Genomic DNA, 70,983 nt, shown 5'->3' with positions numbered 1-70,983 from the left:
AGAGGCTTTCAAACATTTCAGGGCAGGGTTAAGTGATGAATTGACATGCTGTTGGGGGAAAAAAAAACACCAGTCCGTATTTCTTCAAGCTCAGCTTTTCAATCTGATGGGCAGCGGAAAGATGTTCAGCAGGAAGATTTGACCTGGAATCTTCATTCATGTAATGAGATGTTTGGTTCCTGCGTTACCTTTTGGCAAGGCAACGGAGCCATCGTTTCTGGCTTGAAAGAGCCTGAATGACAAAGCTTTGCTTTAGCGCTTTCAGATATTTGTGTAACAAGAAATTGGAGTACGACGAGATCATAGTATCCACCCTCTTTTATTCGTCTTTTTCCAGGACTCTCTCCAAGCAGACTTTCTTTGCTTAAGTCCCATGTAGTGGTGTGTGCGGGGGTTTTTCCAGGAACTCTTCACACGCTTATTTTTTAAAAAGATAGTCACCTAAAAATGGAAGATGGAACTGCTTCAAGCACATCGTTTGTTATAAGCACGTGTGTCTTACAAGACCAATTTTCAGTGAGCTGGGACCTAGTTAGATTTGGGCTAAGGAATAATGTCAACAACTGGTTGTGGTGGGTTTTCCGGGCTGTGTGGCCGTGGTCTGGTAGATCTTGTTCTTAACATTTCGCCTGCATCCGTGGCTGGCATCTTCAGAGGTGTATCACAGAGGGAAGTCTGTTTCACGACTGAAGATGCCAGCCACAGATGCAGGCGAAACGGTAGGAACAAGTTCTACCAGACCACGGCCACGCAGCCCGGAAAACCCACCACAACCAGTTGAGGCCGGATGTGAAAGCCTTTGACAATTTCAAGAACGCCTGCATTTGGTGGACTATTGATTTGATGTTGGAGAAGACTGTGGAAAGCAAACCATGGCATATAAGGGGGGAGGGTAGATGGGTATGTGTTGGGAGCTGGTTGTGGGAGGGGAGGCAGTGCTCGGGCATGGGTCCAAGGGTGGGGTCGTTGAGGGGATTTTTGAAAAAGTTAGTCCCATCGTGGTTGGATAGCAAGGGGTTAATTGCTGGCGATATTCCTAGTGCTCTCTCTTTTTCCTTGTGTGCGTCCTTTCTCTACTGTTAAAACAACCAGCGTGGTGTCATGGTTAAGAGCTGTGGACTGATCCGGAGAACTGGGTTTGATTCCCCAGTACTCTGTATGAGGCCTCTCTCAGCCTCACCTAACTCATAAGATGTCTGGTGTGGGGAAAGGAAGGGAAGGAATTTCTCAGCTGCTTTCAGACTCCTCGCGGTAGAGAAAAACTAAGTATAAGAACCAACTCTTGTTAAGGAGAACGCTCCCAGACTAGGGTTGCCAGCCCCCAGGTAGGAACTGGAGATCTCCCAGAATTACCGCTGATCTCCAGACTCCAGAGATCAATTCCTCTGGGGAAAAAATGGCTCCGTTGTGAGGGCAGTGGGGCTGAGAGAATTCTGAGAGAACCGTGACTGGCCCATGGTCACCCAGCAGGCTTCATGTGGGAAACAAATCCAGTTCACCAGATAAGCTTCTGCCACTCAGGTGGAGGAGTGGGCAGTCAATCTTGGTTCTCCAGATTAGAGTCTGTTACTCTTAACCGCTGCACCCCGCTAGCTCTCAAAAGTGTGCTACACCGTGTTGTGATTACAGGAATACAGGTTCTCCTTCCACCTCCTCCTCCTGTAGGCATTTCAGCATGAATTAGACTTATCGTTCTCCCAGAAGCTTCCTAAGAAACAGCTGTCCGAAGCTTCCAGATATCAAGAGACTGAGCTGAGCCATTGTATTATTTTCCAGTTTCATTTCCACCTGTCCCTCTGCCAAACTGCCCTGCTTTATCAGCTTGCTTCCAGCACTCCTGACATGTTCATTTTTTTGTTGCTGTTTTGCTGAGCTGTGTGATCCTTCAATGATGGCCTGATATGAAATAACTTTAAACAGAGTAATGCCACGTGCTTGTGTTATCAAATTGGCCCATGTGATCAAACGTAGAGACCCTTGCCTTCCATGAGGACGGCCACGCCACTTTGCAACGAATGTATATTTTTCAATTGACCAGCTTAATTGAACAGAAGCGTTTGAACGAAAATCGAACAGAGTGCAATTTTGGCATGGATCGAACAGCCAATTCTCAAGGATATCCCAATATCATAAAAACGGGAATGTGCGTGCTTCATCTTGAGTAAATTATGTGAAATAAGATGTCCTTATGTTGGATCAAATCAATAGTCCACCCAATCCAGCATCCTTCTTCTCAAAAGAGGCCAACCAGATGCCACTAGAAACCCTTCAAGCAGGGAATGGAGTCAGCCCCCCTGTTGCCCCCCCCCCCCCGGGCACTGGTATTCCGGGGGTTATTGCCTCCGAACTGAAAGTTTCATTTAATAATTATGGGTAACAGCTGCTGTCGGATTTGGCGGGCCCCACGAAAGGTGACAGCAGGTGTCATAGTGTCCTTGGACACCTTGGGGGGGACTCCTGGGCTAAACCCCACTCTATAAGGTCTACTATAAGATAAAAAGTACTTTTCCATGAAAAGTCTTTCTGAAGTTGGCCCTCAAGGGTGTGGAAGAAGCAGGTAGCTGAATAGAACACATTGCATACAGCGTTTTCACTCAATTTCAGATGTTGCTGTTGTGACATTTTGGGGCGAAGCAACGTGTGGAAGCGACTGCAGCAATGGGACAAGCAGTTCACAACGAAAGAAAAATGTTGTGCTGTATAAAAAAAGACAACTCTGGCGGTTAAAATGAAAGACTAATCCAGTCCGATCTGAGTTTTTTTCCTTTTTAAAATAAACTGCACGAGATGATAAAGTATTGTAATAATAATGCCTGGTCCAAGTATGTCTCCGCAGTGTCTGCTTAGTTCTAATGAAAAGGATGGATTTGATCACTAAAAAACCTTCTTTCCTGTTTGAGCTTTTATTATCTTTTTTACAGAAGGGGGAACACTGCCTTGGTGTTCAGATTCAATTCAGCAAATATACTGCCGATCTGCATGGCTAGCACAGGAGCCAACGACAAGGGGTAGAGGTTGGAACCTTCCCCTGATGTCGCCTTCTGGCACTGGGATTCAGAGGTTGATTGCCTCTGAAAGTGGAGGTTCCCTTTAATCACCATGGCCAGTAGCCATGTCTAATCCCCTTTTAAATCTGCGGCTATCACTACATTGTTTTGCCGAAGGCTTTCATGGCCGGAATCACTGGAGTGTTGTAGGGTTTCCGGGCTTTATGGCCATGTTCCAGTATCATTTTCTCCTGACGTTTCGGTTGCTCCAGAGACCAGGACCAGGAGTGATGGGTTCAAGGTGAAGGAAAAGAGATTTCACCTAAACATCGAGAAAAACTTCCTGACAGTAAGGGCTGTTCGACAGTGGAATGTGCTACCTTGGAGTATGGTGGTGTCTCCTGCTTTGGAGGTTTTTAAGCAGAGGCTGGATGGCCATCTGACAGGAGTGCTTTGATTGTGTGTTCCTGCATAGCACGGGGTTGGACTGGATGGCCCTTGGGGTCTCTTCTAGCTCTATGATCTAAAATGTTCCGATATATTCCTTGTATAATTCAGAAGGTAGCAGTATCGGCTACTTCCTAATTTTTACACATCATGTGGGTGGGAGAAAATTGGAACTTGCCTTACTTCTAGGCAGCTTGCCTACCCTAGAAACAGCCCATTGCTTGATGCTATTTTGCCCGCAACTCCCTGTGCCCTCTTCACTGTTTACTCTTTGAGGCTACCCTAACATTTTAGCAACCATATGCCCAGTCTCGGCTTGGCTCCTAACCCTTTACCCCCGACTGCGGTTGTGGAGATTACAACAGTCACGACTGTTTCTAAAGTGCTTCATGTTTAAAGCTGTTTTCTTAACAAGGTGGTAATTAATTTTTTGGCAGAGCGTGCCAGCATTTGGGTTACGCAAAGCTCTCCCACGAAGGAAAAATAAAAAGTTGTTTACAGGCGCCGCTGGAAATAGTAATATAATGGCTAAACGTGTAGAGGTGGGTGCCCTAACCTGGATGTCCCGGGCTAGCTCGATCTCGTCAAATCTTCAAAGCAAAGCAGTCAACCCTGGTTAGTATTTGGATTGAACACCAGGGTTGCTAGCTTGAGCCAGTCAACGGCAAACCGCTTCTGTTTGTTTCTTGCCTCGAAAAGCCAGTTTATGGCTCACAACAAGTCCCTTGTGATGTTACAGCATGTTCCACCATACTGATGAGCACCTCATTCTTCTCAATGGAGGGAGTGGCTTCCTACCCACTACGGGATGGATCCCCCTCCGCACCCCATCAAGTCCATTCCCTTGTTTTAAAGGTCGAAATAAGGGCAAGCCAGCAGTTTCTCAAACCATTTCCAGATGTGTTGTCTCCACTGTTAAATTAGCCTATAAACTGGGGGAAGGCCTAGCCTAATCCGGGTTATAGCACACTCTACCTCATCAGCTTCATTCATTCATTCATTCATTCATTCATTCATTCATTCATTCATTCATTCGACTTATACCCCACACTCCCCCGAAGGGCTCAGGGTGGTTAGCAACAAGCAAATAACAAATAATCAAATATCAAACCTACCAATATCAAACAAGAAAACCACAACATCTATAGGCATAATCCCAATTATCAAATATGAAAGCATCACCAAACATGGCTTAACAACTTTAATAATATTTCAAAACACAGTAGCAAAAACGTCATAACAAAACAGCAGCATCATAAACATAATATGACTATGAAATAGCATCTAACAGCAAAAAATTCCTGGGCAGTGATGATCTTCTGACACAGTCCCAAAGCTCCCCTCCATAGATATGGACTCCTGGAGTGCGGGAAAGCAATGTTACAGTCATCTTTTCATCGACTGGCCCACACCCACCTCCCAAGTAAGTGAGCTTGCTAATCTCCTATGGACTGAAGACACGACCATGAAAACGGTGTTGCACCTACCTGTCGCTGTTCTCCATCAAGTGTCTTCTGTGCAGGCTTTCATCCCTTTTCCCTGCTTTGGGCACATTTGGCCTTGGATGTACGCTCCATGGCAGAGGGAGAGGATTCTCTGCCTCCATCACATGACCACTAGGATGAAAAAACCTAGGTTTGAGACAGAGGCCCCTTCCGCACATAAAGAATAATTCATTTTCAATCCACTTTCAATGTACTTTGCAGCTGGATTTCACTGTGCAGAATAGCAAAATCCACTTGCAAACAATGGTGAAAGTGGATTGAAAGTGCATTATTCTGCATGTGCGGAAGGGACCAGAGGGTGGGGAAAAGCGTCTCAGGAGCTAAAAACCTTCTAGAAGCTTGGTACTCTCAACTCGGCGGCTGACCTGTATCTGTGCATTTTTATATATATGCACATTTTATATGTGTATTATTTATTTATTTATATATGTATGTATATATGTATGTATATGTGTGTGTGTATATATACACACACACATACACATACACCTATACATATATACACATACATATATACTTATACAGATACACAGGCACATACGTACGTACGTACACACATACGTACACACATATGTACATACATACACACATACACACATACATACATACATACATACGTACACACACATACACACACATACATATATGCATACGTACACACACATACACACATATACATATATGCATACATACACACATACGTACATACACACACATACATACATACATACATACGTACACACACATACACACATATACATATGTGCATACATATACACACACACGCACACATATATACACATATACATACAAACACGCACGCGCGCACACACACATGATAGATCTCCCACCCCTGAAGGGCTCTAGGCGGTGCACAATACATTCATTAAAACTATAAAATATAAAACAAATTACAGTAGCATAAAACTAGGAATACTGAACATCAGTTACAGGTAAGTACAACATTACTCTACACTATATGATTAATGCTGAACACTTTAAAATGTAATGCAGCGCCTTAGCACGATTATGGCTCAATTGATCTTACAGTATTCTACAAAATCTTCAGTAGCGCTGTTGAAGTGTGTGGCAGGTGTTGTAACTATTAATGTTATTAACACTATTTTTATAGCATCAGAGGGAGTTCCAGGCCATTTGCTTCCCCCTCGGGAAATGGCTCAGGAAGAGTATTTTGTTTTGACAACTGCTTTGTGACCCAGCACATTCTTTGTACGTAGAAGATCCCAGCATCAATTCCCAGAATCTCTAGTTAAAGGATTTTGGCTGGTAGAGTTGGGAAAATCCCTCCTGTGCTTGAGGCCCTGGTGATAAGAAGAACAGGAAGAGTGTGGATTTATACCCCACTTTTCTCTCCTGTAAGGAGCCTGAAAGTGCAGTCAGCGTGGTGTAGTGGTTAAGAGCAGGTGCACTGGAATCTGGAGAACCGGGTTTGATTCCCCATTCTGCCACTTGAGCTGTGAAGGCTCATCTGGGGAACCAGATTAGCTTGTGCACTCCAACACATGCCAGCTGGGTGACCTTGGGCTAGTCACAGTACTTCTGAGCTCTTTCAGCCCCACCCACCTCACAGGGTGTTTGTTGGGGGTGGGGGAGGAGATTGTAAATCCCTTGAGTCTCCTTACAGGAGAGAAAGGGGGGATATAAATACAAACAACTCCTCCTCCTCCTCTTCCCCCTTCTCCATTTCTCTCCCCATAACTTCTCTCCCCACAACAGACACTTTGTGAGGTAAATGGGGCTGGTAGAGGTCTGAGAAAACCGTGACTAGCCCAAAGTCAACCATCAGGAGTCAAACCTGGCTCTCCAGATGAGAGTTTGCCTTTCTTCACCATACTGGCTCTCAGACCAAACAAGGCTGATCTAGGTGGACCTGTGTGTGGTTCAGATTAAGGCAAGTTCAGGTATCTGTGTATTTGGAGAGAGGGCTCCTGTTTAGTGTAGTGTTGTCAAATTACCATTTTAGAGGATTGGGATGGTTGGGAGACATGCAATAATTTTACAAAGGAAGAAAAAATCAGGATGAAATTAAGACAAACTACTTCAACACAAGGTATGAGTCCAGTTAAAGACCAGCAAGATTTCCAGGGTACGTAAACTTTAACTCTTGAAAGCTTACACCCTGGGAATCTTTTTGATCTTTCAAATGCTGCTGGATTCAAGATTTGTTCTTCTGTTGCAGTCTATTGTTTTAAAGTAGTTTCAGGTGGGTAGCAGTTTTGGTCTACTGGGCTGGAATCTTGTTTTGAAGTAGTTTGAATATCTAGGTAAACTTTTCTGTTTGCCAACCCGTGCATAAATGGCATAATTAACAAGTCATTTATGTTAAATGTTATAATTAGTAAATCATTTATATGTACTCAAATAAGAAAAGTCCCATTGACTTTAAAAGCTCTGTCAGGTTCTTCAGTGAAAAGGTCACTAATGGAGAATAAATTTCCTTGCAGGAGAGTTTTGTTTCCTAGGCAAGTTTTCAATTCTTGCAGGCAGGTGGTGTTTCCTGAGAACCTGCCCAATTGCTTGAGTGAACCAAGCATGTACACTAGTATATACCCTAGATCTGTGGTGGCGAACCTTTGGCACTCCAGATGTTATGGACTACAATTCCCATCAGCCCCTGCCAGCATGGTCAATTGGCCATGATGGCAGGGGTTGATGGGAATTGTAGTCCATAACATCTGGAGTGCCAAAGGTTCGCCACCACTACTAGAGCCCTCTGCAAGGGACTAGGGTTCCGTGGCCCCTTCCGCACATGCAGAATAATTCACTCTCAATCCACTTCACAATTGTTTGGAAGTGGGTTTTGCTCTTCTGCACAGTAAAAATCAACTGCAAAGTGTGTTGAAAGTGGATTGAAAGTGCATTATTCTGAATGTGCGGAAGTGGCCTCAGGGTTTCTTCAGCAGACAAGGTAGTATGGCAAGGCAGAAAGTTTGATAAGCCTGCGTAAGACAGATGTGAGAAAGTTACCCTAAGTTGTTATGATCTTTTGGGCCAGTTTTCAATGGACTGTAACTCTTTACTGTTCGTCTTTCGCCTTTCCGGAGTTTATCGCGCTTGCATTTTTCTCTTAGCTCCGTTAGTTTTGCTTTTTAGGAATTGCTTTCCACTCTCTCAGCCTTCAGCAGTTGCGATGAATTCTTGGAAGTGGCACTTGAATGTGGTACTTGATAGATACTTCCGAGGGCGGCAGGTGTTTGTTTTCAGTTTTAAGTATGTTGGAGATCTCTGCTGATTCTGTGTTTCTTTCTAGGCTTAATCAATGTACGATTGAGACCCACAAATGGCAAAATGTTTGTATGACTTCATATTTGTGTGCTGGAATGAAATTACCGCTCTCCAAGAGTGAGAGGCACTTAAGTTTTGGTATCGATAGGTCTGAATTAATGCACTCAATGAGCATGATCCAGCCAAAGTGAAACAGTTTCCAATTCCCATTGATTTCAGTCACAAAGAGTCTTGTGGCACCTTAAAGATTAAAGAATTTAGCGTGACACAGGCTTTTGTGAGCCAGAACCCGTTATGTCAAATGCATTGTGGAACTTCCTGGATTGATTTCAATGGGGAAGATAGGCGTGTGCTGCACATTCCCAGTGGGACTTAAAAGTGCTTATTTGAAATGTGCCTTGTATGTCCTGATAATTTGTTGCTAAAAGGCAAAGCAGTTTTAATTTGGTCTGAAGGAGCCATAGTGTGAGTGCTGTGTGTATATGTGCTTATAAGGCGAAAAAAAGTCTTAAAATATGGCATTTGTTAAAAATTAAAGATAATGCTTGGATTCTCTGTTTTGAAAGATTTTGCCAGCCATGCACTAGAAAGCCGCCTCTGTAGTAACTTACTGGTTTTACAGAATGTTTGTCTTTTGGGGGGTGCTGCAGTGGTTCAAGAAAAAGCTCTTCGTTCCTAATTTATCACTGGAACAAGAGACATGGGGCAGAGGCTGAAAAGCACGAAATGCAACCCTTTCCCATGAAGAACGAGAACTTGTTAAAATTCTTTAAATCGAAGCTTCCTGTGAATAGGTGTCAAGCTGTCATGGTTGGGGGTGAGAACCTTATAAGATAAATTATTACTTATGTGGTCAGTGTGTATAGTGGAGGCAGAATTAAACAGGAGAAGGATCATGTATATGAATCTGAGCAGCTTCCAGAATTCATGAGCAAATTAACAACTTCTGGGTGGTTTGTCAGAAGAATAAGCCCGGTCATGTCCTCTGTCTGGCACCTCCTCTTCCTGTGTCACTTCCTTTCATGTGCAGTGATGAGATTAAATACTTCCTGGATTGAAAGAAACCACTTGTAGTTATGAGGCCCTTACTGGTCCACTGATGGCAAATCATGGCTTGCTTTTACCTACAAACTGAACTGCTGAACCATTGTTTGAATCAGGAAGTCTTCAATCTCAACTGTGTGCCCAAGGACAGTGCTAGAAAAAGGACCCCTGAACCTGACGATAAACCAAAGTTTGTTAAGTTTGAATACAACCTTTGTTCTGTAAGACATGGAGCTTAAGGGGTTGTACCAAAGGATTTACAGAGAATGTGAATGCTGAGGGGAGACTTGAAAGAAGTGATAGTTGTAGTCTGGAAAGCATTGTTTGTATATCTGCAGCATTGGTATGATTTAATTATAGTACACTTTTAAAAGGTTTGTACCTCTCTTTTCCTACCATTCAAACTGGTTTGCACGGCTTAGAACCAGAAAGGAGAAATAACATAAATCCTAAATCCATCGCTTTCCAGATCACATTCCATAGCTATTCTATGATTTTTCATGAAGTCTGAAAGCTGCCCAGATTCAGGTAAAATGGCTAACTGTAGCCATTTGTATATTGTGTATAAATAGTTACTTAACAAATGTGGCACCATTACATTTACGTCTTTGCATCATTACATTCATCCAGATGGTATGCATTATTATGTTAATTGCACATCATTGGGGAAAATATGCTGTCTGGGAACTTCCAGATTATGGTATATTTCTCATGTGACCTCTGTGCAGAATATGTTGCTAACTCTTGTGTTAATGATTTAAAAATTACTGTGTAGATAAATTTCATGTTAATCTAGACCAGTGGTTCTCAACCTTCCTAATGCCGCGACCCTTTAATACAGTTCCTCTGGTTGTGGTGACCCCCAACCATAAAATTATTTGTGTCTCGGTTCCTAAGATCATCGGAAATATGTGTTTTCCAATCGTCTTAGGCGACCCCTGTGAAAGGGCCGTTCGACTCCCAAAGGGGTCACGACCCACAGGTTGAGAACCGCTGATCTAGACCTTTCCAAGGAATACATGATTAATGTTTTTACAACCTTTTCAACTAGAGGTGAATTGTTGTGCACATTTACCTGGGAGTAGGCACCGATAGCTGGACTTACTCTTGAGTAGACAGATACAGGGTTGTGCTGTAACTGAGTTGATTGATTCTCCACTGTCCAGTGGATACAAATTGGTTCAATGGTAGATCTCAAACCTTGAAGCAACAAATGGACTCAGTAGTGTTTATTGATAGGCATTGAGCTGAACAAAGCCAGTTCTGGAGAACCTGGCTTTTGCTACCTGTTTTATCTCAATGTTAATTCCCCCTCCCTTTTTCCTAAGGAATGTGAGGAAGAGTTAGTGTTGGTATCGAGGCACATTTGGGCGATAGATAGCGATAAAGCCTCCTGGCATCCTACCTCCACAGGACAGCGGAAACAACCTTATTTCCAATGAGGCTAAAGTGTCAGGGGAAAGCCTAGTTATCTACACAGCATGTGAAGCCATAAAGCAAAGATCAAGGAAAGAGGACCCCAGAATAGCAGCAAGGTTGATACATATATCTTGAAGCAGTTCCATTGAGTTAGGAATGCCTTTCAGTCACCAGATACAATCTCCCTGACACTCATCACTTGACGATGCAAGACTGTAAACCTGGAGCTCTAGCTTCCGGGGTATTGACTCTGCTGGAATGATTAATATCACTTTCTTACTGATCAGTCAGTAAGTATCAATCTCTGATAAACAGTATCAATCTCTGATAAACTGATGAGCTCAGACACTCAGAGCTCGTGTTAACCGATTGTGTTGAAATGTCAGTGAATTTCCACAGAACAGGAAAGAAAGATACTGACTAAATAACTGTAAAAGCTTTAGGGGAGCAGTTTTAACCACATTCTTTTCACGCTGAAAATGGAGAAGTGGTGCCACTAAATGACGTGGGTACTGCGGGATCCTAAAAGCAGCTGAGTAACATCTACCCCGTATCAGAATTGAGTTGCTTGCAGGATAGAATCCAAATTATGATCCCTTCGGGGTGGTGGTGGAGTGGTTTATTAAATTGAATATATAAATAAATAAATAATAAAATTCTCCGTCAAAAAAATCTGGTCCGTGTAATGGTCATGAATTAATATATAGTTATGTGGGAGGAAAAGAATATTGTTTGTTTATCGCATTTTAATCTCATCTTTCCTCCAAGGATCCGAGCGTTTTTCTCACCACAACCACGTGCAAAAGGTCAGTTTCAGAGATAAGTGGCCCAAGGACACGTTTCGTGGAAGAAAGGCTGAAGAGTCTGGGGCGTCTCAGTTTAGAAAAGAGGTGGCTAAAGGGGGGCATGGTAAAGATTAATACAATTCTGCGGGGGTGAAGAGGGTTGATAAAGATAACTTTTTTTCCTTTTGCCAAAATACTAAAATATGAAGCTTTTGAGCAGCTTTTGAGCAGTAGATTTAGGGTAGACAAAATTATGGGCAAAAAGAGCCAGCGCGGCATAGCGGTTAAGAGCAGGTGGATTCTAATCTGGAGAACCGGGTTTGATTCCTCCTCCATCTGAGCGGCAGAGGCTTATCTGGTGAACCAGATGTGTTTCCACACTCCTATATTCCAGCTGGGTGGCCTTGGGCCAATCATGGTTCTCTCAGAACTTTCTCAGCCCCACCTACCTCACAAGGTGTCTGTTGTGGGGAGAGGAAGGATAAGGAGCTTGTAAGCCACCTTGAGAGAAAGGCGGGGTATAAATCCAAACTCTTCTTCTTCTTTCTTTTTTCTTCTTTCTTCTTCACACAGAGAGTGATTTAGAATTTACACAGAGTGATTAAAATATGGAGACTTACAACGATTCATGGAGGAGAGGTCTATCAGTGGTTACTAACCACGGTAACTAAGGAGAACCTCCATATTTAGAATCAGTCAACCTCTGAATCCCAGTGCCAGGAAGCAACATCAGGGGTTGGCCTCTATCTCTGATCCTCATTATTGGACCTCCAGTGGAACTGGTTGGCCCCTTTGTGAGACAGGATGCTGGACTAGATGAAGCACTGGTCTGATCCAGCAGGGCTCTACTCATGTCCCTATGTTCTGCCATTCCACAAGGTGAGAATGCACAAGTAGGGTAGTTGCCAGTTTTACTCTGTCAGGTGGCACCCTCAGAGGACTTTGCTCAGGTGGAACATAGAGGAAGAATAATAATTTGGATTTATACCCCCCTTTCTCTCCTGTAAGCCTCAAAGGGGCTTACAATTTCTCTTCCCCCCACCCTCCCCACAACAAACACCCTGTGAGGTGAGTGGGGCTAAGAGAGCTCCGAAGAACTGTGGCTAGCCCAAGGTTACCCAGCAGGCATGTACTGGAGTGTACAAGCTAATCTGGTCCACCAGATAAGCCTCCACAGCTCAAGTGGCAGAGTGGGGAATCAAACCCTGTTCTACAGATTAGATGGCACCTGCTGTTAATTACTACACCATGCTGGCTCTCCACGTAGCTAGAGAGTTGGTCTTGCAAATGTGTGGTACCAAGGCCATTAAGGTATTTGTAGATAGTAAATAATATCTTAAATCGAACCTGGTAACTTGTGTCAGTTGCCAAATATGGACGTGCATGTAGTCTTCCTGCATTACTTTCCTGACTTTAAAGCCCTCATTCAAGACAGCTAAATTTTAGCACTGTTCACTTTGCTTATTGCAGGTTCAAGAATAGCTCTCGTTAAAATTTATGTTTGATGGGCCCTGTTTTGCTGAGCATGTTGGCAAACAGATTCACAGCCTTTTCAGTTCTGTTACATGCACACGAAAAGGAAGTTGGGAAGGAGAAGGCCTCCATACATAAATCAATCCGGCGAATATCTTTTCATGTTACGAAAGCACTCAAAGAAATATACTTCTTCCTACTCTTCTTGGCGACATTTGTCTGCAGAACAAGATGCATGCCACCGTTTGAAAGGGAGCAGAGATTGCAGATAGCGAAACAGATACCCATCTGGAAGTGATAAATTGGCTGTCTTAACTCTTAGTGTCACACTATTACAGAAAAGCTTACTCCACATCCTTATGCATCCCAGTCTCATTGTTTATTCCCTCACTTCCCATTTTGGCTTTTCCTTACATATGCTTGAAATGCTGATTCCAAACATCGACATCCCTGAGCAATTCATGCTCTTACCCACAGAGGAATAAACAGGAAGGCAGATTTCAGTAAGTGCCTAGGTCAAAATGAAAGTGAAAAATTGCGTCCCGGCATCTTTTTGATCCTTATTTCCCCAGATGGTCACTTTCGTGTCCAGTTCTGAACCTGGGGTGCCGCCTTCTTCCCCTTTCCATTTCCTGGGCTCTATTGGAGGTATCATTCATAAACTGTCAGATTATCGAGGAGGAGGAGGAGTTTGGATTTATATCACCCCTTTCTCACCTGTAGGAGACTCAAAGGGGCTTACAATCTCCTTGCACTTCCCTCCTCACAACAAACACCCTGTGAGGTGGGTGGGGCTGAGAGAGCTCTGAGAAGCTGTGACTAGCCCAACTTATATGCAACTTATCCCTGAAATCAGGCTCCATCCCTGAAGACTGGAAGATGGCCAATGTCACACCAATCTTTAAGAAAGGGTCTAGGGGGGACCCAGGAAATTACAGGCCAGTCAGTTTGACATCTGTTCCTGGTAAATTAGTAGAATCTATCATTACAGATAAAATTATTAAACATGTAGAAAAGCAAGACCTGCTGAGGAAGAGTCAGCCTGGCTTTTGTAGAGGCAAGTCCTGTCTTACAAACTTACTAGAGTTCTTTGAGGGTGTAAACAGACATGTGGATAAGGGGGAACCAGTGGACATTGTCTACTTGGATTTCCAAAAGGCTTTTGACAAAGTTCCTCACCAGAGCCTGTTGAGAAAACTGAGCAATGAAGGAATAAGAGGGGAAGTCCTCCTATGGATTAAAAACTGGTTGAGGAACAGGAAACAAAGGGTGGAGTATAAATGGGAAGTTCTCACAATGGAGGAGAGATGTAAGGAGTGAATTGTCCCAAGGATCCGTTTTGGGACCAGTGCTCTTTAACTTATTCATAAATGACCTGGAAGTAGGGGTGGAGTAGTGTGGTGGCCTAAGTTTGCAGATGATACCAAAATTATGTAGGGAGGTAAGAACCACAAAGGATTGCGCGAAAGAGCTCCAAGTGGACCTTGATAGGAATTAGGTGAGTGCTGGGCTAAGAAATGGCTTAAAATGCGGTTCAATGTAGCTAAATGTAAGAGTGATGCACATAGGGGCAAAAAAATCCAAACTTCACATATACACGCTACCAGGGGTCAGTGCTATCAAGTCACAGGACCAGGAAAGGGATTTGGAAGTCTTAGTTGATAGTTCCCATGAGATGTCAACTCAATGCATGTGCAGCTGTGAAAAAAAGAGCAAACTCTATGCTGGGGATCATTAGGAAAGGAGTTGATAATAAAACTGCAAGGATTGTCATGCCCTTACCCCCCCCCCCCCCCCCCCCCCCCCCCCCCCACCCCACCCCCCCCCCACCCCCCCCCCCCCCCACCCCCCCCCCCCCCCCCCCCCCCCCCCCACCACCCCCCGCCCCCCCCGCCCTCCCCCACCACCCGCCCCCGCACCCCCCCCCCCCCCCCCCCCCCCCCCCCCCTCCCCTCCCCGCCCCCCCCCCCCCCCCCCCCCCCCCCCCCCACCCCCCCCCCCCCCCTCCCCCCCCCCCCCCCACCCCCCCCCCCCCCCACCCCCCCCCCCCCCCACCCCCCCCCCCCCCCACCCCCCCCCCCCCCCACCCCCCCCCCCCCCCACCCCCCCCCCCCCCCACCCCCCCCCCCCCCCACCCCCCCCCCCCCCCACCCCCCCCCCCCCCCACCCCCCCCCCCCCCCACCCCCCCCCCCCCCCACCCCCCCCCCCCCCCACCCCCCCCCCCCCCCACCCCCCCCCCCCCCCACCCCCCCCCCCCCCCACCCCCCCCCCCCCCCACCCCCCCCCCCCCCCACCCCCCCCCCCCCCCACCCCCCCCCCCCCCCACCCCCCCCCCCCCCCACCCCCCCCCCCCCCCACCCCCCCCCCCCCCCACCCCCCCCCCCCCCCACCCCCCCCCCCCCCCACCCCCCCCCCCCCCCACCCCCCCCCCCCCCCACCCCCCCCCCCCCCCACCCCCCCCCCCCCCCACCCCCCCCCCCCCCCACCCCCCCCCCCCCCCACCCCCCCCCCCCCCCACCCCCCCCCCCCCCCACCCCCCCCCCCCCCCACCCCCCCCCCCCCCCACCCCCCCCCCCCCCCACCCCCCCCCCCCCCCACCCCCCCCCCCCCCCACCCCCCCCCCCCCCCACCCCCCCCCCCCCCCACCCCCCCCCCCCCCCACCCCCCCCCCCCCCCACCCCCCCCCCCCCCCACCCCCCCCCCCCCCCACCCCCCCCCCCCCCCACCCCCCCCCCCCCCCACCCCCCCCCCCCCCCACCCCCCCCCCCCCCCACCCCCCCCCCCCCCCACCCCCCCCCCCCCCCACCCCCCCCCCCCCCCACCCCCCCCCCCCCCCACCCCCCCCCCCCCCCACCCCCCCCCCCCCCCACCCCCCCCCCCCCCCACCCCCCCCCCCCCCCACCCCCCCCCCCCCCCACCCCCCCCCCCCCCCACCCCCCCCCCCCCCCACCCCCCCCCCCCCCCACCCCCCCCCCCCCCCACCCCCCCCCCCCCCCACCCCCCCCCCCCCCCACCCCCCCCCCCCCCCACCCCCCCCCCCCCCCACCCCCCCCCCCCCCCACCCCCCCCCCCCCCCACCCCCCCCCCCCCCCACCCCCCCCCCCCCCCACCCCCCCCCCCCCCCACCCCCCCCCCCCCCCACCCCCCCCCCCCCCCACCCCCCCCCCCCCCCACCCCCCCCCCCCCCCACCCCCCCCCCCCCCCACCCCCCCCCCCCCCCACCCCCCCCCCCCCCCACCCCCCCCCCCCCCCACCCCCCCCCCCCCCCACCCCCCCCCCCCCCCACCCCCCCCCCCCCCCACCCCCCCCCCCCCCCACCCCCCCCCCCCCCCACCCCCCCCCCCCCCCACCCCCCCCCCCCCCCACCCCCCCCCCCCCCCACCCCCCCCCCCCCCCACCCCCCCCCCCCCCCACCCCCCCCCCCCCCCACCCCCCCCCCCCCCCACCCCCCCCCCCCCCCACCCCCCCCCCCCCCCACCCCCCCCCCCCCCCACCCCCCCCCCCCCCCACCCCCCCCCCCCCCCACCCCCCCCCCCCCCCACCCCCCCCCCCCCCCACCCCCCCCCCCCCCCACCCCCCCCCCCCCCCACCCCCCCCCCCCCCCACCCCCCCCCCCCCCCACCCCCCCCCCCCCCCACCCCCCCCCCCCCCCACCCCCCCCCCCCCCCACCCCCCCCCCCCCCCACCCCCCCCCCCCCCCACCCCCCCCCCCCCCCACCCCCCCCCCCCCCCACCCCCCCCCCCCCCCACCCCCCCCCCCCCCCACCCCCCCCCCCCCCCACCCCCCCCCCCCCCCACCCCCCCCCCCCCCCACCCCCCCCCCCCCCCACCCCCCCCCCCCCCCACCCCCCCCCCCCCCCACCCCCCCCCCCCCCCACCCCCCCCCCCCCCCACCCCCCCCCCCCCCCACCCCCCCCCCCCCCCACCCCCCCCCCCCCCCACCCCCCCCCCCCCCCACCCCCCCCCCCCCCCACCCCCCCCCCCCCCCACCCCCCCCCCCCCCCACCCCCCCCCCCCCCCACCCCCCCCCCCCCCCACCCCCCCCCCCCCCCACCCCCCCCCCCCCCCACCCCCCCCCCCCCCCACCCCCCCCCCCCCCCACCCCCCCCCCCCCCCACCCCCCCCCCCCCCCACCCCCCCCCCCCCCCACCCCCCCCCCCCCCCACCCCCCCCCCCCCCCACCCCCCCCCCCCCCCACCCCCCCCCCCCCCCACCCCCCCCCCCCCCCACCCCCCCCCCCCCCCACCCCCCCCCCCCCCCACCCCCCCCCCCCCCCACCCCCCCCCCCCCCCACCCCCCCCCCCCCCCACCCCCCCCCCCCCCCACCCCCCCCCCCCCCCACCCCCCCCCCCCCCCACCCCCCCCCCCCCCCACCCCCCCCCCCCCCCACCCCCCCCCCCCCCCACCCCCCCCCCCCCCCACCCCCCCCCCCCCCCACCCCCCCCCCCCCCCACCCCCCCCCCCCCCCACCCCCCCCCCCCCCCACCCCCCCCCCCCCCCACCCCCCCCCCCCCCCACCCCCCCCCCCCCCCACCCCCCCCCCCCCCCACCCCCCCCCCCCCCCACCCCCCCCCCCCCCCACCCCCCCCCCCCCCCACCCCCCCCCCCCCCCACCCCCCCCCCCCCCCACCCCCCCCCCCCCCCACCCCCCCCCCCCCCCACCCCCCCCCCCCCCCACCCCCCCCCCCCCCCACCCCCCCCCCCCCCCACCCCCCCCCCCCCCCACCCCCCCCCCCCCCCACCCCCCCCCCCCCCCACCCCCCCCCCCCCCCACCCCCCCCCCCCCCCACCCCCCCCCCCCCCCACCCCCCCCCCCCCCCACCCCCCCCCCCCCCCACCCCCCCCCCCCCCCACCCCCCCCCCCCCCCACCCCCCCCCCCCCCCACCCCCCCCCCCCCCCACCCCCCCCCCCCCCCACCCCCCCCCCCCCCCACCCCCCCCCCCCCCCACCCCCCCCCCCCCCCACCCCCCCCCCCCCCCACCCCCCCCCCCCCCCACCCCCCCCCCCCCCCACCCCCCCCCCCCCCCACCCCCCCCCCCCCCCACCCCCCCCCCCCCCCACCCCCCCCCCCCCCCACCCCCCCCCCCCCCCACCCCCCCCCCCCCCCACCCCCCCCCCCCCCCACCCCCCCCCCCCCCCACCCCCCCCCCCCCCCACCCCCCCCCCCCCCCACCCCCCCCCCCCCCCACCCCCCCCCCCCCCCACCCCCCCCCCCCCCCACCCCCCCCCCCCCCCACCCCCCCCCCCCCCCACCCCCCCCCCCCCCCACCCCCCCCCCCCCCCACCCCCCCCCCCCCCCACCCCCCCCCCCCCCCACCCCCCCCCCCCCCCACCCCCCCCCCCCCCCACCCCCCCCCCCCCCCACCCCCCCCCCCCCCCACCCCCCCCCCCCCCCACCCCCCCCCCCCCCCACCCCCCCCCCCCCCCACCCCCCCCCCCCCCCACCCCCCCCCCCCCCCACCCCCCCCCCCCCCCACCCCCCCCCCCCCCCACCCCCCCCCCCCCCCACCCCCCCCCCCCCCCACCCCCCCCCCCCCCCACCCCCCCCCCCCCCCACCCCCCCCCCCCCCCACCCCCCCCCCCCCCCACCCCCCCCCCCCCCCACCCCCCCCCCCCCCCACCCCCCCCCCCCCCCACCCCCCCCCCCCCCCACCCCCCCCCCCCCCCACCCCCCCCCCCCCCCACCCCCCCCCCCCCCCACCCCCCCCCCCCCCCACCCCCCCCCCCCCCCACCCCCCCCCCCCCCCACCCCCCCCCCCCCCCACCCCCCCCCCCCCCCACCCCCCCCCCCCCCCACCCCCCCCCCCCCCCACCCCCCCCCCCCCCCACCCCCCCCCCCCCCCACCCCCCCCCCCCCCCACCCCCCCCCCCCCCCACCCCCCCCCCCCCCCACCCCCCCCCCCCCCCACCCCCCCCCCCCCCCACCCCCCCCCCCCCCCACCCCCCCCCCCCCCCACCCCCCCCCCCCCCCACCCCCCCCCCCCCCCACCCCCCCCCCCCCCCACCCCCCCCCCCCCCCACCCCCCCCCCCCCCCACCCCCCCCCCCCCCCACCCCCCCCCCCCCCCACCCCCCCCCCCCCCCACCCCCCCCCCCCCCCACCCCCCCCCCCCCCCACCCCCCCCCCCCCCCACCCCCCCCCCCCCCCACCCCCCCCCCCCCCCACCCCCCCCCCCCCCCACCCCCCCCCCCCCCCACCCCCCCCCCCCCCCACCCCCCCCCCCCCCCACCCCCCCCCCCCCCCACCCCCCCCCCCCCCCACCCCCCCCCCCCCCCACCCCCCCCCCCCCCCACCCCCCCCCCCCCCCACCCCCCCCCCCCCCCACCCCCCCCCCCCCCCACCCCCCCCCCCCCCCACCCCCCCCCCCCCCCACCCCCCCCCCCCCCCACCCCCCCCCCCCCCCACCCCCCCCCCCCCCCACCCCCCCCCCCCCCCACCCCCCCCCCCCCCCACCCCCCCCCCCCCCCACCCCCCCCCCCCCCCACCCCCCCCCCCCCCCACCCCCCCCCCCCCCCACCCCCCCCCCCCCCCACCCCCCCCCCCCCCCACCCCCCCCCCCCCCCACCCCCCCCCCCCCCCACCCCCCCCCCCCCCCACCCCCCCCCCCCCCCACCCCCCCCCCCCCCCACCCCCCCCCCCCCCCACCCCCCCCCCCCCCCACCCCCCCCCCCCCCCACCCCCCCCCCCCCCCACCCCCCCCCCCCCCCACCCCCCCCCCCCCCCACCCCCCCCCCCCCCCACCCCCCCCCCCCCCCACCCCCCCCCCCCCCCACCCCCCCCCCCCCCCACCCCCCCCCCCCCCCACCCCCCCCCCCCCCCACCCCCCCCCCCCCCCACCCCCCCCCCCCCCCACCCCCCCCCCCCCCCACCCCCCCCCCCCCCCACCCCCCCCCCCCCCCACCCCCCCCCCCCCCCACCCCCCCCCCCCCCCACCCCCCCCCCCCCCCACCCCCCCCCCCCCCCACCCCCCCCCCCCCCCACCCCCCCCCCCCCCCACCCCCCCCCCCCCCCACCCCCCCCCCCCCCCACCCCCCCCCCCCCCCACCCCCCCCCCCCCCCACCCCCCCCCCCCCCCACCCCCCCCCCCCCCCACCCCCCCCCCCCCCCACCCCCCCCCCCCCCCACCCCCCCCCCCCCCCACCCCCCCCCCCCCCCACCCCCCCCCCCCCCCACCCCCCCCCCCCCCCACCCCCCCCCCCCCCCACCCCCCCCCCCCCCCACCCCCCCCCCCCCCCACCCCCCCCCCCCCCCACCCCCCCCCCCCCCCACCCCCCCCCCCCCCCACCCCCCCCCCCCCCCACCCCCCCCCCCCCCCACCCCCCCCCCCCCCCACCCCCCCCCCCCCCCACCCCCCCCCCCCCCCACCCCCCCCCCCCCCCACCCCCCCCCCCCCCCACCCCCCCCCCCCCCCACCCCCCCCCCCCCCCACCCCCCCCCCCCCCCACCCCCCCCCCCCCCCACCCCCCCCCCCCCCCACCCCCCCCCCCCCCCACCCCCCCCCCCCCCCACCCCCCCCCCCCCCCACCCCCCCCCCCCCCCACCCCCCCCCCCCCCCACCCCCCCCCCCCCCCACCCCCCCCCCCCCCCACCCCCCCCCCCCCCCACCCCCCCCCCCCCCCACCCCCCCCCCCCCCCACCCCCCCCCCCCCCCACCCCCCCCCCCCCCCACCCCCCCCCCCCCCCACCCCCCCCCCCCCCCACCCCCCCCCCCCCCCACCCCCCCCCCCCCCCACCCCCCCCCCCCCCCACCCCCCCCCCCCCCCACCCCCCCCCCCCCCCACCCCCCCCCCCCCCCACCCCCCCCCCCCCCCACCCCCCCCCCCCCCCACCCCCCCCCCCCCCCACCCCCCCCCCCCCCCACCCCCCCCCCCCCCCACCCCCCCCCCCCCCCACCCCCCCCCCCCCCCACCCCCCCCCCCCCCCACCCCCCCCCCCCCCCACCCCCCCCCCCCCCCACCCCCCCCCCCCCCCACCCCCCCCCCCCCCCACCCCCCCCCCCCCCCACCCCCCCCCCCCCCCACCCCCCCCCCCCCCCACCCCCCCCCCCCCCCACCCCCCCCCCCCCCCACCCCCCCCCCCCCCCACCCCCCCCCCCCCCCACCCCCCCCCCCCCCCACCCCCCCCCCCCCCCACCCCCCCCCCCCCCCACCCCCCCCCCCCCCCACCCCCCCCCCCCCCCACCCCCCCCCCCCCCCACCCCCCCCCCCCCCCACCCCCCCCCCCCCCCACCCCCCCCCCCCCCCACCCCCCCCCCCCCCCACCCCCCCCCCCCCCCACCCCCCCCCCCCCCCACCCCCCCCCCCCCCCACCCCCCCCCCCCCCCACCCCCCCCCCCCCCCACCCCCCCCCCCCCCCACCCCCCCCCCCCCCCACCCCCCCCCCCCCCCACCCCCCCCCCCCCCCACCCCCCCCCCCCCCCACCCCCCCCCCCCCCCACCCCCCCCCCCCCCCACCCCCCCCCCCCCCCACCCCCCCCCCCCCCCACCCCCCCCCCCCCCCACCCCCCCCCCCCCCCACCCCCCCCCCCCCCCACCCCCCCCCCCCCCCACCCCCCCCCCCCCCCACCCCCCCCCCCCCCCACCCCCCCCCCCCCCCACCCCCCCCCCCCCCCACCCCCCCCCCCCCCCACCCCCCCCCCCCCCCACCCCCCCCCCCCCCCACCCCCCCCCCCCCCCACCCCCCCCCCCCCCCACCCCCCCCCCCCCCCACCCCCCCCCCCCCCCACCCCCCCCCCCCCCCACCCCCCCCCCCCCCCACCCCCCCCCCCCCCCACCCCCCCCCCCCCCCACCCCCCCCCCCCCCCACCCCCCCCCCCCCCCACCCCCCCCCCCCCCCACCCCCCCCCCCCCCCACCCCCCCCCCCCCCCACCCCCCCCCCCCCCCACCCCCCCCCCCCCCCACCCCCCCCCCCCCCCACCCCCCCCCCCCCCCACCCCCCCCCCCCCCCACCCCCCCCCCCCCCCACCCCCCCCCCCCCCCACCCCCCCCCCCCCCCACCCCCCCCCCCCCCCACCCCCCCCCCCCCCCACCCCCCCCCCCCCCCACCCCCCCCCCCCCCCACCCCCCCCCCCCCCCACCCCCCCCCCCCCCCACCCCCCCCCCCCCCCACCCCCCCCCCCCCCCACCCCCCCCCCCCCCCACCCCCCCCCCCCCCCACCCCCCCCCCCCCCCACCCCCCCCCCCCCCCACCCCCCCCCCCCCCCACCCCCCCCCCCCCCCACCCCCCCCCCCCCCCACCCCCCCCCCCCCCCACCCCCCCCCCCCCCCACCCCCCCCCCCCCCCACCCCCCCCCCCCCCCACCCCCCCCCCCCCCCACCCCCCCCCCCCCCCACCCCCCCCCCCCCCCACCCCCCCCCCCCCCCACCCCCCCCCCCCCCCACCCCCCCCCCCCCCCACCCCCCCCCCCCCCCACCCCCCCCCCCCCCCACCCCCCCCCCCCCCCACCCCCCCCCCCCCCCACCCCCCCCCCCCCCCACCCCCCCCCCCCCCCACCCCCCCCCCCCCCCACCCCCCCCCCCCCCCACCCCCCCCCCCCCCCACCCCCCCCCCCCCCCACCCCCCCCCCCCCCCACCCCCCCCCCCCCCCACCCCCCCCCCCCCCCACCCCCCCCCCCCCCCACCCCCCCCCCCCCCCACCCCCCCCCCCCCCCACCCCCCCCCCCCCCCACCCCCCCCCCCCCCCACCCCCCCCCCCCCCCACCCCCCCCCCCCCCCACCCCCCCCCCCCCCCACCCCCCCCCCCCCCCACCCCCCCCCCCCCCCACCCCCCCCCCCCCCCACCCCCCCCCCCCCCCACCCCCCCCCCCCCCCACCCCCCCCCCCCCCCACCCCCCCCCCCCCCCACCCCCCCCCCCCCCCACCCCCCCCCCCCCCCACCCCCCCCCCCCCCCACCCCCCCCCCCCCCCACCCCCCCCCCCCCCCACCCCCCCCCCCCCCCACCCCCCCCCCCCCCCACCCCCCCCCCCCCCCACCCCCCCCCCCCCCCACCCCCCCCCCCCCCCACCCCCCCCCCCCCCCACCCCCCCCCCCCCCCACCCCCCCCCCCCCCCACCCCCCCCCCCCCCCACCCCCCCCCCCCCCCACCCCCCCCCCCCCCCACCCCCCCCCCCCCCCACCCCCCCCCCCCCCCACCCCCCCCCCCCCCCACCCCCCCCCCCCCCCACCCCCCCCCCCCCCCACCCCCCCCCCCCCCCACCCCCCCCCCCCCCCACCCCCCCCCCCCCCCACCCCCCCCCCCCCCCACCCCCCCCCCCCCCCACCCCCCCCCCCCCCCACCCCCCCCCCCCCCCACCCCCCCCCCCCCCCACCCCCCCCCCCCCCCACCCCCCCCCCCCCCCACCCCCCCCCCCCCCCACCCCCCCCCCCCCCCACCCCCCCCCCCCCCCACCCCCCCCCCCCCCCACCCCCCCCCCCCCCCACCCCCCCCCCCCCCCACCCCCCCCCCCCCCCACCCCCCCCCCCCCCCACCCCCCCCCCCCCCCACCCCCCCCCCCCCCCACCCCCCCCCCCCCCCACCCCCCCCCCCCCCCACCCCCCCCCCCCCCCACCCCCCCCCCCCCCCACCCCCCCCCCCCCCCACCCCCCCCCCCCCCCACCCCCCCCCCCCCCCACCCCCCCCCCCCCCCACCCCCCCCCCCCCCCACCCCCCCCCCCCCCCACCCCCCCCCCCCCCCACCCCCCCCCCCCCCCACCCCCCCCCCCCCCCACCCCCCCCCCCCCCCACCCCCCCCCCCCCCCACCCCCCCCCCCCCCCACCCCCCCCCCCCCCCACCCCCCCCCCCCCCCACCCCCCCCCCCCCCCACCCCCCCCCCCCCCCACCCCCCCCCCCCCCCACCCCCCCCCCCCCCCACCCCCCCCCCCCCCCACCCCCCCCCCCCCCCACCCCCCCCCCCCCCCACCCCCCCCCCCCCCCACCCCCCCCCCCCCCCACCCCCCCCCCCCCCCACCCCCCCCCCCCCCCACCCCCCCCCCCCCCCACCCCCCCCCCCCCCCACCCCCCCCCCCCCCCACCCCCCCCCCCCCCCACCCCCCCCCCCCCCCACCCCCCCCCCCCCCCACCCCCCCCCCCCCCCACCCCCCCCCCCCCCCACCCCCCCCCCCCCCCACCCCCCCCCCCCCCCACCCCCCCCCCCCCCCACCCCCCCCCCCCCCCACCCCCCCCCCCCCCCACCCCCCCCCCCCCCCACCCCCCCCCCCCCCCACCCCCCCCCCCCCCCACCCCCCCCCCCCCCCACCCCCCCCCCCCCCCACCCCCCCCCCCCCCCACCCCCCCCCCCCCCCACCCCCCCCCCCCCCCACCCCCCCCCCCCCCCACCCCCCCCCCCCCCCACCCCCCCCCCCCCCCACCCCCCCCCCCCCCCACCCCCCCCCCCCCCCACCCCCCCCCCCCCCCACCCCCCCCCCCCCCCACCCCCCCCCCCCCCCACCCCCCCCCCCCCCCACCCCCCCCCCCCCCCACCCCCCCCCCCCCCCACCCCCCCCCCCCCCCACCCCCCCCCCCCCCCACCCCCCCCCCCCCCCACCCCCCCCCCCCCCCACCCCCCCCCCCCCCCACCCCCCCCCCCCCCCACCCCCCCCCCCCCCCACCCCCCCCCCCCCCCACCCCCCCCCCCCCCCACCCCCCCCCCCCCCCACCCCCCCCCCCCCCCACCCCCCCCCCCCCCCACCCCCCCCCCCCCCCACCCCCCCCCCCCCCCACCCCCCCCCCCCCCCACCCCCCCCCCCCCCCACCCCCCCCCCCCCCCACCCCCCCCCCCCCCCACCCCCCCCCCCCCCCACCCCCCCCCCCCCCCACCCCCCCCCCCCCCCACCCCCCCCCCCCCCCACCCCCCCCCCCCCCCACCCCCCCCCCCCCCCACCCCCCCCCCCCCCCACCCCCCCCCCCCCCCACCCCCCCCCCCCCCCACCCCCCCCCCCCCCCACCCCCCCCCCCCCCCACCCCCCCCCCCCCCCACCCCCCCCCCCCCCCACCCCCCCCCCCCCCCACCCCCCCCCCCCCCCACCCCCCCCCCCCCCCACCCCCCCCCCCCCCCACCCCCCCCCCCCCCCACCCCCCCCCCCCCCCACCCCCCCCCCCCCCCACCCCCCCCCCCCCCCACCCCCCCCCCCCCCCACCCCCCCCCCCCCCCACCCCCCCCCCCCCCCACCCCCCCCCCCCCCCACCCCCCCCCCCCCCCACCCCCCCCCCCCCCCACCCCCCCCCCCCCCCACCCCCCCCCCCCCCCACCCCCCCCCCCCCCCACCCCCCCCCCCCCCCACCCCCCCCCCCCCCCACCCCCCCCCCCCCCCACCCCCCCCCCCCCCCACCCCCCCCCCCCCCCACCCCCCCCCCCCCCCACCCCCCCCCCCCCCCACCCCCCCCCCCCCCCACCCCCCCCCCCCCCCACCCCCCCCCCCCCCCACCCCCCCCCCCCCCCACCCCCCCCCCCCCCCACCCCCCCCCCCCCCCACCCCCCCCCCCCCCCACCCCCCCCCCCCCCCACCCCCCCCCCCCCCCACCCCCCCCCCCCCCCACCCCCCCCCCCCCCCACCCCCCCCCCCCCCCACCCCCCCCCCCCCCCACCCCCCCCCCCCCCCACCCCCCCCCCCCCCCACCCCCCCCCCCCCCCACCCCCCCCCCCCCCCACCCCCCCCCCCCCCCACCCCCCCCCCCCCCCACCCCCCCCCCCCCCCACCCCCCCCCCCCCCCACCCCCCCCCCCCCCCACCCCCCCCCCCCCCCACCCCCCCCCCCCCCCACCCCCCCCCCCCCCCACCCCCCCCCCCCCCCACCCCCCCCCCCCCCCACCCCCCCCCCCCCCCACCCCCCCCCCCCCCCACCCCCCCCCCCCCCCACCCCCCCCCCCCCCCACCCCCCCCCCCCCCCACCCCCCCCCCCCCCCACCCCCCCCCCCCCCCACCCCCCCCCCCCCCCACCCCCCCCCCCCCCCACCCCCCCCCCCCCCCACCCCCCCCCCCCCCCACCCCCCCCCCCCCCCACCCCCCCCCCCCCCCACCCCCCCCCCCCCCCACCCCCCCCCCCCCCCACCCCCCCCCCCCCCCACCCCCCCCCCCCCCCACCCCCCCCCCCCCCCACCCCCCCCCCCCCCCACCCCCCCCCCCCCCCACCCCCCCCCCCCCCCACCCCCCCCCCCCCCCACCCCCCCCCCCCCCCACCCCCCCCCCCCCCCACCCCCCCCCCCCCCCACCCCCCCCCCCCCCCACCCCCCCCCCCCCCCACCCCCCCCCCCCCCCACCCCCCCCCCCCCCCACCCCCCCCCCCCCCCACCCCCCCCCCCCCCCACCCCCCCCCCCCCCCACCCCCCCCCCCCCCCACCCCCCCCCCCCCCCACCCCCCCCCCCCCCCACCCCCCCCCCCCCCCACCCCCCCCCCCCCCCACCCCCCCCCCCCCCCACCCCCCCCCCCCCCCACCCCCCCCCCCCCCCACCCCCCCCCCCCCCCACCCCCCCCCCCCCCCACCCCCCCCCCCCCCCACCCCCCCCCCCCCCCACCCCCCCCCCCCCCCACCCCCCCCCCCCCCCACCCCCCCCCCCCCCCACCCCCCCCCCCCCCCACCCCCCCCCCCCCCCACCCCCCCCCCCCCCCACCCCCCCCCCCCCCCACCCCCCCCCCCCCCCACCCCCCCCCCCCCCCACCCCCCCCCCCCCCCACCCCCCCCCCCCCCCACCCCCCCCCCCCCCCACCCCCCCCCCCCCCCACCCCCCCCCCCCCCCACCCCCCCCCCCCCCCACCCCCCCCCCCCCCCACCCCCCCCCCCCCCCACCCCCCCCCCCCCCCACCCCCCCCCCCCCCCACCCCCCCCCCCCCCCACCCCCCCCCCCCCCCACCCCCCCCCCCCCCCACCCCCCCCCCCCCCCACCCCCCCCCCCCCCCACCCCCCCCCCCCCCCACCCCCCCCCCCCCCCACCCCCCCCCCCCCCCACCCCCCCCCCCCCCCACCCCCCCCCCCCCCCACCCCCCCCCCCCCCCACCCCCCCCCCCCCCCACCCCCCCCCCCCCCCACCCCCCCCCCCCCCCACCCCCCCCCCCCCCCACCCCCCCCCCCCCCCACCCCCCCCCCCCCCCACCCCCCCCCCCCCCCACCCCCCCCCCCCCCCACCCCCCCCCCCCCCCACCCCCCCCCCCCCCCACCCCCCCCCCCCCCCACCCCCCCCCCCCCCCACCCCCCCCCCCCCCCACCCCCCCCCCCCCCCACCCCCCCCCCCCCCCACCCCCCCCCCCCCCCACCCCCCCCCCCCCCCACCCCCCCCCCCCCCCACCCCCCCCCCCCCCCACCCCCCCCCCCCCCCACCCCCCCCCCCCCCCACCCCCCCCCCCCCCCACCCCCCCCCCCCCCCACCCCCCCCCCCCCCCACCCCCCCCCCCCCCCACCCCCCCCCCCCCCCACCCCCCCCCCCCCCCACCCCCCCCCCCCCCCACCCCCCCCCCCCCCCACCCCCCCCCCCCCCCACCCCCCCCCCCCCCCACCCCCCCCCCCCCCCACCCCCCCCCCCCCCCACCCCCCCCCCCCCCCACCCCCCCCCCCCCCCACCCCCCCCCCCCCCCACCCCCCCCCCCCCCCACCCCCCCCCCCCCCCACCCCCCCCCCCCCCCACCCCCCCCCCCCCCCACCCCCCCCCCCCCCCACCCCCCCCCCCCCCCACCCCCCCCCCCCCCCACCCCCCCCCCCCCCCACCCCCCCCCCCCCCCACCCCCCCCCCCCCCCACCCCCCCCCCCCCCCACCCCCCCCCCCCCCCACCCCCCCCCCCCCCCACCCCCCCCCCCCCCCACCCCCCCCCCCCCCCACCCCCCCCCCCCCCCACCCCCCCCCCCCCCCACCCCCCCCCCCCCCCACCCCCCCCCCCCCCCACCCCCCCCCCCCCCCACCCCCCCCCCCCCCCACCCCCCCCCCCCCCCACCCCCCCCCCCCCCCACCCCCCCCCCCCCCCACCCCCCCCCCCCCCCACCCCCCCCCCCCCCCACCCCCCCCCCCCCCCACCCCCCCCCCCCCCCACCCCCCCCCCCCCCCACCCCCCCCCCCCCCCACCCCCCCCCCCCCCCACCCCCCCCCCCCCCCACCCCCCCCCCCCCCCACCCCCCCCCCCCCCCACCCCCCCCCCCCCCCACCCCCCCCCCCCCCCACCCCCCCCCCCCCCCACCCCCCCCCCCCCCCACCCCCCCCCCCCCCCACCCCCCCCCCCCCCCACCCCCCCCCCCCCCCACCCCCCCCCCCCCCCACCCCCCCCCCCCCCCACCCCCCCCCCCCCCCACCCCCCCCCCCCCCCACCCCCCCCCCCCCCCACCCCCCCCCCCCCCCACCCCCCCCCCCCCCCACCCCCCCCCCCCCCCACCCCCCCCCCCCCCCACCCCCCCCCCCCCCCACCCCCCCCCCCCCCCACCCCCCCCCCCCCCCACCCCCCCCCCCCCCCACCCCCCCCCCCCCCCACCCCCCCCCCCCCCCACCCCCCCCCCCCCCCACCCCCCCCCCCCCCCACCCCCCCCCCCCCCCACCCCCCCCCCCCCCCACCCCCCCCCCCCCCCACCCCCCCCCCCCCCCACCCCCCCCCCCCCCCACCCCCCCCCCCCCCCACCCCCCCCCCCCCCCACCCCCCCCCCCCCCCACCCCCCCCCCCCCCCACCCCCCCCCCCCCCCACCCCCCCCCCCCCCCACCCCCCCCCCCCCCCACCCCCCCCCCCCCCCACCCCCCCCCCCCCCCACCCCCCCCCCCCCCCACCCCCCCCCCCCCCCACCCCCCCCCCCCCCCACCCCCCCCCCCCCCCACCCCCCCCCCCCCCCACCCCCCCCCCCCCCCACCCCCCCCCCCCCCCACCCCCCCCCCCCCCCACCCCCCCCCCCCCCCACCCCCCCCCCCCCCCACCCCCCCCCCCCCCCACCCCCCCCCCCCCCCACCCCCCCCCCCCCCCACCCCCCCCCCCCCCCACCCCCCCCCCCCCCCACCCCCCCCCCCCCCCACCCCCCCCCCCCCCCACCCCCCCCCCCCCCCACCCCCCCCCCCCCCCACCCCCCCCCCCCCCCACCCCCCCCCCCCCCCACCCCCCCCCCCCCCCACCCCCCCCCCCCCCCACCCCCCCCCCCCCCCACCCCCCCCCCCCCCCACCCCCCCCCCCCCCCACCCCCCCCCCCCCCCACCCCCCCCCCCCCCCACCCCCCCCCCCCCCCACCCCCCCCCCCCCCCACCCCCCCCCCCCCCCACCCCCCCCCCCCCCCACCCCCCCCCCCCCCCACCCCCCCCCCCCCCCACCCCCCCCCCCCCCCACCCCCCCCCCCCCCCACCCCCCCCCCCCCCCACCCCCCCCCCCCCCCACCCCCCCCCCCCCCCACCCCCCCCCCCCCCCACCCCCCCCCCCCCCCACCCCCCCCCCCCCCCACCCCCCCCCCCCCCCACCCCCCCCCCCCCCCACCCCCCCCCCCCCCCACCCCCCCCCCCCCCCACCCCCCCCCCCCCCCACCCCCCCCCCCCCCCACCCCCCCCCCCCCCCACCCCCCCCCCCCCCCACCCCCCCCCCCCCCCACCCCCCCCCCCCCCCACCCCCCCCCCCCCCCACCCCCCCCCCCCCCCACCCCCCCCCCCCCCCACCCCCCCCCCCCCCCACCCCCCCCCCCCCCCACCCCCCCCCCCCCCCACCCCCCCCCCCCCCCACCCCCCCCCCCCCCCACCCCCCCCCCCCCCCACCCCCCCCCCCCCCCACCCCCCCCCCCCCCCACCCCCCCCCCCCCCCACCCCCCCCCCCCCCCACCCCCCCCCCCCCCCACCCCCCCCCCCCCCCACCCCCCATGGAAGGGGCTGATGGGAATTGTAGTCCATAACATCTGGAGTGCCAAAGGTTCGCCACCACTGTTATAGGGAAATGGTGTGGTGCTTTTAGAAGAAGAAGAAGAGAAGAGTTTGAATTTATCCCCCCTTTCTCTCCTGCAGGAGACTCAAAGGGGCTTACAATCTCCTTGCCCTTCCCCCCTCACAACAAACACCCTGTGAGGTGGGTGGGGCCAAGAGAGCTCCGAGAAGCTGTGACTAGTCCAAGGTCACCCAGCTGGTGTGTGTGGGAGTGTACAGGCGAATCTGAATCCCCCAGATAAGCCTCCACAGCTCAGGCGGCAGAGCTGGGAATCAAACCCGGTTCCTCCAGATTAGATACACGAGCTCTTAACCTCCGATGCCACTGCTGCTTCCGCCATTTTAGGGAAATGGTGTGGGTTGGTGGAGGAGGAAAAGGTTCCCATCTTGGGGCCCCTATTTGGGTGGAAAGGAAACATGCAAAACTTTTAAATAAATAAAAGAAATGTTTTAAACTGGCCTTTCTTGGGGACAAGGAACCCCATGGGGCAAAGTGGTAAGCTGCAGTACAGCAGTCCAATCTCCTCTTGACCTGAGTTCAATCCCGATGGAAGTCGGTGGCTCAAAATTGACTCAGCCTTCCATCCTTTTGAGGCTTGTAAAATGAGGTCCTGGCTCGCTGGGGATAAAGTCTGGAAGACTGGGGAAGCCGATGGCCAACCATCCCTTTAACAAAGGCTGACTAAAAACTCACTCATGGGACTGCCCCTTACTTTTCTTCGTAACAAGCCATCAGAGAGGTGGTGGTGAAAACCACTCTGCCCTTCTGCCAACACATATGAGCACTTCACACTCACTGAGTGGGATTGATCACTCTTCTGATTGGGTGTGGTTTTAGATCCCCCCCCCTTTCTTAAACCTCCCCCCCTTTTCTGTTATTTTGCATCCTTTAAGAATGGCTGCCTCATGCATCTAATGAGGAGAGCTGTGAGTCATGAAGAGCTTGGCTGGAATCAATTTTGTTGGTCTCTGAGGTTCCATTGGGCCTTCTGCTCTAGTCTGTGTAGACTTATTTCACGCTAAGTTAGTTGATTCCATTGGATGTAACCTGGAGTGGGTGCTGCCTAGGTGTGCTCTGTGGGTTTATTAAAATAGTTTCTGTATAGAGATTGGAACAGCAGTTTTCCATCAGTGTTCTGAGTTCGTTTATGAGGCTCCCCTTGAGAAGATCAGGTGGATGAGTTTCCCAGAAAGGTGTCTGCCACAGTTGATCTTCCCCTGCAAAAAGCTGCCTCAAAGTGCGTTCTCAGGTTACACAGGTGTGGGGTTGGTTCCTGGCTGGCATCCCATGCAAAAGGAGAGTTCACCTTAAGCCACGTATCAGAAATCCTCTGGAACACACTGGAATTGATCAGTAGACAAATCCAGGACTCAGAAGTTAGGAAGCCTGAATATCACTAATGTAAGACTTCCTTCTCCATCCTCTTGTGTATTTAATACATCGATACTCCAGTAATCACACAAATGTGCTTTGTGGTGCTGCTTTTATGGAGTGTGTGAATCCTCTGTTGTAGCGTAATCCGTTTCTGCCTTCCATTTTTAGTCCGTTACATCACCTAATGAAATTGGCACGAGCATTGTAACTACAGGCCTAATAAACCAGTTTATTGGCAATCCACCCTTCCGACCACCCCTTCAGCAATTAGCTTTTTTCCCCCCTGGATTAGTTGCACAAAGAAAGAATGAGGAGCGACAGTTAATAGGTGTCCGTAGACTTGTCTTTAAATTACTTGTTTTGAACTTGACAGACTGCTCTTTAGGAGGAAACTCAGCTTCGTTCAAAGTGTTTGTTCAAATGCTCGATTAAAAGAACTTTCTACCGGGAGCTGCAGAACCGCAGAGCGGAGAAAGGCGCTTTACTTCTCTGAACTGCAGTCGCAGGCGATTCTGAATTATCCAGCTGCTTTAGATCTTTGATAGCCATTAGACGGCAGGAGCCAGAGAAAAGGGTCTCTTTGCGATGGCGATTTCTTTGGGCACTTTTGCACATGCTGAATAATGGCCTTTCAATCCTCTTTCACAATTGTTTGAAAGTGGATTTTGCTATTCCGCACTGTAAAATCCGGCTTCAAAGTGGATTGAAAGTGGATTGAAAGTGCACTATTCTGCATGTGCGGAAGGGCCTTTGAATAAGATGTTTGAATTGCTAATACCCCTAAATAAGGGTTTTTAACACCTCGGAAAACAATGCGAAACTCTTCCCATTTGTATGTCTGCCAGTTATTGTGTGAACTCCTTCCTTGGTCTGTGCTTACACGCTGAGCTACCGATGTAGCAGAGAAGCAGAAGAGTGTTTTTGTGGGGGGGGGGGGGGGTTGTTTGCAGGGTTAATATCTGGTGTCTGTTGCGTGAACAGTATCCCTGTAAAACACTTGTGGGCAGAAAGTGAACGGGATTTATATGGCCCTGTCCAAAGTGTCTAGGTGATGTAACATAAGAACATAAGAACTAGCCTGCTGGATCAGACCAGATCCCATCTAGTCCAGCACTCTGCTACTCGCAGTGGCCCACCAGGTGCCTTTGGGAGCTCACGTGTGGTATGCAGCAATGGCCTTCTGCCGTTTCTGCTCCCGAAAATTCGGGTTCATATGCTATATTTGCAATCTGAGATCAAGGAGGATCAAGATTGGTAGCCATAGTATAGCAGCTATACCCTGTTCAGGATTAAGATGACAGGAGATCTGTAAATTCATCTCCCATTTCCTGGACCATCTTTGTCCTAGAATGTTCCGCTTGGGTCCTGGTGCCTACCTAGTTCTGTCCCCAGGGCACTAAGCCCAAGCGGAGCATTGTTGAACAGAGACAGTCTAGGAAATGGCGGATGAATTCCCAAATCAACTGCCATCTTTATCCTGAACACAGCATTGATAGTTGGACTTCAGTAAGGCAAAGGTACGCCTCAGGTGCCCATGTGTAATCTTGGAGCCTAGCCACACTCTGTGAACTCGACTCACCTTTTATAAGATTGGTTGCTTTCAGGTAAAGGGGGAGGGGTGTATAAGCTTCCTGGAGCTCCTAGGGATTGATGGACAGGCTATAGTGCTAGTTTGGTCCATTGACACAGGAGTCCTTGCATGGTTTTCCCTCTACCCCGTCTACCTTTTAAGCGAAATACCTGCATCCTTCAACCAACTTGCAGAGTTTTCCCATGTTGAATGTATAGTCCTTCGTGCCCCCTGGTGGCCATACCTTTAAACTGCATTAGGCTAGGTGGTTGAGCTACAGCATCTCTTGAGAGGATGGATTTTAACATCATACCGGGGGACAATCCGACAACAGTGACTGGTCCCCTGCTTTCCCACTCTCTGACTGCCAAATGTCTGTGTTTCTTGCAGCCTCAGATCGTACTGGGCAGTACGGCGCAAACGTCGGCGTTGGGAGCAGCCGCTGCTGTGCAGACTGGAACTGCTCAGAGGACGGTGCAGGCAGCCACCGCGGCCTCAACTGCCGCCACAGTAAGGATCTCGTTGCATATGATGCGTAGGTCCCTGGGATCCAGATAATCAGTTGCCTGTATCTAAGTGATCAGCCAAGGGCAGGCTGATCTCTGCTCTGGCATAGTGTTCCTTTCCATGGTCTAGCTTAACAAGTCTGAAACATCCCGAGTGGATGCGTCCTCTGGGGAAATGATTTGTGCAGCTGATCAACCACTAGGCTACGTGTAATTGATGCTGAAAAGTAAATGAAATAATTCAAAGTTCTGAACCAAGAGGACCCAGACTCTGTGCTAACAAAAAGTCTACTTTTGTATGATTGTTTTCCATAGAAAAACCCATTGGGCCACCCATTTGACTCTTGGAATTCACACAGCGTGAACCCTACCTTTGAATTCACAAGGGCTAGAAACTTGCGTACCCTGAACTGTATAGCCCATGCTTGTTGATCAGGTCAGATCTCAGAAGCTAAGCAGGGTTGGCTATGGTGAGAAGACCACCTGAGTTGCTTTGTGGAGGTAAGGGTGCAAATGGTGCTTCATTTTGCCCCGCCCCTGCAAAACCTCTTTTTAAGTCTGTACTTTCTCACCACTTGATTAAGAGAAAAGAAAGCAAAACCTCTTAAAAATATGAGTTTCTCAAGTGGGTCTCAATTCACTACCATCTTTGTTCTTTTGTATTTGAAAGGAAGAAATGCATCACCTTGATCTGTATATTTGAACAGCAATGAAATAGTTGCTGGACATACAAGTTTGGTCTGAGCTCTAGAATACTGAGGCAAAATTTAATTTTGTTAAAATCTCCCTCTCTGTCCCCCCCTCTCTGTTTCCCTGTTTTCCCTTCCAACAGGAAACCATGGAAAATGTGAAAAAATGCAAGAATTTTCTCTCTACACTAATAAAACTGGCCTCTTCTGGAAAGCAGTCTACAGAAACTGCAGCTAACGTGAAAGAATTAGTCCAGAACTTGCTGGTAAGGCGCACAGGGGGAAACTGTTGTGCAGTGTGGTTTCGGGTACAATTTCGTGAATGTGGGGATTTGATAAGGACCGGGCCCAGCAGATATTTTTGTGCACTTTATTGGCTGAACGGAGGGAAGCAACATTTTGAAAAAAAAAGAAAAGAAAAGACTCAGCAGCTTTAGATAGCCATTCAGAAAGTCTGTTTTTAGGAGGACAGGTAAGCCAGCGAGGAAGACTGTAGAAGGGCTGAACCTTAATGGTTGGTTTGCTAAATAAAGCAAAGTTGGGGAAAATAAATGGCAGGTTTTAAGCATTCACTTTGAACAGCCAAACTGAGTAGTTTTGAAATTTTTAAAAAGAGTTTTAGAGACTAATCCTGAGCAGGATTGCTTGTAAGTGAGTCTCATTGTCTTCACAGGACTTACTCCCAGGAATGTGTTTTAGGATTGCAGCTTTAAAATACTAAAATGTTGTATACTTTAAAAACAAAAAAATTCTGATTATGCTGAAATTATGGCTGGAGGAGTAGTTTATGTTTTCATTCATTCATTCATTCATTCATTCATTCATTCATTCATTCATTCATTCATTCATTCATTCATTGTTTAGTTTTATATACTGCCCTATCCCCAAAGGGCTCTGGGCGGTGTACAACAAAATTAAATCACAATACAACTAAACACAATCAAAACTAAACAATTAAATTTCAATACAGATAAATTACTAAATCTCCTTTAAAAACAGCGGTTAGTACAACATTTAAAATCGAAGTCGAAGGTGCCCAGCAAAACCCATTTTTAAAGCCCTCCCTAAACGGGAAGACTGCTGGCTCCATCAATAAAAAGATGTAAACAGAGGCGAGAACAGAAGGGGGCACCATTCAATAGCTGGGCACCGGTAAAGCGTCTGCGGACCAACTCAGTCTTACAGGCCCTGGCGGACTCCAACAATTCAAGGTCCCACAGGGCCCGGGATAGCTGGAGTGAAGAGTGTTCCACTAGGCTGGGGGCTGGTCCGTAATGGCCCTGGTCTGCAGAAGGCCAGCCAGATCATTGAGGGGCCTGGGACCACCAGCAGATTGGCCTTCGCTGGGAGCGCAGAGGCCTAATAGGGACATATGGGAGCACACCTCCGGTTGCAAGGTTTGAAGGTCCCAGGCCGCGTAAGGCCTTAAAGGTCAAAACCCATACCTTGAAGATGATTCGGAACTCGACTGGGAGCCAATGCAAGCGGCGTAACACAGGCTGGATGTGATCTCGGAAGGCGCTGCTTGTGAGCAGTCGAGCCGCTGCATTTTGGACCAGTTGTAGCTTTGTATTTCACTGCTCTATATCATGTTAGGATATATATCACGTTGGGGATTTAGTCTTTATCAAATGTTCCTTCCAATTGGTTTAAACAAATGAGGCCTGAAGAGCTATTTGAAAATTTTGATTTTTTTTTTTCACAGGATGGCAAAATTGAAGCTGAAGATTTCACTAACAGGCTGTACCGGGAACTTAATTCTTTACCTCAACCCTACCTTGTGCCTTTCTTGAAGGTAATAATGTCTTTTCATTCTCTCTGCATCTCTTACAGTGGTATGTCATGCCCTTCTTATCAAGGGAGTTACAGATCACACATATTAAAAGCGATACCTGACTTGTGTATTAAAGAGGACAGATTGACGACAATAATATGAATCTGTCTATTCATATTTTTAAATATGATTTTATATGCATTCCAAAGGAGTCTAGTAATGTAGAATCTCTATCAGAGAGTTCAGCAGGAAATCTGATATAATTCATGTTCAATCACAAACGAAACCTGTTTGGTTAGACATAAACTGTGATGTAATGTATACATATGCTCACTTCCCCTAATCTTTCCCATTCAGAAAAAGAATATGTTTGCAGGGAAATAGTTTAAGAATCTTGTCAGATCTTGGAAGCTAAGCAGGGTCAGACCTGGTTAGTACTTGGATGGGAGACCACCAAGGGCGTCCATGTTTGGTGCATCAAGGCAGGCAATGGCAAACAGCCTCTGTTCTTCTCTTGCCTTGAAAACCCTTCAGGGCCACCATAGGTCAGCGGTGACTTGACAGCCCTTTCCACCACCAAAAGCAGAAATAAGAAAGCAAGAAACTAGTCTCATAGACTGCCAGTGAGCCTCCTGGGGAAAACATCCGTTCGCAACCAGTCACCAAGTTATCAGAAAGCCCTCTTAAAAACGATAGCTGTCAAAATAGTTGAGTCTCATGCCTCCGTTGTCAGGCTGTTCCACAGGGTTGAGAACCACCTCTGAAAAAGCTTGGGAGCCGGCACAGTTTATTCTGACAGTTCCGGAACTCCTCACAGCAAGTAGTGACCAATCAGGGTTGTGGCCAATTGTCCCCAAGGTCTGTGAATCCTACTTGTGAAGGGCTTTAAAGATCTCCACTACCTCTCACTGAGCCCAGAAACAAACAGCTGCCTGGCAATCTTGTGGAATGAGGTAAGCACACAGGGCCGGCCAATGCATAGCGCGGACCGCGAGGGTATGGATGGAGAGCCAGCATGGTGTAGTCGTTAAGAGCGGTGGACTCTAACCTGGAAAACCAAGTTTGATTCCCCTCTCCTCCACATGAAGCCTGCTGGATGACCTTGGGCCAGTGACAGTTCTCTCCCCTGTTGACTCAGGCAATGGCAAACTACCTCTTTACTTGGAAACCCGATAGAAGATTTTGGATCGAGTCGCCATAAATCAGCTGTGACTTGAGGGCACTTTCTACCCACCACCACGTTATAGATTATGTATGCATTCTGTGTGTTTCTACCTTGGTCAGTGCCTCTTTCTCACGAGCATCTGAAGCTGCGTTAGCACTCACAGTAACACATGTATTTTCTCCCCACCCCACCCCCTTCTCTTTCCACAGCGGAGCTTACCTGCCTTGAGACAGCTGACTCCGGACTCGGCGGCTTTCATTCAGCAAAGCCAGCAGCAGCAGCCCACGACACAGGCCACGACCACTCTGACAGCGGTGATGCTGAACAGCCCCATTCAGCGTACGGCAGGGAAGACCACGGCCACCGTCACGAGTACCTTGCAGCAGCCGGTCATCAGCCTGACGCAGCCCACGCAAGTGGGGGTTGGCAAACAAGGGCAGCCCACGCAGGTGGTGCGTACATCAGAATGGATTACTAAGCATACAGCTGGCTCTGCCTGCGGCCAGAGCTTTTCCTCCCGTGAGCCCAGCCAGTAAGGGGTACCTATGAGCGCAAGTTAGAACCAAAGTCTTCCTGAAAAACGCATGTTGAAGGCCCACATACATGTGACTTATTAGCAAGCGCTGCTTTATCCCAACAGCCATGTGAAGTAGAAAATTATTTAAATTTCATCTCAATCAGACCTCACCTGCTACTTATGCTGGGGCTTTGTTGTCATGGAAAAGGGAACTCCTTCAGGCTACAGGCCACGTAATTGAGAGGAGAAAGTTATTTCAGGACTGCGCGAGACAGGTCAGAAACCCAGCGTCTAAAATGGCCCCCCCACATTACACCGACCCAGGCTAGCCCGATCTCTTCAGATCTCAGAAGCCAAGAGAGTCTTAGCCACCACCCCTTACAGGTAGGCACAAAAGTACATGCGATTTGATGTATGGTGTCCTGACCTGAATGACCCCTGCTAGCCTGATCTTCTCAGATCTCAGAAGGCAAGCATGGTGGGAGACCACCAAGGAAGAGCGGGGTTACTATGTGGAGGCAGGCAATGGCAAACCGCCTGTCTTTCTCTTGCTTTGAGAGCCATGTAGGGTTGCGATAAGTTGGCTGCAACTTGATGTAAGGCTGAAGCCACTCGGACAAAGTCTTGAATTGGCTCGCCCTAGCTGCAGGGTGCTGGAACTGAGGATTCCTTCCTTGGTTCCAGCATTTATTGTAGGTTCGTAGTGGAGGTGGTCCAATCACCTCTCCCCCTTTCTCCCGCCCTTGGCTCCCGTTGGCTAACGTGTTTCCACTTTGGGGCCAGTACGGCAGGAACTGGTGCATGCTGGGAGTCGTAGTCCTGACACTTGATGGCATGCCTTCAGTAATGTTAATATCTCTAAAGTGCCCTTACCAAATGCATTGCTTACCATTTCACTTTTACCTTAAGCAACTCGAAAGTTTCTAGACCCCCTCTGTTACTTGCAGATGAATCAGATGTTGGAAGCCCTTCAGAAGCAAAATAAATTAGCGACCATTCTTAGCAAGTCAGTCGCTTGCAAACAATCTCTGAGCAGCACTCCTTATATTGGATGTCAAGCAGTCTTTATGTTCTCACCTGCTACCGTAGCATTAATTTCTCTCCCCTCTCTCCGCCACCATTTTTTTCAGGTAATCCAGCAGTCTCAAAAACCGGGCACATTAATTAGGCCTCCGCAGGTGACGTTGACACAGACCCCTATGGTAGCCTTGCGACCGCCTCACAATCGTATTATGCTTACTGCCCCTCAACAGATTCAGCTGAACCCGCTTCAGACAGGTAAGACAGATGCTTTTCTCTGTAGGGCGATGGGATCTGTTCTGTTAATAGCAGGGCCCCACCTAGTGTTCAGTCCTGAAACTGCTGCACTTGGGAAATAGCAGTCATCTCTGAAAGCTCTCTTGACAATCCCTGATTCATTCAAGGGCAAAACATTTGCAGCTACGCTCTTGAAAAATGCAGCTTCTGCCCAGAAAATGTGTTGCTAGTAGGAGAAAGCGCGTTTTCTTTTTGAATGGCAGGTGGACATGTTGTTGTCAGTCTCAAAGTAGCGGCTGGATGAACACTTGTTAGGAATGCTCTAGGCCAGTGGTGGCGAACCTATGGCACGGGTGCCAGAGGTGGTACTCAGAGCCCTCTCTATGGGCTCTGAGCAAACAGAGTGCCCCCCTCCCCCACATCTAGGATGGCCTGGGCTGCTGAGCTCGATTATTAGCATTAAACCTAAGACCTAGTTTTGGGGAAGCAGTGTAGGTAACCCTGTTGAGCGCTGTTAAACCCCACTGATTTTCATGCGAAGAACTAAAGGGCGATCCTTTACCTGGGAGTAAGCTCGGTTGCTGGCAATGGGACTTGCTTCTGAGTAAACTCTCCTAGGGTCGTGATTCACCCATTGGAAGAGTTTCATGGTTGCTTCAAAGCAAAGCCACCAACCGCTGTAATTCCACTCTCCTGCAAGCTTACTCCTCCGAGTAACGACATCTCCCTGGAGCCAACTCGTTTTTTTTTCTAAAACTTGAAAACCTTCAAAGTATTCGGTGGGCTTAAATTGCCTGTATTGTTGGCACTTTGCGATAAATAAGTGGGTTTTGAGTTGCAATTTGGGCACTCAGTCTCGAAAAGGTTCGCCATCACTGCTTTAGGCCATAGGTGTCAAACTTTCGGCCCTCCAGATGTTATGGACTGTGCGACACATGTGCTCTAGGCTGATCCTGCAGTGAGCAGGGGATTGGACCCAGTGGCCTGTGTGGCTCCTCCCAACTATGAATCTATGAAAAAGAGAGAGAATATAATCTGTGCTTGACTCTAATTGAAGACTTGAGTCTGATTGATCAGCCTAGTAGATTCTGCTTGCCTTTGTATCTTGGCATTTCTTTTGGAAAAACAATTATATCCAACTATTTATATTTACTTCCTGAACCCAAACTCCGACGTGCAGGCTCCTTGGCGTGATGTAACATCTTTCCATCTTCCCTGAGATACAATAGGGAGATGAAAATATCACGCCATGAAAGGTTTTGCATTTGTAACATGAATTGTGAAGAGTCAATTCATCATATCCTACACCGTTACCCTTTATATAACGCAGCTAGGAGGAAGTATCTGGCAACTTTGTTGATTGACAGCAGCATTCTCACGGGCCAACAGAAAACCCTCTTCCTTCTGGACAACGGCTCAAGAGAAGTCTTAGAGTTGACTGTCAGGTGCCTCTGTATTGTAATTGCAAGGCGCTCTTAATGTAACCATTGAAACGCTTTGTTCAGTTTTTAATTTATCATTTTAGAGGGTTTTTTTTAAAAAATATAGATCCTTATTTTGTTATATGCTCTTTTATAAATTTGTATTTTTTTTGTAGAATTTGTATTTTTTAAAAAGTGTGTATTATCCTTGTTATCCTTGTTATCTGAATGCCATTCAAGGTTTCAGTTCAGTTTATTTGAACTTGACCCAAACTTCATGTTTTCAGACCGGTTTTAATTTCCAGTGGAAAAAGAGCTGTTACAGTTGCCCGTGCTTGAAGCTTTCTTGTATGTTCATGTCTAGTATGAGGACCCTGGATGTATCAGCTCTGAAAATTATTTAGTGAGAGGTCAAACTGATGTAAAGACACCTGGAACATAAAAAAAAAGATAGTGTTTGCATAACATATTATCTGTTCTCTTTCTTATGAAATAACTTGTAGCGGTTTCTTTCTGACTGTCGTGAATATTGTATGCGCTCTAGCATTTTGTGTGCAAACGTTTCAAATAGCTTGGCTACTCAGGTAACTGGCGCATTTGAGTCGACCATGTGCGCTCACACACTCAGCACCAATCCTTCCTCTTTTAAAATTCCTCCCTCCAAAACAGAACTCTTCAATCGGCACAAATTTGCTGCACTTCTCTCATTTTACATGGTTAAGAGCATCAATCTTGTTTTTTTTTCTCTCTCTCCCCCTTGCAGTCCCTGTGGTAAAACAAACAGTATTGCCTGGAACCAAAGCTCTCTCTACTCTTTCAAGTCAAGCTGCAGCTGCTCAAAAAAACAAACTCAAAGAACCTGGGGGAGGCTCTTTTAGGTAAGGAATCTCCTATGTGTGTTTATGCTGAAAGATCTGACTGAGCCAGAGGAGACCACAAGAGATAATTTTGATGGGTGCTGGCACTTGGCACTTTGTTAGTGGTCCTGGCCTCCAGGACTGCGTGGCTGGCTTCGACATGGCCCAGGGCTTTTACATCCCTGGCCCCCGGCCTGGTGGAACGCTCTCCCTAGTGAAATCCGGACCTTCAGCGAGGCTCCCGCCCTCTTTAGTTCCGGCAGGAGCCACCTTGCAAAAGCATAGCTGTTAGTTCTCTGGGCCGCAGGCCTTCTCTGTTGAGCCAGCCGGACATTCCCTTTCTCTTTAAACCATCTCTGGTCCTCGCTGGAGATGGCGCGTGCGTCTGTTTCTTCTATTTATTTTGTGCTCCCACGTTGAGGTTTTTATTCTATCTGTTGTAGTTGTTTTTAAACTGATGTAATTTTGATGCTTTAAATGTTTTATATATTTATTATATTTGTTGTATCTGTTATGTATGTTTTTACTGTGAGCCGCCTTGAGTCTTTGGAGATATGGCGGGATACAAATGCAATAGGTCAGGGGTCTGCAACCGGTGACTCTCCAGATGTTCATGGACTACAATTCCCATCAGCCCCTGCCAGCATGGCTAATTGGCCATGCTGGTAGAGGCTGATGGGAATTGTAGTCCATGAACATCTGGAGAGCCACCGGTTGCAGACCCCTGCAATAGATGGATGGAGGGTGGGTGGGTAGGTAGGTAGGTAGGTAGGTTTCTTGGTGGGATCCCAGGTTAGTTTGCCAGGCTATCTGCTTACTGCTTATGTGCACACTCTTTTATACTGTTCATTTTCAATTTGACTTCTTGCTCTGACACTTTGGGGTCCCAAAGTGTCTTGCATCATTCTCCTTTGCTCCATGTTATCTTCACAACAACCCTGTGAAGTGGGTTAGGCCGAGAGAGTATGACTTGCCCCTTGTCACCCAGTGGACATCCATGACACAAAGGGGGGGGGGGGTTGAATTTGGGTCTCCCAGGTACTAGTCCAACACTCTGAACCACCACACCGCAAATAGTTTATCCCGTCTTTTAATCCATTCAGAAAGCACGAGTATTCCATAACGAAAACCTTTCTAGCTTGCTTTTTTGAATGGAGATCTTCATCATTAATACCAGCTTTCAATGGCTTTGTTGGACGCAGTCTTCTTTCCCACTTCTTCTGTAATCTCAGTTGCTGACAATGTTTGAAAATCCTTTTCTTTTAAGCAGGTTTTAAGGGTAGTACCGTGTTTCCCTGAAAATAAGACAGTGTCTTATGTTAATTTTTGCTCCCAAAGATGCGCATAAGGGTCTTATTTCTTCAGGGATAGTCTTTATTTTTCACGCTTCTCCCACAGTTGGCTCGATGCAGTTCTTGAGCCTTAGAAGCGGGCATGCTTCCAAACAAAAAAACTTTACAAGCGCCTTCACTTTCGGGGATGCTTTTGATGCATTTAAAGTTAACTTCAGCAAAAACTCTACTACGTCTTATTTTCAGGGAATGTCTTATTTTCAGGGAAACAGGGTAGCGTTTCGAGTTAAAAAAATAACCCCCTTTCTTTTCTTAAGTTTGCTCAATTTTTGTTTTCCTAAATCCATTCTGCCATCCAGTGAATGCAGTTTGTGCCTCAGCACATGTTGATTTTAAATCTGGATTGCCTTCTTATTGGGAGGGGGGATGGGTAGAATTCAAGAATTCTTGGGGTTCGGGGTTTTGTTTTTAGACAACAGAAAATATCAATTTTGATATCAATATTTTCCGTTTCTGAAGGGACGATGACGATATTAATGATGTCGCGTCGATGGCGGGAGTCAACCTATCTGAAGAGAGCGCACGTATATTGGCTACCAATTCCGAGTTGGTGGGCACGTTAACTAGGTCGTGTAAAGACGAGACCTTTCTCCTCCCGGCACCTTTGCAAAGAAGGATACTAGAAATAGGTAGGTACCTGATGAAGGGCACAGCTTGACGTGTGCAGATTTTTAATTTTGGTATCAGCTGCTTAAGCTCTGGACTGTTGGGACCTTACAGACCACAAAACCCAAGTTTTCCACGAAATACATGCGCCGTGGGGGAGCTGCAGCTGGTAGTTGCTTACTGGCAGGTGTACCCGTATGGTGCGCAGCTTTCTAAAAAGGGAGCTCATCTCATTCAGAAATTGAACTTTTAAGTGTAAAAACTACCCCAGGCAGGGGTCCCCAGCGTGGTGCCCGTGGGCACAGTGGCATCCGCTGACACCTTTTCTGGTGCCTGCCAAGTGTTTTTAGGAAAGTTTGTGGGGTCAGGTAGGACTTCTGCCCAGCAAGCCTTCTGATTGACACTTATTTAATTAACTTTCTTTTAAAGAAAGTTTTAAAATATAAACTTTATTTAATAGATACAAAAAAGAAAAAAACCCAGACATTACAAACTAAACAATTCCAGAACAACACACATTAAGTAAATCACAATTACAAGTAACTTACTCAAGTTAAGGAACTTATGGAAGAATAACACTTTCATAACAAAAAAAATCAGATTTTGATAAACTTAATTGTTACTTCTGGCTAACTTTACATCAGGTTTTATCTTTCCTCATCTAGATCCAACATATTTCTTAAATTCTTTAAATTTATCAACTTTAATAAGAGGAAAAAACCCAACTCTTACTATATTAACGATGTAGCGATTAAATTAAATATTGCTATAATTTTTAAGACCTTTACATTCCTTCCTCTCATCAACAAACTCTAAAAGAAATTACATTTCTATGCCACTCTTCCCTTTGTGGGCCCAGGGTGGTTCACAACAATTCACAAAAACAAGATAAAATACAATAGCTATAAACCTATAAGACAGTGAGTCAAGTTAAAACCTATACTTCTTAAGCAATTCAGGTGGAAAAAAAATCTCATTTACAGCGAGGGAGAAGGTGGAAGAAATTTCCACCTGATAGATGGAGTGGCAAGAAGGTTGTGGGATGGTGAAGGGGGAAGCCAGAAATGTTAACCATCGCAGCGTGCATGCATGTGTCAACTCGCCCCAGAGCACCTTCCTTATGAGGAGAGGCTGCAGCGTTTGGGACTCTTTAGTTTGGAGAGGAGACGTCTGAGGGGGGATATGATTGAAGTCTATAAAATTATGCATGGGGTAGAAAATGTGGACAGAGAGAAATTTTTCTCTCTTTCTCACAATACTAGAACCAGGGGGCATTCATTGAAAATGCTGGGGGGAAGAATTAGGACTAATAAAAGGAAACACTTCTTCATGCAATGTGTGATTGGTGTTTGGAATATGCTGCCACAGGAGGTGGTGATGGCCACTAACCTGGATAGCTTTAAAAGGGGCTTGGACAGATTTATGGAGGAGAAGTCGATTTATGGCTACCAATCGTGATCCTCTTTGATCTGAGATTGCAAATGCCTTAACAAACCAGGTGCTTGGGAGCAACAGCCGTTTCCAGTAAGAGCCATTGCTTTTCTCCACCTCCTGCATGTGAGTCTCCCTGCGACCTGGTGGAGCCACTCATGTAGTAGCAGAGTGCTGGACTAGATGGACTCTAGTCTGATCCAGCTGGCTTGTTCTTATGTTCTTATGTAGAGTTAGCAGTAGTGACTTGCGTTGGTTACCAACTGCCTTTCCTTTGTACTTTGAAACTCAGGTAAAAAGCACGGAATAACGGAAATCCATCCCGACGTTGTTAGCTACGTATCGCACGCCACGCAACAAAGGTTACAAAACCTGGTTGAGAAAGTGTCAGAGACTGCGCAGCAAAGGAATATTTCTTATAAGGTAACTGTTTGGTTGTAACCTCATTCCGAATGGCAGGTGAAGGATCTCGCTCTTTCTTTCTCTCACCCACTCCATCCCTTTCCCCATTACTAGTACTTGGGCAGAGGTGTATCTAGGGCAGTGATGGCGAACCTTTTCGAGACCGAGTGCCCAAACTGCAACCCAAAACCCACTTATTTATCACAAAGTGCCAACACGGCAATTTAACCTGAATACTGAGGTTTTAGTTTAGAAAAAACGGTTGGCTCGGAGGTGCACGTTACTTGGGAGTAAGCTTGGTGAAGCAACCGTGCAACCCTTTGAATGGGTGGATCACGACCCTAGGTTGCCAGCAACCGAGCTTACTCCCAGGTAAAGGATCGTGCCCAGGCTAGCCTAAATGTGCGTTTGTGTGTGTGTGTGTGTGGAGGGGGGTGATTTTCTGCCCCCCCCATGATGAACTCTGTGCACGTGTGCCCACAGAAAGGGCTCTGAGTGTCACCTCTGGCACTCGTGCCATAGGTTCGCCACCGCTGATCTAGGGAAAATGTAGCCCGGTGCAAAATCTGAGTTTTCAGCTTTCCCTCCTTCCCAAGATGGGCAGCCGCCCTCCCCCACCACAACCAAACAATGGTTTTTTGCACCAGATCTTGAAGTCGGTGTATGGACCTGGGGGGGGGGGAGGAGAGGTGTTGGGGGGCTATTTCTCCCCCCCCCCGGTGACTAAATGGCCGCAGCCTGGGGACATTTGACCCCATACACCCCTGTTGGGTAACCAAGTCTGAAAGGATTATATTTGCTGTGCAAAGATAGCTAGTTGAGGAAGATTGTGGCTAGACCCACACCTTGCAAGAAACGCAGAAAGGAATCTGTACAGTAGTTTGAAAAATGACCTTTTCTTTAACAGCTATTCCATGTGTTTTTTCTTGAATATAAAATGTGCCCATCAGTCAGGTGGACGGGAAAGGAGATGCCGGCTTGGGTTTATTAATACGTTCTATTGACTCAGATTCTTAATTTCTTTTGGGATTGAGTGCCGTTAAATCCAGCTCATGCAAATATAAAGGTTGAGTTTAGACTGCTGCTAGGTTTAACTTGGCATGCGGCCCGCTTTGCAGTTGTTCATTCTCCTTCGAAGCGCAGACTTGTCGGTACTGTTGGGTACGCTGGTATTTTTATCCAGTAAATCAAGAAGACGTAGTACAGTGTGGACAGAAACAGGGAAAGGTTTATTATGAACTCAGGGAAAATTTAATCTGGGCAGAAGATTTAAATGCACACCGTGCTTTTGATAGAAGACTCTCCCTGCATTTTTTCAGATGGGTAGCCATGTGGATCTGTAGCAGAAGAGTAAGATTCCAGCGCAGTTGCACTCTGGAAACCTACAAAATTTCTGGGTATGAGCTTTCAAGACTCAAAGCTCCAGTGCATTGTTAAAGGCTTCCACGACCAGAATCAGCTGGCTGTTGTGGGTTTTCTGAGCTGCGTGGTCATGGTCTGGTGGTTTCGCCTGCATCTGTGGCTGGCCTCTTGAGGGGCATGTTATGGTAAAATATGACAGTCACGCCGTACAGTGGAGAGAAACACAACTTCCTGTGACATACCTCTGAAGGTAGCCCCAGATACAGGAACTAAAACCACCAGACCACGGCCACACAGCCCATACAGCCTACAACAGCCGCCCAAAGCTCCCCTTTGACTCTCAAAATCTTATACCTTGGAAATTACGTTGGTCTCTAAGGTGCTACTGGACGTGTATTTCTTATTTTCATCTCCTCAAGAAGGATTTTGAAAAGATGGAACGGGTCCAGAGGAGGGCAACCAACATGGTAAAAGGTCCGGAGTCCATGCCCTACGAGGAGAGACTTAGGGAACTGGAGGTGTTTAGTTTGGAGAAAAGGTTTAGAGGTGTTATGATAGCCATATTTAGATATTTGAAGATATGTCATGTTGGTGAGGGAGCGAGCTTGTTTCCTGCTGCTCCAGAAACTCGGACTAGGAGTCATGGGTTCAAGGTGAAGGAAAAGAGATTCCACCTCAACACCAGGAAAAACCTCCTGACAATAAGGGCTGTTCGACAGTGGAATGCACTACCTCGGAGTGTGGTGGAGTCTCTTTCTTTGGAAGTTTTTAAATTGAGGCTGGATGAACGTATGTCGGGAGTGCTTTGATAGTGTGTTCCTGCATTGCAGAGGGTTGGACTTTATGGTCCTTGGGGTCTCTTCCAACTCTGTGATTCTTCCTCATCCTCAAGAGCCTTTCAGTGTATTGACAGCTGGCTTGTCTCTCAAGGCAGCGGGGTTGTGATGTCTGCCACCCTTTGTGCCACGCCAGTGTTCTTTCTCAGACCAGAGGAGTGAAGCATACTTGGATCACTGACTGTTGGTTGGAGCTGTGCAACCAGTACTCAGTGGAACTGGAGCAAGGGCCGCCTCAAAGAATGCCACGAGCATTGGCCGAGCGTGTCAGATAGAGTGTCGAGAAAGCGGAGTGTTGAATTTGGCTTAGGACAGTGGTGGCGAACCTTTGGCACTCCAGATGTTATGGACTACAATTCCCATCAGCCCCTGCCAGCATGGCCAATTGGCCATGCTAGCAGGGGCTGATGGGAATTGTAGTCCATAACATCTGGAGTGCCAAAGGTTCGTCACCATGGGCTTAGGAGATCAGAGTTCACGTCTCACCTCTGCCGCTTGCTGATCGTGTGGATTTTCCATTTCTCATTGCTGTGAACGGAATTGTCTCATAGCATCTGGTCAAAAAGTGTGTCTTGGTGTCAAGAGCTTCCATGGATGAACATTGGCCTGGATCCAGCAGAAAATCTCCACTTGCAGTAGACCTCTGTGCAAGCAGACACACAAGAAGAAGACTGTATTACTCCCTGGTGCTAAGTCAAACCTATTGTACCCCCCTCTTGCATGTCTGCTTGCAACCAGTCTCTTGGCAGTATCACACACAGGGAGGAAAGTTCTAGGAATTGCACAAGGCCTTGGAGTGGCAACCAGAACTTCATTAGGTCCTTTCATGTTTCTGTTGTGCATCACTGGATCCAAGCACTGATCTGTGCATTACATTTCTACCGAGGGGGAGGGGGGGAGGGGGAGGGGAAGGAGGGGGAGGAGTTTATATCCCCCTTTCTCTCCTGTAGGAGACTCAAAGGAGCTCACAATCTCCTTGCCCTTCCCCCCTCACAACAAACAAACACCCTGTGAGGTGGGTGGGGCTGAGAGAGCTCTGAAGAACTGTGACTAGCCCAAGGTCACCCAGCTGGCATGTGTGGGAGTGCACAGGCTAATCTGAATTCCCCAGATAAGCCTCCACAGCTCAGGCGGCAGAGCAGGGAATCAAACCCGGTTCCTCCAGATTAGATACACGAGCTCTTAACCTCCTACACCACTGCTGCTCCTTCGCCACCTACCTTCCTTCAGTCATGGACCTCAGGGTGGCTTACATAGGATCACTCAAGGTTTGGGCTACCTGATTACTAGGCTAAGCTGGAGTTGATGATCAGGTGACAGCCTGTTACCTTTCTGTGTTATTAACGCGGTTTCTCAAGAATTTAGGTATGACCATTGTTGGATGCAGAACACGGGATCTGATTAACTATTTGTCTGACCGGGGGCCTTGTTCTTTTGTTCTCCAGTACTGAGGTTGGGGAAGGAACAAAATTCTGTAGGATGGTTATCAGATACAATTTCAGTGCGCTAATGGGATCCCGTGCTGTGAAGAACTGTACTTTAAATTAATCTCTGAAAGAGAAGAGTTATCTGAAAATACAGCCTAAAATGTGACGCCCCAATGAGATCATAAGCTGGGACAAATGGCTGGAGAATTAAACACGGGAAAAACGTCTTCGACCAGCTGTTTGGAGGGTGGCTAAGTGAACATTTGAACTCTGATGTATCAGGGCTTCTCTTTTCGCCCGCGTGGTGCCAGCGAGCAGGTTTTTGTCCCCCCTTTCAGCTTTCTAATGAGACGCGTTTTGTCGCATTTTGCAGGACGATGAAAGATACGAGCAAGCGAGCGACGTGCGGGCGCAGCTCAAGTTCTTTGAACAACTTGATCAAATCGAGAAGCAGCGGAAGGACGAACAAGAAAGGGAAATTTTAATGCGGGCGGCAAAGGCAAGTGCTTTGCCACTGACAGATTGGCGAGGTGTCACACTTTATGTCAAAAGAAGAGAGGCGCTTTGATTCTTCGGGTGGTGGCGTTAAGCAGGAAGCTCTGTTCCTTATTTATTTATTTGATTCGTAGCCCGTCCTTCCCAATAGGGCTCAGGGCAGCAGATGTCAATACAAAATCAATTAGAACAGTACGATATAAAACCGGTGTAAACACAACCATACAGTTTAAACCTTTAAAAACAGCAAAACAATAAAAGATGCCGATAAAATCCCAAAATAGGCACCCATGGGAGGTCATGGTGAACCGATCAGGCCGGCCGGCAAGATACAGAAGCCTGGCGGAAGAGCTCGGTCTGACAGGCCTCGTGGAATTCACCAATGTCCCGCAGGGCCCTGATCTCAGTTGGAAGCTCATTCCGCCAGGTAGGGGCCAGGGTTTATAGTCCCAATTGGGGAGGTAGGTGGGACATGAATGAATCAAATAAATAAAACTCAGGATGAAACTGCATGGGACACTGGGAGTTGTGTGAATGGGGCTGCCAGCAGGGTTCCTCCCCCCCCCCACTCTATTTCAAAACGAGGCCTGCAAGTGGTCCAGTTTTGAATGGAACCACAGTGTGTGCAGGGGATGGGGTGGGATAAGCATTCTCTCCTAGGGTGGCGGCCTCAGTGGCTTCATGAACTTGTTATTTCTGCCTTTGGGAGCTGTAGGTCTTGAATCCTGTCTGCTTGCCCAAGCAGGACAAATTATAGCTTGAAAGAACCATTTCACGTCATCTCAAAAAGGATATAGAAGAGATAGAAAAAGTGCGGAGAAGGGCAACGAGGATGATTGAGGGATTGGAGCACCTTCCTTATGAGGAGAGGCTGCAGCGTTTAGGACTCTTTAGTTTGGAGAGGAGACGTCTGAGGGGGGAGATGATTGAAGCCTATAAAACTATGCATGGGGTAGAAAATGTTGACAGAGGGACATTTTTCTCCCTTTCTCACAATACTAGAACCAGGGGGCATCCATTGAAAATGCTGGGGGGAAGAATTAGGACTAATAAAAGGAAACACTTCTTCACGCAACGTGTGATTGGTGTTTGGAATATGCTGCCACAGGAGGTAGTGATGGCTACTAACCTGGATAGCTTTAAAAAGGGCTTGGACAGATTTATGGAGGAGAAGTCGATCTATGGCTCCAATCTTGATCCTCCTTGATCTCAGATTGCAAATGCCTTAGCAGACCAGGTGCTCAGGAGCAGCAGCAGCAGCAGCAGGCCATTGCTTTCACATCCTGCACGTGAGCTCCCAAAGGCACCTGGTGGGCCACTGCGAGTAGCAGAGTGCTGGACTAGATGGACTCTGGTCTGATCCAGCAGGCTAGTTCTTATGTTCTTAAACAGCCATGCAGGGAGAGGGGTGTGTGTACGTGTGTGCTTAAACCTCTACCCAAACACCAAAATGTCTGTCTGAGCCCTGAGCCCGGAACGTGCACATGCATTGATGTGAAATGAGGTCTGCGTGTTCCGTCCTTTTAGCAAACCCGTTTAAAACTGCGCAGATCTATGATGTAGAGAGGTTGGCCTAGATCTAAGCATGTTGGATTTCTGTATTTGAGAGGGAAGCTTTCCTTTTGTTGTGCCTAATGGTTCTAAAGCAGCTCGGGGGCCTGAGAAATGTCAGAGTCTTGATGAAGGAGGGGAAATTGAACTCATTTAGCCCATTTCATGTGTTATATAGAACTAGACCAGAACTTGTCTGAGCTGGGAGAAAATGAACCTTGGAGGGGAGGAGGGTTAGTTGTCTATTTCTCCTGTTCCCAGTCTCACCTTGCTATTGATGCCCTTAACCTAGCCTTGAAGTTCAGTAGCCTACAGATCATTTTGCTGCTGATCTGTCTGATTTGAAAATGTTTCAAGTGTGGCCCTAGTGTTTTTGGAATGGCGCCCACAGTTTGATTACCACTGGGATGACCTCAGCTAGGTTTGTGCCATAGCCGCTGAATCTCTATCTTCAAATCATGATATTTAGTGATTATTATCATCATCATCTATATATATAAAAATCTATCAGTTCGTTTTTCTGCTGACAGGTAATCTCCCAAACTACTGGACCAATTGCTTTGAAATTTTCACACAACGTCACATTCACGTGCGGCCAGGTTTTCATACTGTTTCCACACTTCCTGTTGTGTACGTGTCACCACCATGCCAGTTATTGTGTACATGCTACACCTGTGACAGTTGGAACTACAGTTCTGTTCTGCAACAGCGCCATCTGCTGACCATCAAAGCAACACCCTCTGATACAAGGGAACCAACCATGCCTTCCTTGAAAACCACTTCTTTATGGAGTGAAAGGGATGCGGCGGGCTATCTGCACATGGCCCACCCACCCTAGCGGAGGAAGGGGAAGGTGAGGGAGGGTCCAGGGGTTTGCTTGAACACAACGTAGCTCATGCCTCCCAGCGTGTTTTACGCTAGATAATTCGCCTGCAAGGGAAGGGAGTGAAAGGGACAAGACCAGCCCACCTGGACATGGCCCACCCACCCTAGCAGAGGAAGGGGAACGTTAGGGAGGGACCTGCAGGGTTGTCATGCAAGGGAACGGGAGAGAGGGAGGGGAGCGAGGAGGGGCCCCTTGCCTCTCCCCTCCCTTGAAATCATTGTGCAATGACACATGTTCGAACTGTTCGCTTCCCCTTTTCTTTCTTTTCCACTTCACCAGACTCAGCCACAGCAACGCGTGGCCGGGCCCGCTAGTCATTATTATAAGTCAGTGCAGAGAATAAGGCATTAACGGTTTTAATATTTTTTTTTAATGCAAGGATGAAAATATATGGGAGAATATAAAATACTGATTAAGTACAGAATGTGGTAGGTGGGAAATCAGAGGCATCTAGAGAGGGAATAATGTTATTGGTGTTATTTTTAGTATAGACGGTTTGGTTCATAGGGAATGATGGTAATTACTCTGGACGAGACTGTTCCTGATGTTCTTCCAGCGTTAATATGGTCGGGGTCAGCGGTTCTTTAGGTCCCTCATGGGCCTCAACAGACATATTGTTTTCAAAGATGCCATTCTCTTTGAGTTCCTGGGCCCACGATTTACCCCCAGTATCCATTCCTACAGCTGTATGAAGCACTCTGCATGATCTCAAGTTTATATCAAGTTCCATCTCTGTTTCCTCTAGTCACGCATAGGTGTCAAACTCAGGCCCTCCAGGTGTTCACAGACTACCATTCCCAGCAGCCCCTGCTAGCATGGCCAATTGGCCCTGCTGGCATGGGCTGATGGGAATCGTAGGCCATGAACACCCAGAGGGCCTGAGTTTGACACCTATGCGTGTGTGGTCATGAATGAAAGATGGTGAGCATCCTTCACGTTGCTGAGGGTTTAATGCTTGGGATTCAGGAGGAGGTCCGTGAAATGCAAATAAACAACAAATGCAGAATATAATGAAAGGGTAAATAAATACAGCTTAAAAAGTTTTAAAGACATTTCTGCCCTGTCTTACCCATGTTCTTTTTATTCTTTCCTCTCTTCCCTTTCTCCCGAACGCTTGACCAACACAGTCTCGATCTAGACAAGAAGATCCAGAACAGCTTAGGTTGAAACAGAAGGCCAAGGAGGTATGCTTTCGAAGTCTTTGCATTATATTTACCATCGTCGTCTATGTTTACGATACCATTTTTCCACTGTACAAAAACTGCTCTGCAAAAAGGTAAATTTAAAAAAAAACAAACCCAACCCTGCAGAAATGGAAATTGTGACTTTGCTGTGTTTGATGCACACACACAGATGCAGCAACAAGAACTAGCACAGATGAGACAGAGGGAAGCCAACCAAACTGCTTTGGCGGCAATTGGTCCCAGGAAGAAGAGGAAAGTGGACTCGCCGGGCGCTGGACCAGGGACAGAGGTAAAGCCCGTGACCCCTTTTCTTAAATTAATTAAAGTATCATTAGCACTTAAAAGTCTTTACGTTGCCAAAACACACAAAGAGAAGTTCACCAAAGAACAAGGCATATATTCCGTAAGGACTGCCAGTTTCTTCTGCACTGGAGATTAATACTAAAAGTAACTTTTTTTACCACTTGGTCAATGGATCTTTAGAGCTACTACGACTAAAAAGTTTCATCTTTCTATATTGGTTCTTATTTTAACAACCTTTAGCCTTCCAAGCCAATAATCATCAATGTATTTTTTTCTACTCCAGCCAGATACTCATTAAGGGTTTCCAATTGTCCAATTGTTCTATTCCAGCCAAATACTCATCAAGGGTTTCCAATTGTCCAAAAACTTAATTAAGTTTTTTTTTAAAAGCTTGTGATTTCTTCTGAATAGGACACACTGATGCGTCTTAGGCTTTTTCATAGCGCAGGGGCCATTTTTTTTCCTGAATTTAAAATGGAGAGGTTCACTATTGCCTTCTGAAAAGGTTTACTCTTAGAGTGGGCAAGAATAGGAAACCACCTACCTGTAGCAGAGTTTCCCCTCTATGATCCCGTGTACTATTTTCAGGTTCTGTCGACTCCCCCCTGCCATAACCAGACTCTGGGGTGCGAAAATCGGTTCATTGAACAGGACCAAGGGCATTCAGCAGCAAGCAATTTACTGCTGCAACTAAAGTTCAAAACAGCAGCTCAGGGTTAAAAACTCCTTCCCCCTAACCTTGTCCCAGGGAGATGTTTATAATGAATGCACTTGACAGTGAGTATCTAAAAATGGGGAATTATGCAAAAAACAGGGGTCAGTAAAGGAGAGAGAGAGGAACTGGGGATAGGAGTGTGTATGTGTGTGAGCAAGAGAGAGAAAGAAGCAGGCAGAGAAGGAGACCGAAATAGCAATTACTGGCCAAGGAGGAAAGAGAGGCAGGAAGGGTTGCCCCCTTCAGTGGGTACCACTGGCATAGTGCGGGCAGGGGGGGGGGGACGCCCCGATTACGTGCCTGCGCAGGGGCCTGGCAGGGCGTTCCAGGGCATGGCAAAGTTGTGGCAGGGGCACGGGGCGCACGTGTACCCTGAGGCACAGTTCTCCCTTGCTCCGCCTCTGGTGGGTGCCCTTAACCCACCAACAGTTGTCTACAGCCTATTTTATTTGTTTATAAAATGGGGTTTACTCCTGTTAAGTATAATATAATGGATCACAAAACAGATCAGTGATTAAATATAAGGACTAGATTGGAGTCCAACAAGATTAAACCAATGAGATTTCCAGGGTATAAGCTTTCAAGAGTCCACACTCTCTTCATCAAATATAAATAGTTGTACCTTCCTACTGGTAACTGTTGAAGGGAGTTTTGCTTGGCTGTTGTGGGTTTTCAGGGCTGTGTGACCGTGGCCTGGTCGTTTTAGCTCCTGATGTTTTGCCCGCTTCTACGACTGGTGTGTTCAGAGATATGTCACTTTAAGACAGGGGTCTGCAACCTGCGGCTCTCCAGATGCTCATGGACTACAATTCCCACCAGCCCCTGCCGGCATGGCCAATTGGCCATGCCAGCAGGGGTTGATGGGAATTGTAGTCCATGAACATCTGGAGAGCCGCAGGTTGCAGACCCCTGCTTTAAGACATATTTCTCTTTGATTCTTGAAAGCTTATACCCTGGGAATCTCATTGGTCTAATCTTGTTGGACTCCAATCTAGTCCTTATATTTAATCACTGATCTGTTTTGTGATCCATTATATTATACTTATACTTAACAGGAGTAAACCCCATTTTATAAACAAATAAAATAGGCTGTAGACAACTGTTGGTGGGAATCAAATTTAGCTCTTCTTCTGCAGACTAACTGAATTTTTAAAAAAGAAAGATAGAAAGACTAGCCTTGTGCCTGGTAAAGTCAAAAGACTACTTAGCTGCAAGTTTTTTCCCAAATCAAAGTAATGAACAGCTCTTACGCATGTCTGATGAACCCTCGAGGTATAAGTGCCCCATCTGCTTCCAGATCCCTTTAATATGGACTGGGAATGAAATTCTGTTCTTGGTTACTGGATCACTTTAGAAGAGAAGAAGAGTTTGGGTTTATATTCCCCCTTTCTCTTCTATAAGGAGATTCAAAGGGGCTTACAATCTCCTTTCCCTCCCCCCCACAACAAACATCCTGTGAGGTGGGTGGGGCTGAGAGAGCTCTGAAGAACTGCGACTAGCCCAAGGTCACCCAGCTGGCATGTGTTGGACCGCACAAGCTAATCTGGTTCACCAGATAAGCCTCCACAGCTCAAGTGACAGAGCGGGGAATCAAATCCGGTTCTCCAGATTAGAGTGCACTGGCTCTTAACCACTACCCATTCTCAGCAAGATGAGGGAATGAAAAGGAGACTGACCCCTTAAGGAAAAGATTGAGCCACAAAGAGCCGTCTTCTGTTTTTCTTTTCCCAACTTATTGCCCACTCCCTACTTAGCAGACTAGAGGTGTCCTTCTGTGGTGAATCTATTCCCAATGAGGGTTTCTACCTACCCGTAAATAAGGTCTTCCATGTGCTTCTGACTCATGATGGAATTCTGTGTCCACATTCCCTATGTTGTCCCTGGCTCGAGGGTTCAAGCCACAGTTTTTCCTCGTGGCATGTTACAAGGAGGTGGTGATGGCCACTAACCTGGATAGCTTTAAAAAGGGCTTGGGCAGATTTATGGAGGAGAAGTCGATCTCTGGCTACCAATCTTGATCCTCCTTGATCTGAGATTGCAAATGCCTTAGCAGACCAGGTGCTCGGGAGCAGCAGCACCGGCAGCAGAAGGCCATTGCTTTCACCTCCTGCATGTGAGCTCCCAAAGGCACCTGGTGGGCCACTGCGAGTAGCAGAGAGCTGGACTAGATGGACTCTGGTCTGATCCATCAGGTTTGTTCTTATGTTCTAATTATGTCACAAGGCCCAGTTATCATTGTGTCTCTCTGGGATGGTTCATTGGCTGTGAAGTTTAACTTGGTGGTTGCCAAATCACCGAAAGTTGCTATCTTTCTCAAGTATTGTGCAGGCTTAGGATTCTCAAATATTCGCTCATGCGTGCACGCGAGCATTTGGCTTAACGTTGCCTTTAATGTATGGAATCTTGCTTCATGTTCCCCTCGGAAGTCTTGTTTGCACTTTGGCAAGCTCTGATTAATTTAGTTATCTTCGATTAATCAGTTACAGGACAGCCATATCAACTGCGGGCTTCCTGGATTGAAGCTTTTTGTTTGCTTAATTAAGAACCAGCTGCTTGGGATCTAATTGACTCACAGCTGTGCATCTGATGTTCCAGTTGACATTTTTAAACAGAGCCCCCCCCTCGCCTTTCTCTGGGCCGCCTGCATTGTTTTTGTAGCAAAGGTTTTTACCCAAACGGGTTGTTAGATCAGATTTGTGCACCGAGGAATGCAAAATTGCTAATTATACGTACAAGCACCTTTTAGTCAGAACTGTTCCACAACTGTTCAGCGATTAGCAAAGAAACACACCATAATTTCTGCACTGTTTCACAATTCACTAGAGGATGTGATATTTGATAATGAAAAGGACCCCCAGCCTCATAGTTCTTTCTTGGCAAATTAATGATTGCTGTTATTGTGTACACTTGTAGCTGCTTGGGCATTTCCGGAATCTTTGAAAATATATCTCCAGAATAATTAGAGGTCCCCATCAGAGTCACACTTAACCACAATCTTGGCATCAATCCATTAGGATCTAGGAGTGACCAAAATTGACCATATGCTATTTTACTTTCTCTTCCTCCTTTTCTAAGTGGGCAATCCTGGGTGGGATGGAATTCATGAAGGTGGTACAAGGGTGCACCTCCCCAAATGCCCCATTTGTTGGCATGCGGGGGGGGGGGAGCCATTCACATCAGTGCCAGGGTACCATGTAGCTCCGCATCAACCAAACGTGGAAGTTGCCCCTAGGTTGGTGCTGGATGGGGTGGTGGTGGTGGTCTGGGAGCATTCCCAGGATAGAACTGACATTAGTAGAAGAAGAGTTCGGATTTATATCCCCCTTTCTCCCCTGTAAGGAGACTCAACGTGGCTTTGCAAACTCTTTTTCCTTTCCTCTCCCCACAACATAGGTGGGACTGAGAGAGTTCCAAAAAACTGCGACTAACCCAAGAATACCCAGCAGTCTTTTTGTGGAGGAGCGAGCAAACAAATCCAGTTTACCAGATAAGAGTCCACCGCTCAAGTGGAGGAGTGGGGAATTAAACTCAGTTCCACTGCTCCTAAGCACTACACTACGCTGACTCCAAAGGCTTCGAAAAGGCTTTTAGCCCAAGAACACTGTTCAACTGTGTGTGTTTTTCAGGCAGCCGGGGATTTCTCTTGTTTTCTCTGCTTGCTGCGCTGTCTGAAATCCCTTTAAAGGCGTCACGGAGGCATCATCCCCAGCACTGATTGTGCTGTTGGGCCCTCTTCCCCTTCAACCTGATCCCCAGCACTATGAAATGAAGATCCAAAGAGGAAGTTGCTCACCCCCAGTTTCATCTTACAGCAGAGTTTGTAGCCCTTAAAGCATTTTTTTTTCAGTGAACCCAGGATCTGTCCCCAGGCTTCTGCGTCTTTGTACGTTTATTTTATCGAGGCATTTCTTGAACTTTAAAAACTCTATCCCATCCTCTTGTGGGTCCATCATAGCACTGTCCAGCAGGTGTGCCTACAATTATTTTCATGTACAATAATCATAGAATCATAGAGTTGGAAGAGACCACAAGGCCATCAAGTCCAACCCCCTGCCACACAGGAACACAGAATGAAAGCACTCCCAACATAAGTTCATCCAGCCTCTGTTTAAAAACCTCCAAAGAAGGAGACTCCGCCACTCTCTGAGGCAGCGAATTGCACTGTTGAACAGCCCTGACAGTCATAGAGTTCTTCCTGATGTTTAGGTAGAATCTCTTTTCTGGCACCTTGAGCCCATTTCTCCGTGTCCTAGTCTCTGGAGCAGCAGAAAACAAGCTTGCTCCCTCTTCGACATGGCATCCCTTCAAATATCTAAACATGGCTATCATGTCCCCCCTTGACCTTCGCTTCTCCAGACTAAACATCCCCAGCTCCCTAAGCCTCTCTTCGTAAGGCATGGACTCCAGACCCATTGCTATTTTGGTTGTCCTCCTCTGAACATGTGTTTGTCCAATACAGGGACCTGCAGATGGTATATATTACTTCATCACTGGCATTAGCAGAAGAACAGAAAAGAACATCTGATCTGATTTTAAAACCATCAATAAGGCCACCAATAATGGCCAATTGGCCATGCTGGCAGGGGCTGATGGGAATTGTAGTTCATGAACATCTGGAGTGCCATAGGTTCGCCACCACTGTTCTAGCACATGCCATGCTCGTAGTTAAGCTTTGAGGTCAAAATGCCACTGATCTTCATTTAATCAGTGAAGGAGAAATCTTTTGGGTTCTCATTAGAGGAAATTATTCAATTAGTGAGAGAACATCAAATCAATCACCTGCCCTAAAAATATCAGCTCGATTCTACTTCTTTTTTAAACAAAACCCATCTGAAAGTACTTTGAACATCACTGAGCAATTGTTCGTGATCCCAAACTTCTAATCCACCATAAAGGATTGCCGTGTCCAGCCAGCCGTTCTGTACAACATTAAGCTCGTCTGCAGCGTCTAGATGAGCCAGAAAGCTACAAGAAGGCACCGTTTTCAATCTCAGGCTTCTTTGAAAAATTCACTAGATTGTAACATCTCTCTTACCTGCCCACCCGCAAGTGCCTTGAAGCCACGGGGTAACTTTAATTGGAATGAATTGTCGTTCAGCCCAGTTGTCCGATGGTGAGATTGTTTCCGCTAATTCATCATGGAAAGGCTCCTTTGGCAAGACAGGCTGGGTTCAGTTTGCCGTGCTGTTTTCAGAAAACTTGTATTAGTTTTGGGGTTCTGACGAAACAGCCCTTTCGGGAAGTTGTGCTCCGAAACGGAAAACCAAGTAAGGGGGAAGGCAGGGACCACGAAGGGAAGCTGAGAGCGGTCAAATCCAGGAAGTTGGAGATGAAGTATACAGTCCTGCCTGCATTATGGAAGTTAGGCTGAAAGTCTAAGCCTTTAACCTCATTGAGAGTTGAGAGGAAAGTGTGACCCAACAGTCGTGCTCCATTCTGCAGGACTGGGGTCTTGAATGAGTGCACTGACTTCTGTTAGGCTACAGCAGTTTTTCAAGTTATGGCGGGTAGGAGGAATGATGAGGGCTATGGGATGCATCCCGGCGCCCTAAAATATTCTCTCTTGCTCCCAAAAGATGACCCAGCTAAAGAAGAATACCGGAGCTTTGGTGTTCAGCCTTCTCAGGCTGTATTTTCGCCGCACGCCAAATCTAGACTTGTCAATACTTAGCTTCTTTCTGAAAGTCAGAGCAGAGATGAATTCCCAAAAGTCCGCCTGTGCCACCTGCTGGTTATTGCTCATTACTGCCTCTTCCCATCTTTTGCTAGAGAACTTTACACACTTGTCTGTCTGCCCAATGCAATAATTTACTCTTCTCCTTGTAGCCATCTTTGCTGTTTTTACACCCAATCGGTAGTTTAGTTTTTCTAGTACTCCAGTTTGCTAACAAAAGTGAATGTTCTCCTTCTCCAGTCAACATGCTTAGACCTCTCTTGGATTTAATGCATGTGTTTTGCAACTCTGTCAATTATTTTTTTTTAAAAAAAAAAGCTTGAACCTCTCCAAATAATATTCCTGGAAAGAAATTCAGGCTTGGCCATCAATGGTTTCTGTTCAGGACAGGCAGTTCTAACTGTATGTCTCATTTATTTAGCTCTGGACTTTTCCAAGGTGCGTTACAAGGACAGGAGGGTATTTTTCTTCCTCAATCCGTGTGACTTAAGAATCTGTGGGTGTGGGTGTGCAGATCACAGGTTGTGTGGATCACAAGTGCAAAGAAGAAGAGTTTGGATTTATATCCCCCCTTTCTCTCCTGCAGGAGACTCAAAGGGGCTTACAATTTCCTTTCCCTTCCCCTCCCCACAACAAACACCCTGTGAGGTGGGTGAGGCTGAGAGAGCTCCAAAGAACTGTGACTAGCCCAAGGTCACCCAGCTGGCAGGTGTTGGAGCTCACAAGCTAATCATGCATACATAAGCCTTTATTGGCATAGTCAGAAAAAGTTACATGAATTGGGAACAATTGCATGGATACATGATAAGATGTTATCCTAACGGGAGTTGGGCCAATGAGAACAAATAATCGCTCTACTGAGGAACTCCTCCAATTATCTCCGCGAAAGTAATGAAATTCATGCGATCTCTTCACAAAGACGGGGGGTCCGAAAGCTTGTTTTAACAATAGAGATAACCCCGTCAGATCAGGGCAGCCCAGATTGGAAGAAGAAAAAATGTAGGTTGGTATATTTAGATCTGATGTTATCAAATCTGGTGCAGTGCAAGAGGTGGTGAGTCAAAGGTTTCCAACCACATTAAGTTTCTGGCAACTGCATAACTCTTGCGGATTTATCTAAAATGCTGAACCCAATACCCTTTGGTAATAGAGGGCAGAGTGGGCATAACGCTAAAACAGCCAAATGCAATGGTAAGGCGCGGCCTCCTTGGCGCTGGGTTAGATTGGAGTATGGAGGTAATGGGCCGCGGTTCGTTAAGGTATGGAGGTATTTCAGCGTTAATTTTTTTATACCAGATAAGTTAATTGGACTACCAGGATCATTCCCATCAGCCCCTTCCAGCATGACCAATTGGCCATGCTGGCAGGGGCTGGTGGGAATTGTAGTCCATAACATCTGGAGTGCCAAAGGTTCGCCACCACTGTAATAGGCCATACGTCTCTGCTCAAATGGAATTAGGAGTTGTGTACAGGCTAATCTGGTTCGCCAGATAAGCCTCCACTGCTCAAGCGGCAGAGCGGGGAATCAAAACCCAGTTCTCCAGATTAGAGTGCACCTGCTCTTAACCACTGCACCACGCTGGCTAAGTGATCTTGTGGGGAGGGGGCCTGACTCAGGGGTAGAGTATCTGCCCGGCATGCAGGTTCCGGTTCACTCTCTAACATCTCCAGTTGAAAGGACCAAGCCGTAGGTGATGAGAAAGACCTCCCCTGGAGACTCCGGAGAGCCACAGGGAGGACCCATGGCTCAGTGGCAGAGTCTCTGAATGGCATACGGAAGGTACCAGGTTCAATCCCCGGCATGTCCAGTTAGAAAGAACCAGACAGGAGGTGATGGGAAAGACCTCAGTCCAAGAGCCTGGATAGCTGCTGCCGGTCAGAGCAGACAATACTGGCTTTGATGGACCGAAGGTCCGATTCAGCATAAGGCTGCTTCACGTGTTTGCGCAGGCGGGAAATTTGACAGGCAGCCCCTGCATCTGCTTTGGTTTCAGGCGACCGTGCCCCTTCTTCCCTGTGAGGGTTTGGATTGGCTCAGTAAGTTGGGGTATGTTGAACCTCAAATAGAATCGGTTCACAGAGCAGTTCTTTCCCTCTTCTCTGTCCTGGCTTTCCACCTATGCAGCGGTTCACTTGAGCAGATAGTAAGCCAAAGTTGTGCTGCAGGACAGCAGTGCGTACACTGAGTGTCGCCATGCTGCGGCTGCTCGGCGGAAGTAGTTGTTTGCAGGGCTATATTAAGCCTATGCTATTCTGTCGCCTCTCTGGCAGTTACTTCCCCTCAGGGCCCTAAACAGCTTGCCGCTGGCACCGCAAGCAGCTGCCATTCTTGGCAAGGTCGTGCAGAGAAGCCTGGGGTCTAATCACCCCGCAAAACTGTTACCGTAACGTTTTTGAAAAGGGAAGACTACTGAGAGAGAGAGCGCGCGGTAGAAACGATGAATAATTGGAGCCCTTGCTGTTAAGATGCGGCAAACAGCACCGTTACCTAGCAAGGGCTGTGCTTTCAAGGGAAAAGGAGAGAGAAGCCACTGTAAGCTTAAGCCGTCTCTTTGCGGTTGCGTTAGAAGCCTCGGTGAAATGGCTTCTTTTGGAGGAGATCCAGTTGCAACGAGGGAAATCTCCTAGAAGGAATTGTTGAAGGCTTTCAAGGGGGAATCAACTGGCTTTTTGTGTTTTCTCTGGGCTGTGCGGCCGCGGTCTGGTAGTTTTTGCTCCTGACGTTTCGCCCGCATCTGTGGCTGGCATCAATGCCAGTAGAGGCGTATCTAGGGAAAATGTAGCCCGGTGCAAAGTCTGAGTTATCCGCACTCTCCCCACCCCCAAATATGGGCGGCCGACTTCCCCCACCACGACCAAACACCTTTTTTTTGCACCGGGTAATCTCAAAGTCACCATCACATTATAGAACATGCCCCAACTCACAAATCTGAAGGGGGAAGGGGGATGGGTGTGGGGGGCGATTTTCCACCCCCCCCCCCGCATGACTAAATGGGGACATTTGACTCCATGTGTCCCCTTGTGCGGTACGTCCCTGGATGCCAGCCACAGATGCGGTGAAACGTTAGGAGCAAAAACTACCAGACCGCGACCACACAGTGTAGAAAATCCATAACAGCCACTCCTAGAAAATATATGTCACTTTGCTCTGCTTCTTACTTTGCACTGATGTTCAGTTACTCTGTACAACTTAAGTACTGTTGCTGAAGACTTAAAAACTGACCTGCTCTTTCCCTTTCCAGGGTTCCAGTGCGAGCATAGCGGTCACAGGCAGCTCCGGCGTGGGGACGGCCAGGCAGTTTACACGGCAAAGGATAACGCGGGTGAACCTCAGGGACCTCATATTTTGTTTAGAAAATGAGCGAGAGACAAGCCATTCATTATTGCTATATAAAGCATTCCTTAAGTGAGAGTGGAGAAGATCAAGGTATTTTTTGACCGAGAAGAAAACCTGGGGACACTTTTTTTATATGTATTTGCAGATTTTGCCTTTTTTTTGTAACAAGCATATGGGATATTGTTTCAAACAACAACTACAGCAACCCCAACAACCAACCATCCCGAGGGAAAAAAAACACCCCGCCTCTTTACAAGGAACCGTTTTCTATTCCCGTCGATTATAAACTCTTTGGTGTAAGAGCAACCCTTTTGACAGTGAGGAGACTTGTAAAGGCCTGCAGAGACGATAAGACGACGATTTAAAAGTTTTAACTCATCTCTTTGATTGAGTGGCCTTCTTGCCAAACAAGCCATATTATAGAGACTGACGGAATCGTTTAGCAAATAACCAGCTTCTCTTGTGTCAGATCCTGTAGCAATTTCAACTTCAAATTGTGCATTTTTAGTTCGGTTTTTCCTTGACTTAAAATCGATATATAGGTATATATCTACAGCAGATGACCTCATTTTATTTTTTTGCCTTTTGAAACAAGTCAGTTAGCAAAGCAAACTGATTTTAATAAATATTTATCTCCCCTTTCCCCTCAAATTGTTCAAAATTCTAGATTACACTTAATTTTAAGCATAAACCTCAATTTTTTTAAAACAAAAAAGATCTCATTATTATTGCTTATTAGAGGCAACCCCACCCGAAGGGCCCGCGAAGGGGGGCTCCTTCTGAATGTTTTATCAGCATCTGTAAAAACAAAAAAGGAAAAAGGAAAAAAAGAAATGCGTTTTATTTGCTATAGTTTGTAAAGCTGTAAAGTTTAAAAAAAAAGAAAAAAGGAAAAAAAAGAAAAACCTTTTCAGCATAAATATATTTTACTTGCACTGTGTTTTTTTAGCAAAAGTGAAAGCTTAGATTAAAATAAAAATCAAAGTTGAGAGGAATCATAAAAAAAGACAGTTTCTCAGTGTGAAATCAAGTGTTGAAAAATGGTTGGTGTATTTTGTCAGTAATTGTACATAATTTTTGGCACATAACATTAAAAAAATGGCTATGTAAACTATAATTATTTTGCTAAAAGACTGTATGCAAAGCTGTGGGCTTACTTTAAAGACGTCCAGAGCAAAAGTCCTTCCTTTGTACCTATTTTTTTATTACAAAATATACTAATTGGTTCTTTATATTTTCAGAGGTTATTGTATTAAATTGTCTATTGATAGTACTTTTATGACTGTAAATACGTCGGCTTTCTTTGTGTGGACTCTCATGTTAGAATTTAAGGGCAGGAGCTACCTGGAACGCCTCCTGTGCAATTCCCGTTGAACGGAGGCGTGCAGAAAGCCCTTTTCAACAGGGCTTGCGCAAGAGATGTTCTTAAGGTGGATTGCACCTTAACTTTCTTTGTGTGTAAACTGAATGCTGATCAGTATTTTTTATCAACACCCAACAAACTGTTACACCTTTTTATTTTGTCTTGGGGAGGGGTGGGGGAATCCTGTCTTTCCATTTTTTTTTCATGTAAATTTTGCACAGTTCCTTGTTCATATGTAAATATTTTACTTTCAAAAAAATGAAGTTTTTAATTGCTATTGTTTTATATAGGATTGAAAGAAAATTAACTCCTTTATTAAAAACAAATTTATCTGTATCTGTGTATGTATTTTTGCTCTATAAAAACACGTTTCCTTTTCTGGAGATATACATATTTTTTTCCTTTGCACAGATGCCACGTCAGAACTTTTCGAAAAACCTCTCTCAGCTTTTCAACTGTTTGCTGAGATGATGAAACGGTTCGGCAAGGTGACTCTGTGTGCTTTTGTGCCTTAAAAAAATACAATTCAAATTATGCATCAAGGAAATCAGCTTCTGCAGGTAGAATAAATTATGCCAGTTGAGCAAACCTGCATATATTTACTTTGCCTAATTAATCCTCCGTCTTCAGATTCAGATTTCTAAAGAGTTTAAAACTTTTTCCAAGTAAACGTTAGGTTAAAAACAAAATAGAAGGGAAGAAAAAAAATGAGCGAGAACGCGAGCTGCGGAAAAGGGAAGATGAAATGCTCGATGATCGAAACCTTTTACAGGTGAGAGAAGTCTCAAATATTGTTATGTAGAAGAAGATGACTACGATGTAGAGGTGAGCCATCAGCCATGTCAGCTATAAGTTTGTCAAATTTACCCAGAAGAGAGAAAGTGGTTAGAGAATCCCACCCCCCCCCCCCCCCCGATACGGATCTGTCATAATACAAGAACTATGCAGGTTGCAGGCAGGGTCCTGAAGTTGATGACCCGAAATTTGGGCTGGGGGGAGAGAAAGCCCCTGATCTGCTTACAGAGTTTGGTAAAAGAAGGTATTAGTGTGTGTACAACCACACAGTTCCAAAAGGGCTTAGCCATTTCTGCTGATGCACACTTCAGAGACCACCCCCCCCCCCCCGACAAATTTGTTCCTGGGGATCTATAGACAATAAGGTCAGTGAAATGCAATGGGTGAGGAAGCAGCAGCCTCTCTCTGCAAAGTTCACAGATAGTTAGATCAGTTTTATCTTTAAAACTCTCCTTTTCCCCCTCAGTCAGAGTTCCCAGAAAAGCAGAGGTTGGATTTATACCCCACCTTTCTCTCCTGTAAGGAGACTCGAAGTGGCTTAGAAACTCCTTTCCCTCCCTCTCCCCACAACAGACACCTTGTGAGGTAGGTGGGGCTGAAAGAGTTCCGAAGAACTGTGACTCGCCCAAGGTCACCCAGCAGGAATGTAGGTGTGCAGAAACACATCTGGTTCACCAGATAAGTCTCTGCCACTCAGGTGGAGGAGTGGGGAATCGTACCCAGTTCTCCAGATTAGAATCCACCTAACCACTACAGCACGTTGGCTCTCCAGAAGGCTAAAGCCAGATCAACATTTTGCTGGCTAGCCAGCTGTAATGTTAATTATATTCTTATTAATTTAGGCAGTTAGATAAATTAATGGAGGATAGGTCTGTGGGCAGATATTAGCCATACTGGTTAATTAGTACCTCCATGTACAGAACAAATATCAGTTGGGGGGGGGGTGTTTGTGGAAAAGTCAAGGGTCTGTTCTTATTTCCCTGCTTGTGGACTTCTTGAGGATACCTTCTAAGAAACAAAAAGATGGGTCAGGTGGTTTGATCCTGCAGGTAAGTTCTTGTGAGAAAAAGACACCGCCATTGGAGGTAGGTACATTTAGGGTTGAGTGATACGCACACCAAGCAGCTTAACGTGTCTTTTTGTTGAGACCGGAAACCTGTCATGCCCAGTCATATACCAGGCCTGACCATAACTGCCCTCCTGGCCGGAGGTGGGTACAGTAGTTTTTCTTTCTCCCTCCTGCCTCGAATGTAGTCCTGGGAATCCACAGCCTGTGGTTTAGACGCCTGCAGTTATTTCCTCTGTTGGCTTGGGTGGAATAGAGCAGGATAAGGCCAGCTCTCTTTCCTTCCCGGCTGAGAGGAAAGAGTCGGCTTTCTCTGGGATAGGAAGTGTGGCTTGGATTCGGGTGGCAAGACCACGTTCCTCTTTGAAAGGGGGCTTTGGCGGGGTTTCCCAGTTCTGTCAGTAAACGTTCTTTCCCTGAACTGCTGTTGTTAAATAAAGGCTTTTGCTCTCACCGAAGTGCTTTTCTTGAACAGACCAGGGGGCCTGACAGGAGCACTATTCCGAAGACTCTGGGAAAACCCAGCACACTTGGATATCCAGCAGGTTCTCACAGGTTCCCGAGAGTAGGTTACTAATTTGTGTGTGCCGAGAGGGGGTTACTAATTGGTGATTTTGCCACGTGATTTTTGCCTTAGTTACGCCCCTCCTCTCAGCAGTAGCGTGCAGAACTTGAAGTAGTCTAGCAGGAGGTGCACTGGTGTGCGTGGCAGCCTGCGCCTGCATGCATCTGTTTCCTGCCCAAGGTATGGCGCAGCGGCTGCATCTTTGCCACAGCCCCGCCCAGGAATGCCCCACCCCCGGAATGCCCGACCACGCCCCCGTCGTGCCCCTCCCATCCCCATTGGCGCTACGCCACAGTTTGAATCCCACCACCATGGGAACCTGTTACTAAAATTTTTGGATCCCACCACTGGATATATCCCATCAACACACTGTTGTAAGGCTCATCATTATTGCTTCAGGATTATTGCTTCAACACACTCATCATTATTGCTTCAGGATACATAGTACTCTAAAAATTAGGAAGTAAATTGCACCTACGTGTGGTGGTTTTTCCATACACCCAGAGGCGGAGCTTCAATGGGGCCACCTGGGAACAAATGCCATGGCCAGCCACTGTCCGGACATGGGGGCGGTAAATTGCCCCCACACCCCTCCTCCTTCCTGCCAGGTGCCCCTCAACCCAACCCCCCCAGGCCCGACCGCACCAAGTTGCCAGGGACCACCGTCACCAGCTAAGGTAAGTGGGGCGTGGGGGAAGTGCGGGGGGGGGGGGGCGGCCCCCCGGAACAGGTGTTGCCCCAGGCGCCATTTTCCCTCACTACACGTCTGCCTACACCGGACTTCTTTCTTTCTCTTCACATCAATACATGCCAACTGCGCATTGCTGTCTGCTCCACAGACTTTCGTAGAGAAAACATATTTCACGGGACTAATTCCCTCTCTGCAACCCCCTCTCCACTCTTTACTTTCTTAGACTCTGTATGATCGAAATGGTCTTGTCTGATATTTTCCTCTTGCAATAACACCCCCCCCTTCTTTAGTCAAAGTTGTCCTTGTTATTTCTGCTTCTAATCTCCTAGAGAAGGACCCTGGTATGCATTGGTGGGAAATCCCGCTGTTGCCAGCCTTTCGCTGAGCTGCCTTCTGTTGGCAAATTCTCCTCAATTAATTATTACAAGGCAAACTATCTATTTGAGTAACAACGCAGCTAAAGAGATGTCTCCAGCTTTGGAGGAAATACCTGGTGCAGGGGTCTCCAACCTATGGCCCTCCAGATGTTCATAGACTATGATTCCCATCAGCCCCTGCCAGCATGGCCAATTGGCAGAGCTGATGGCAATTGCAGTCCATGAACATCTGGAGGGCCACAGATTGGAGACCCCTGACCCGATGATTTAAGTGGGGAGCTTGTGGAGGACAGCGTTTGGGAAGGGGAGAGACCTCAGTTGGGTACAGTGCCATAGAGAGGAGGAGGAGGAGGAGGAGGAGAAGTAGGAGGAGTTTGGATTTATATCCAGAGGTGGGATCCAGCAGGTTCTCACAGGTTCCCGAGAGTAGGTTACTAATTGTTTGTGTGTGCCGAGAGGGGGTTACTAATTGGTGATTTCGCCACGTGATTTTTGCCTGAGTTACGCCCCTCCTGTCATTTTCTAACCTGGAGAAGCAGGAAATAAAATGCCTCCACATAGTGCTGCATTAGGAACTTCCCCTCGTCTCTAGGATTTTGATCATAGAAAGTAGGTGGTCTAGAGTGCCAAGCTGAAGTGACATTGTCTCCAAACTCCAGCCTACCAACTAGGGCAGTTGTGGCGAACCTATGGCACGCGTGCCAGAGGTGGCACTCAGAGCCCTCTTTGTGGGCACGCGTGCCGTCACCCCAGTTTGGGCACTCGGCAGTGGCATAGCGTCAAGGGGGCGAGGGGTGCACGACGCACTGGACAAGCGCCCCTGTGGGGGCGGGCCGGGGGCATTCTGGGGTGTGTGGCAGGGGTATTTCGGGGTGTTCCAAGGGTGTTCCAGGGCAGGGCGGGGGTGGACGGAAGCGTGGCAGGGGCAGAGGGCACACGTGTGCCCTGGGCGCAGTTTCCCTTCGCTCCGCCCCTGGCACACGGTCTCTAAAAGGTATGCCATCACTGAACTAGGGAATCCTAGTTGAGCATTCTACTTTCATATCCTCTGATGTGTTTTCTTAAAAATAGAAAACTAACAGATCAGGGGGAGAGCCTACCCCAGTGCCTGCTATGTTGGGTTTCTATGGCAAGGGGTCTCAGAAGAATAACATTTTAAAATAGGACCCTGCATTTGCAGACTGATACCACAGTCATTTTTGTGTAGATAAGGTTCCCAGACTCCAGGTAGTAAAGAAAGAGAAAGAATTTGGATTGATATGCCACCTTTCTCTACGGACTCAAGGTGGCTTACAAGCTCCTTTCCCTTCCTCTCCTTACAGCAGACACCTTGTGAGGTAAGTGGGGATGAGAGAGCTCCGAAGAACTGTGACTAGCCCAAGGTCACCCAGCTGGCATGTAGGAGTGAGATAGCAAATTTGGTTATAGCAGTTACTTTGAGTAAGATGTTTTTAAAAGGCAGGAGGGCTCAATAGCCTTTCAGACTCCATAGTTAAACCCTCTCTCTCTTCTGAGACTTTACTAAGCACTGCCTGTTACACGAACCTAGCTCTATAATCTTAAGGACCAGAAACTTTAAAAATAAAATCTCATTTTTGTGCCTCCTGGGATGAGGGATTCTGGGCCAAGTTAAAATGTCTGTGCTTGCCTGTTTTCATCATGATATTGAGGGCCATGCAAAGACCTGGGAAGAGTTGGACTCTAGGCCCATAAATGTAGTCAAATGTAAACAGGAGAGGAATCAACTAGGAACAAGTAGCCAACTTGCTGGAGGGGAGGATGTCCTGTCCCTTTAATAGAGTTAATGTTTAGAAATGGCAGCTGAAGCTTTTCGTGGACAGAGGCTAAGTAGCACCATCTGCTTCAAGGGACCCCTCTCCTTCTGAGACTAGGCAACCTGGACTCGGCCTTCTTGGTAGTGGCTCCAGAACTCCAGAACTTCCTCCCTAGAGAGACTCACCTACTCCCTTCTATTGCTGTCTTCTATCCATGAGTGAAGACTTATTCGTTCTGCCTGTTGTTTTATCAGTGATTCCTCCTTGCTGCCCTAAATTTTAACTGTTGTTTTTAGGTACACGTATTTTATTTTATTGTATGTAAATTTCAATTGTTTGGATGGTGTGTTTTTGTTTGGTTTTCATGGTTTCTAAGACGTGTCTATTATTTAGGCGTTTGATCTGTTAGCCGTTCCAGAAGAATTGCACTGAAGTGCTGGACTGATTTTATTTTGTATTTTGGCATTGCTGAGACCAAGGGCTTTGAAAGTGTCTAGCAAAGTATATATTTTAAAGGAACCAGGGACGTAATGCCCATTGGGCAAGGTGGGCAGCTGCCCAGGGCATCACCTTGTAGGGGGCATCAAAATGCAGGGTTCGTTTTTCGGTATTTTTTAGTGGTTTTCCATTTCTGGCCTGCAGGGGTCGCAGTTTTTAGGCTAGCACAGGGGTAGGGAACCTGCAGCTCTCCAGATGTTCAGGAACTACAATTCCCATCAGCCCCTACCAGCATGGCCAATTGGCCATGCTGACAGAGGCTGATGGGAATTGTAGTTCCTGAACATCTGGAGCGCCGCAGGTTCCCCTAGACTGCATAGCCTAACACCAATCTCAGCGTATCATCAGGGGAGATCTGTCACTGATGCTTTACCCCCCAAGTTTGGTGAGGTTTGGTTCAGGGAGTCCAAAGTCATGGACTCCCAAAGGGGGTGCCCCATCCCCCATTGTTTCCAAAAGGAGCTAATAGGAGATGGGGGCTACACCAAAGTTTGGTGCAGTACGGTTCAGGGGGTCCAAAGTTATGGACCCTCAAAAGGATAGCCCCCATCTCCTTAGGGCAAGTTGAATGGGGATGGGGCACTTCCCTTTGGGAGATCCATAACGCTTTGGACAGCCAACCAAACCTGACCAGGCTTTCCCTGAGAGGTATGCATGGGACAATCTCCCTGATGATACTGGACTTTGGCGTGCTGATATGTCTAAAAATGCACCCCCTGCAGGCACCAATGTCCTGGTGCAAAAAATGGTTGTGGTGGAGTGGCCGCCCATGGGGGGGGGGGGGGCATCCAACTCAGGTTTTGCCCAGGGCTCCAGTTTGCCTTGTTATGCCCCTGAAAGGAACACAGCTGGCTTTTCAGTGATTTCAACTGGCTTAATCAGAAAGGACTGAACAAGGGTGCCCATTTGAAAGAGGCAACAAAACCGTTCTTGTTGTGGGGGGGGGGGGAGTTTTAATAAGGAGTTTGCAAAGAGCCTAATCAACCTCATACAAAGTCAATGGTCTGTATATTCTAAATTTTTCCTGGCATACCTTGTTTTTCCAGCAAGCGGCGCTATGTGCCTACACATCAGACACATTTTTTTCCTGTCCGTCAGGGCTCAGAAATCTGCTTCAGAGCTGAACCTCTGTCTTGCTCTGTGTTTGATGAGGAAATTTTGACACACGAGATATAACAATTGATTCGTCTAAAGTAATAGAAAATGCGAGGTAAATAAGCAGTTTGACGCTATAAGAGAAAGACTTCCGTTTTTTAAAAAAAAGATTGGAAGTGGAAGCTGGGAGGAGAAATAGTATATTCATTTCTGCAGACTTTGATTAAATAGCAGCCTCAGGGCCTTTGTATGCATTTGGGCTGTTTATATCCTATTTTTCCCACCCAAAGGTGCTTTGCATATTGTGGCTATTAGAATA

The 70,983-nt window shown here is 55.5% G+C and overlaps 1 protein-coding gene across 1 annotated transcript; it reads left to right on the top strand.

Annotated features, from left to right (window-relative positions):
* Positions 1-33,080: 33,080 nt before the first annotated feature.
* TAF4 (TATA-box binding protein associated factor 4) lies at positions 33,081-64,138 on the top strand. Its single transcript, XM_048498256.1, has 12 exons — positions 33,081-33,202; positions 34,031-34,153; positions 35,593-35,682; positions 37,036-37,278; positions 38,474-38,621; positions 40,785-40,899; positions 42,690-42,859; positions 44,560-44,690; positions 48,668-48,793; positions 52,354-52,410; positions 52,580-52,699; positions 62,345-64,138. The coding sequence occupies exons 2-12, from the start codon at positions 34,037-34,039 to the stop codon at positions 62,510-62,512; spliced, it is 1,485 nt and encodes a 494-aa protein (XP_048354213.1). The 5' UTR covers positions 33,081-33,202; positions 34,031-34,036; the 3' UTR covers positions 62,513-64,138.
* The last annotated feature ends 6,845 nt before the right edge of the window (positions 64,139-70,983 follow it).

This window comes from Sphaerodactylus townsendi, linkage group LG05 (assembly GCF_021028975.2).
Source record: "Sphaerodactylus townsendi isolate TG3544 linkage group LG05, MPM_Stown_v2.3, whole genome shotgun sequence".
NCBI classification, from domain to species: Eukaryota; Metazoa; Chordata; class Lepidosauria; order Squamata; family Sphaerodactylidae; genus Sphaerodactylus; species Sphaerodactylus townsendi.
This window is presented reverse-complemented; position numbering and strand designations above follow the sequence as displayed.

What these genes read in the sequence shown, in the direction of transcription:
- TAF4 (XM_048498256.1), top strand. Translation starts at nt 34,037, where the DNA reads ATGGAAAATGTGAAAAAATGCAAGAATTTTCTCTCTACACTAATAAAA. An exon ending in AAGAAGGATACTAGAAATAG is followed by an intron (nt 42,860 to 44,559) that starts GTAGGTACCTGA and finishes TTTGAAACTCAG; the next exon opens with GTAAAAAGCACGGAATAACG. An exon ending in AAAGGAATATTTCTTATAAG is followed by an intron (nt 44,691 to 48,667) that starts GTAACTGTTTGG and finishes CGCATTTTGCAG; the next exon opens with GACGATGAAAGATACGAGCA.